This window comes from Urocitellus parryii, chromosome 1 (assembly GCF_045843805.1).
Source record: "Urocitellus parryii isolate mUroPar1 chromosome 1, mUroPar1.hap1, whole genome shotgun sequence".
NCBI lineage: Eukaryota > Metazoa > Chordata > Mammalia > Rodentia > Sciuridae > Urocitellus > Urocitellus parryii.
In genome coordinates, this window is record NC_135531.1 from 227,258,738 (window position 1) to 227,320,724 (window position 61,987).

General features: G+C 42.8%; 1 protein-coding gene across 2 annotated transcripts; it reads right to left on the bottom strand.

The window, feature by feature from the left end:
• Nucleotides 1–9,780: 9,780 nt before the first annotated feature.
• Chrna1 (cholinergic receptor nicotinic alpha 1 subunit) lies at nt 9,781–27,921 on the bottom strand. 2 transcript variants are annotated; one of them, XM_026405653.2, is made up of 10 exons: nt 27,698–27,921; nt 26,928–27,039; nt 22,343–22,488; nt 22,185–22,229; nt 20,776–20,885; nt 17,872–18,067; nt 17,146–17,383; nt 12,846–13,069; nt 10,771–11,010; nt 9,781–10,446 (listed from the first exon to the last, which is right to left on the bottom strand). In XM_026405653.2, the coding sequence occupies exons 3-10, from the start codon at nt 22,442–22,444 to the stop codon at nt 10,315–10,317; spliced, it is 1,287 nt and encodes a 428-aa protein (XP_026261438.1). In that variant the 5' UTR covers nt 22,445–22,488; nt 26,928–27,039; nt 27,698–27,921; the 3' UTR covers nt 9,781–10,314. The 2 variants fall into 2 exon arrangements, with proteins under 2 accessions (XP_026261438.1, XP_026261437.1); XM_026405652.2 differs by lacking the exon at nt 26,928–27,039.
• Nucleotides 27,922–61,987: the final 34,066 nt, after the last annotated feature.

A 61,987-nucleotide genomic window follows, 5' to 3' on the forward strand; every position in this document is an offset into this window, starting at 1 on the left:
CTGAGCCATAACCGCAGCCCCAAGAGATCTAATTTCTTGATCATTCTCACATCCTACAAGGCCACAAAGAGATGACCTGTTCTGAAGCATTCCCAATGCTTTGGACAGTCAGTTCTTTGTTGTGGATCTGTCCTGTGCATTGTAGGACACTTCACAGCATCTCTGGTCTCTACCCACTAGATGTTAATAGCACCCCACTCCACCAGGTTGTAGCAACCAAATTATCCCGAGTGGAATTTCTCTGGTCTAGGTCATAAAAAGAATTTGGAGCTCATTGATGACTCCAGGAGGCTCCAACATCTCCCCATCAATCTCTAAGCACCTCTGTTTCCTAATGTGTGCTCATTCCCCTAACTGACGTCTGCAATTTGAAAATCTTGTCAGTTTTGCTGAGCCAGAACCAATACAGAATTTTCCTGTAAAAATAAAGCTTTCCTTCAGAGAGATAGGTAAGGCCAGCTACTATTCTTTCCTTCTAAGGGGAGAAAGTGTATTTTATGTGTTCAGGCTTACAAGGAGACCCTGTACGTACCCAAACTTGATGAGGGCCCAAGGGAAAGTAGAGGCAGGAAAGATGGCCAAGTGCATTTGCTGAAGCCCTGGATTCTAGGTCAGCTCTTCCCCTGCTGGGTGTCAGAGTGATTCAGACTCTTATCTGCAGAGATAAGTAGCTTTCCCTGGTTCATGAATTTCAGGCCCAATCTCTTGTTTGTAAAACTAAAGGTCTGAATTGGGAAAATCTGAGATTCTGTTAGTGATCTAGACCAGTTAGTGGACCACTGGTGATTGGTGAACTAGATTGGATTGTATTCAGTTGGAAAAAAAACCATTCTTGATTTACTTTCTACTATTTTTTGTTTCATACTTAGAATAAGATATTGGCAACTTGATGTTGGTCCCTGAAAAAATTATTGGAGATATTTTTCATAAAACACTGACGTCAGGGAATAACTGACTAGAATCTTGGCCATCCCATGTATACATGGGCAGATGAATTGCCGGACTAAAGCAGGCATTCCCATTCAGATGCGTGACCAGGCACCCGTGGCAAACACCTTTCATGACAGGTGGGATTTCTCTGATACCATGGATTCTAGCATAAATCTTACCTTCCATTGGTAGCCTTATTATCCCATAGAAATTGATGAGAAAAATTCAACATGCATTTTGGCAGCAGCAAAAAAAAAATAGCTACATACTCTGTTTTTGACAAGCAGCTGAAATACTATTCTCCATTAGAACCTGTTTTTTAATTAGCTGTGGAGCTCTGTTGCTTTTTCATTTGACTGAATTCAATTAAACTGAACGAATATGCATGTGAATGCTAAGTGGACCAATGAACACTCTGAGACTATGGGAAAATGAAGGGAATCAGACATGACTGCTGCCTTCAAAGGGGTTCAAAGAAAACTACTGGCTGTGGTTCTAAGAAGACAGAGTGAAGAGGCATGAGATGGCCTGACTCAGGATGGGGAGGCAGAGGTCACCGTTGATAGGAGACCAGCATTATGAAAAAAAGCAATATCAAATGAGTCAGATCCCATGAGCAATCTAGGAGCAGCAACTGTGTAATCACCCTAGTATACTTGATTCCTGGCACCCAGTAAGTGCTCAATCAATGTTGGAAAGATTCATTAAATAAAGATTAGTGGAAATGGATGTTCTGGCTACAATAAGAGTTACTAAGCACTATGCTTTGCTTAGACTTAAGGCTATTTGAGAAAAGCTTTCAGTTTAAACAAGTTTGATGTGCATTAAGGGATGCTTTCCTGAATTTAAATTCACTGGCTGTAGTATGTATTGTTTAACACAAGAGGGAGCTGCTGCCTATTTTATTTAAAACAGTAGTTCTCTAGGTTTGTGGGTTCTTCTCAAACTATGGTATAGTGTCATTTAATCATTGTTCAAAAAAATAGTCCACCAAAAAATTATATTGTAATTCAATACAATTTTTATCCTTTCTTTTCTAAAATAAATTTCTCCCAAATTCGTGACTCAGAGAAAAAAAATGACATTTTTATTTTTTGGTACTGGGGATTGAACTCAAGGGCACTCAATCTCTGAGCCACATCCCCAGCCCTATTTTGTATTTTACTTAGAGACAGGGTCTCACTGAGTTGCTTAGTGCCTCACTGTTGCTGAGGCTGGCTTTGAACTCGAGATCCTTCTGCCTCAGCCTCCGGAGCTAGTGGGATTACAGGTGTGTGTCACTGCACCCAGCAGCTGCTTCCGATTCTTAACCAAACCCAGGTTTTCCCAGTGATGGAAGCTATGTTTATCAAAATACCACAGGGCCTCAAATGAGGGCAGCAAGGCTGAGATAACAGCCATTACTAAGTGCCCAGCTTTTCATGCGGGTTAAAGTCTCCATGAGATGTTGGTGTGTTGGCAGAATTCAGGTTTTGAACCTAGGATGTGCAATTTCCCTTGCAAAGAGCTTCAAAATTTGGGTAATGAAATAGCTCAGATTTGGAGTTTGAATCAAGATCATCCAAAATACACAGTAACTCAAACCTGGAGCGTGATTAGCAAGTACATACGTCATTTCAAAGAATTTCTTGCTTTACTAAAGGATGCTCTACAGAACTTTTTTTTAAAATATATATTTTTTTAGTTGTAGATAGACATAGTACCTTTATTTTATTTATTTATTTATTTATTTATTTATTTTTATATGGTGCTGAGAATCAAACCCAGTGCCTCACATGTGTGAAGCAAGAACTCTATTGCTGAGCCACAAGCCAGCCCCATACAGAACCTTTTTTTTTTTTGGTTGGTTTTTGTGGTTCTGAGGATTGAATCCAGTCACACATCAGGCTCTCTACCAACAAGCTACACCCCCAGTTCAGGTTAAGCTTTGATATTCTGGTTAAGAGGGAGCAGAGAATGATGAGGAACCTAGATGTCTCAGGGTCAGATCCCAGCTCTGCTGCTTTTAGCTGTATGGTCCTGGCAAGATACTTGTTTTATAGATGACTCGGTTTCCTCATCATAACATGGGGATGATGACGACCACAATACTTATCCACAGAAAGTTTATTTTATTTTATTTTATTTTATTTTTTTAAGACCATATTGTCCAGGATGGCCTCAAATTCTGGGCTCAAGAGATCCTCCTGCCTCAGCCTCCCAAATAGCTGGGACTATAGGTGCATAATAGTGCTCCTGGCTACCACATAGGATTTCTAACAGGTAAAGCCAGACCCATGAAAGGACATTTTGGAGAGAGAGAGAGGAAGGAGAACAATGCCTGACAGAGTAAGTGTTGTTAGTGCCTTTATAGCAGAATCATTGTATTTTAGTGAGATGTAGTCAAATTATACTTTGAATCATTAAAAGCCAAATAAAGCTATAAAAAGTGTGAGGAGATGGGGTGAATGAAATATTCTGGAATCATATAGTGGTGATGATTGCACAGCCTGTGAGTATACTCAAAACCACTGGAAAGTACACTTTTAAATGGTGAATTTTATGGCGTGTGAATTATATCTCAGTAAAAAATGTACTAGAAAAAATTTCAATTCAGCAAATATTTGTGGACACACAGTAAGTACTTAACCCCCTCCTGAATTTGGTGGGGGATATAAAAGAAATTTAGGAATTAATCCTTGCCCTGGAGGTTATTATTTAGGGAGTGCCTGCAGGGGAAGGTGTCAGCCACCTTTCTCTGCTCAAGGAGGAGGAAGTCACTATCCACTTTTTTTATTCCCAGGTTCAGAAGCGCTAAGTAGCTAACCCAAGGTCCCACAGGAAGTGGAAATATGAGGAGCAGGAACAAGCACTATTTCCACCAAACTGCCCTTTTCAGGTAGGGACAGTGTTGTGGAGGACAGAGGATTCAAGTACACAAAGCAATTTCCCAAGCGCATGTGTCAGGAGACCCCTGGGTGCAGTGCATGTGGTCAGAAAGGTCCAGAGGACCTTAGGCTCAGGGCAGCTGGTAGCTGCTAAGAGCCACAGCCAAGTAATATGATGCATGGCATTTTTGGTTGAAAGGTGACGCCAGCTAGCCATTGAGATGATATGATTATGTTAAGATTTGCATTCATATGGATATTGGACTCCTGCTGTTCACCTCCGCCTGCTACGGGACTCCTGGAGAGTTCCCTTTGGTTGGGGAAGTGCAGTAGGAGGGAATTCCGGGGGAGGAACTTGCTCTGGGGTTCCGGGAGAAGGGTGGGTGTGTGGATCGGCAATCTTCCCGGGCGTACTGGGCATTGGCGGCAGTTTCAAAAATAAAGTTTGTTCCTGCTTGAGTGGCTCGTGATTTTGTGCCCAGCCAGACTGCGGCAGGTAGCCAAGAAGGTTTTCTTCAGGCAAAGGCCTTTGGGGATGGCCCTTGCCCGTGGGTGAGGTTTTCCCTCCATAGGGTGGACACAGTGATGTGGTTGGGGATGTTTAAGAAGTGCTCACAGAACTAGAATGGGACATATTCTCAGGTAGAAAAGTGATCACAGTAAGAAACAGGGACATCAGTGACTTTTAAGTTGATGTCAGAATTCAATCAAAACAGCTGAAACCACAGGCATTTATTGTAAAGGTAGACTGTTCATGAGAGAATGAGAGGACCCTGAAGATAACATGGTGACTTAGTTATCCATTTACTTATTAGTTAACAAATGATTTTTAGCACCTACCTGATTAGTATCAGGGTGCCGCAGTCCGGCTGCAGCAAAATAAACGGGGGCGGGGGGGGGGGATGACACACAAATAACTCGTGTAGTTGATACAGCAGGAGTAGGAGCCGTTTATTGTAAGACAACAGAGCTATTTATACAGTCCACACAGCTTATCTAATTAACATAAACTAGATACATCAGTCAACCAATAAGGAATCTCCACACTTAATGGCTGTCTTTTGTTACTTTTCAAACCACTCCCTCTGGCATTTTGCCAGGCACCATCCAGACTTGTTTACGAACTCTAACATTCCCCTGGCAAAATACCAGGTGTTATTTTGACTTGTTTACAGACAGAGAATGTTAACATAATATGATATATTGTGATTCAGGAAGATTCTAAGCTAGGACCTGAAATCAGATCACAAGAAAATACTGCAAACTGATAAGTGGGATATAGGGAAGGGCTACAGGAGGAGAAAAGAAACAGGCTGAAAAACTATTACACTGAAGTTCAGGTGCAGCACATACATCCACAGCATCAAGCAATCATTACCACTATCCATCTCCAGAATTTTTTCATTATCTGAAACTGAAACTCTGTACCTATTACCAATACCTGCCTCCCTCCTGCCCCTGGTAACCTCTAATCTCCTTGCTGTTTTCATGAATTTGACTCATGTCAGTGGAATCGTGCCATATTTGTCCCTTCACATCTGGCATATTTCCCTTAGCATAATGTTTTTAAGGCTTATCTATGTTGGAGCATGTGTCAAAATTTCATTCCTTTTTAAGACTGATTAATATCCCATTGTGTGTGTGTGTGTGTGTGTGTGTGTGTGTGTGTGTGTATTTCCTTCATCCACCTATGTGCTAATGGACACTTGGGTTGTTTCCTTCTCTTGGTTATTAATAATACTTCTGTGAACATTGTCATACAAATATCTGTCCAAGCCCCTGCTTTCAATTCCTCTGGGTATATATATGCCTAGAAGTGGAATTGCTGGATCACATGCTCATCGCTGTTTGTAACTTCTTGGGAAACTGCCAAAGTGTTTTGCATAGCAGCTGGACCATTGTACATTCCCACCAGCAATACCCAGGGGTTCCAACCTCTCCACATCTCACCAGCAAGAGCAGAAGAGTGTGGAAGGATCCTGAACTTTTGAGTTGAAAGAAGTCAAGTACCATTCCTAGTTCTTTCTTTTTACTCCCTCCCTTCCCAACTCCACAGGCTGATGATCAGGGTCCATCATTGCTCTGACTAGGGGTGTGGGGTGTATTTGTCTGTATGGGGCTCCACTCTGCACTTCTTGTGCAGTTGAAAAGCCCAGGGATGAAGCTTGGGGTGGATCTAGAGGTTACAGGCCCAGACTCCTCCTTGGGCATTTGAAGTGTGGCAACCTGATACAGAGTAAGGAGAAAGCCAGGGGTTGGCTCAGCTGCTTTTCAGTTCTCCAGGTTGGATTGAGGACACAGTGAAGTTAGGAGACCAATCCAACATGCCCTGTCCACTCCTGGCTCCCTCTGGGGCTTCTTGGAAAGGTTTTCTGTGCCTTCAGCCTTTGTCCCATGCTACTTCCTGGTTAGTGCTTGTCATGGGTTGAATAGTGGCTCCAAAACGTCTGTCCAATCCTAAGCCCTAGAACTTGTGAATGATATGATTTGGAACTAGAGTTCTTTGCAGATATTAAGATCTTGGGATGAGATCATCCCAGATTTATGGTCGACCCTAATTCCAATGACAAGTTTCTTCTTAAAATATAGGAAAGGGGAAGACAGAGACACAGGGATGAAGGTCATGAAGATGGAGGCCAAGGTCGGAGTATGCTGCCACAATCCCAAGATCACCAAGGGTTGCTGGTAGTCACTGGAAACCAGGAGCAAAGCACAGAACAGATTCTTCCTCTGAGGCTCCAGACCTGTCTACACCTCAATTTTGGACTTCTGGCTTTATCTGAGTCAGATAATTTTATTCTTTGAGTCTAGAGTTTGGGATTCTGAGAGCAAGGTGCCAGCATGGGTGTCTTCTGATGAGGGCTCTCTTCCTGACTTGAAGATGACCACCTTCTTGCTATGTCCTCACATAAGAGAAAGAGAAACAGAGAAAAGAGTGTATAAGCCCTGTGGTGTCTCTCCTTGTCAGGGCACTAATCCCATCATGAGGCCTCACCCATGTGACCTCGTCTAAAGCTCAGTATGTCCCAAAGGCCTCATCTCCAAAGACTCCACAATGTGAGATTGGGGGAGGGGCATAGTCCAGGCCATAGTGGCCACGGAAATGTGAGAGAATAAATTTCTCTTGCTTTAAGGCACCTGCATTACCAAAGCCCAGGAGACTCCTACAGTTTCCCTCACTTTCCCAAAGACCCTGATCCTCACTGAGACCAGCAGTCCAAAAGAAGACTGGGGCATCTGAGTTCTGAAAACTTCCTGATCCACTTGCAGTCTGTGCACCTTCATATTCACAGGACTTTGTGCACCACAATGTCCCTGCCTCCTGTTCTGCTTCCTCTCCGAGCTCCTTATTTCCTAAGAAGCCATCGTGCCATCCAGACGAACTCCCCAGCAGAGCCACACAGGGCCAACCAGGGCTGGTCCTCAACAAACACCTCTCAGTGAAGCAGACCAGGTGCCCCCACCAAAGAGACCCCCCCTACCATATTTGTAACATACAAGCTTCTCCAGGGACCTCCCCACATAACTGAGCTTCTCTTCTGGTCAGAAAGATTTTTACACAGGATAGCAACAAAAACTTCTGCAGAGGGCATTGTGGTTTATAGCTTCCTCTTTTTGCAAATGCCAGGTTTGCAGAAGAAAAAAAAAACCAGAACTTGTAAACCTCTGTCTAGCCTAAAAATATGGATAAATAGTAACTCTTTTGTACCCCCCCACTGATATGTAGCCACCCCACTGAGTATAAAGACTTTCCAGACTCAGTGTCCAGAGATTTTTAGGCCATAGATACTCTGGGCTGCTGCAGCTAAATAAACTTGCTTCCTGAAAATTCCTCAGGTGCCGCTCATCTTCTGTCCTACATCATCACTAGGGAGATGAATCCCAGCACCCCCACCCCTTTACATTGGTGGCCTTCTGGAAACTGGGCCTTCCCTAAGGGACAAGATGTGGAGCATTAAAGTCTTGGGCTTGGCAGCAGCTTGCTGGCACTGATGTCTGGGCCGATGCAGGACACACTGTAGCATTGCTCTGTCGACTCAGGACTAAGCCTGCTGGCTCCCAGGACCAGGGTGGCGGGTGGGGGGGGGGGATTATTTGATGTAACAGGAACAGGATGAGAGCAGGAGTTCACAGACCTGGTTTGTCACTACTCAGCTCTGTGACCCAAGGGAGGCCACTTCTCTGGGTCCTGGTTTACTTGACTATAAAGTGAGTGTAGGGAATGAGGTGTTTTTTTTTTTTTTTTTTTTAGTCTTTTCTCTAAAGTTGGTGATCAGGGACTCAAGCCTTTAGTTTGCTCTTTTCTTAAAAATTGTGGTAAAATATGTAGAACATAAAATTTATCACTTTAATCATTTTTAAGTATGTAGCTCAGTGGTGTTAAATATATGCACAATTTAGTGCCTCCACCACTCTCCATCTCCAGAACATTTTTATCTTCCCCCCCAAAAAAAAATCTGATTACATTAAATAGTATCCCCCCTACTCCCCAATTCCCCTATCCCAGTTTTTGATAACCTCTATTTTGTTTCTGCTTCTTTAAATTTATAGGTACCTCATATAAGTGGAATCAGAATATTTGTCCTTTCCTCAGGCTTATTTCACTATTTCACTTATAATGTTTCTGAGGTTTCTCTACATTATAGCATAGATCAGAATTTTATTGCTTTTGAAGGCTTAATACTACTCCATTGTATACACGCTACATTTTGTTGGCCATTTACCCTCAGTGGACACAGGGTTGTTCTTTCTTTTGGCTATTTGCTTCTTTGAACATGGGCTTACGGGTGTCTGTTCAAGTGTCCACTTTCAATTCCTTTGGGTGTATACTAAGAATGGAATTGCTGGATCATATGGTAACTCTGTGTGTAACTTTTTGAGGAACTGCCAAACTATTTTACCTTTAAAATAGGGAAATAGTTTTATCCTTCAATGAGGACACCCCACCCTTCTAAAAGTGTGCGATTGGGAGTCTGTTGGAGGACAGAAGCCACCTGAGCTCAGGCACCCTGTCTGTACCAGTCAACATTGTCTCTGGAGCTGACATGGGTCTGGTGTGTTTGATGTTCTGAAGGCCTTTTCTGAGCCCAGAGTCACATGGTTTCTCATTCTAGGGTAAACTATATTGAGACTGGAAGTTTACTTCAGAGAGAAAAATCATTGGGGCTGGGATTGTGGCTCAGTGGTAGAGTGCTTGCCTAGCATGCATGAGACCCTCGGTTCGAACATCAGCACCACATAAATGTAAAATAAAGATATTGTGTCCACCTCAAAACTAAAAAATAAATATTAAAAAAAGAAAGAAAAATCATTTCCTCTCTTCTTCAGAACTTTAGAAATGGTGATCATGTGAGCACACATTTCTGGTTTCATTTGTAGGAATTGAACCCCAATGATTGATGTAAAGACTGAGAAAAAAAATGCAGGCAATGTAATTGGGAAGGTGGAAAGATAGTTGACACTAAGGCCGAAGTGCTCAAGAACACTGAACAGAGTCACAGAATGGTCTTGATCAAGGCAAGGGTGAGGGGGAGAGCAAGCGAGCAGATGCCTGAACCAGCTGAGTTGCTTTGGAATCTCAAGGTTTGGGTTCAAATCTCAGTTCTTCTACTAACAGTCAAACTTAACCTTCTTGAAATCAGTTTTCTCCTTTGTAAATAAGGCCATTACAGGGATGGTATGAAAATTGTTATGATGAAATAAAACCACATAGGTGAGATGATTCCCATAGTACCTCCAACTCATGCTCAATAATGTTGCCACCTGTTTACCTTCAAACTTGAGAATCAAAACCAGGTTCCCTGTTAAATTGGGACACCTAGGGCTCAGGTGTAGCTCAGTGGTAGAAGGTATGTATAGCATGCATAAGGCCTCAGATCACTCCCTAGTACCCCCACACAAAAAAAGAAAAAAAAACACCTGAGGAAACCCCCACACCCCAGTTCTTAGAAATCTATTTTTAAAACATGGATTTTTGAGGCTGTTTGCATTTCCATGGTCATTCTAGAAATTGCTTTATTTTCTTTCTATTGTTTCCGCTCTGCAAATCAAATGGTTAATCTTTTGGGGAGCGGGTACATGGGGATTTCTTGGTAGATACAAAACTGATTCTTAAGCAAAGGACTCTATTCCAAAAAAAGAAAAGAAAAAGAAGAGGAGGAGGAAAAAAAGAAGAGCAACCAAGAAAGCAATTAGCAATAACACAACAGAAAATCTTGGCTATCTGGCAAAACTCTTCCAGATGCCATTTGGAAATGAACACTTCTATAAAGGGTCCAGTTTCATTTACTGAGAAGGATTCACTTTCCAGGGAGACACCGCAGAAGTGCAGGGAGAAGCTAAGGGGAATCACCCAGAGACCATGACCTCATAAAAATGGACATCGTTACTATTAATCATAAGTGCAGAAAACTTCATGTTTGATAAGAGAGAATATGTCTAAGTATACAAATCCTCCTTTTCTCGTTTTATTCTGCTCTGGTGGGTCCTGGGGCAGAGCTAGGCTCAATGCAACTTCTCATCCTTGCTGGTTTAATTCAATGAGCCGACCTGCAAACACAGCCAGAGTGCCGATGAGACAGACAAGCATGAAGACTCCCAGGAGAATGTGGTCCATCACCATTGCAACATACTTCCACTCTTCAGACGCCTGGGTGAGGGGAGAGTGTTAGAATTCCACTAAGGTGATTATTAGAGACTTACAGAGTTTATGCTACATATTATCGATGGGTCCTTTAATTTGTAGGTCTCAAAGCCCTCCACATCCCTTGGCTGGCATGATCTTTAACTTTTGAATAATAATTCACAACATGATGAGTTACTAAAGTGACCTAGAGGTGGTCCCGAAAGAACATGTTAGGTTGGTGGCTGCATCTTGAATGCTAGCTTAACTGTCAAACCAAACCCATTTGTCTGCAGTCATGTATTTGATCATTTAAACTCAGAGGGGAAGATTTCAAACTGCAGAGCTTACGTTATTGGACTCCTGGTCTGACTTCATGGTCTCTGCGATGTACTTGACGCCCTCAATGGCACTTTTCACCTCGGGATGTTTGATCAGGGGAGAGTGGAAGCCCATGGGTGGAGGCCCTGGTTTCCCAGAAATGTCAGAAATATCAATATCTTCTGTAAAAATCTTTTTGTCTTGTTTATCTCTGGATGGTCTTTTCATTGTGGAGAAAAACATAATATTTGGGATAGTGTCGATAAAAACCTAATAAAAAAGCAATCCATGTATGAGAATTATTGTCAACACAGGCAAACATCAAACTCTGAATTATCAACGTAATCTTGGACAAGTCATTCAACGTATCTCAGCCTCAACCTTGACAGGCTCCTTGTCTTTAAAACAAAAAGAACCATACTAGATGTTCCCAAAGACTCCTTCATATCCACTCCTTCATAACCACTGTGTCAAATTACAGTGGTTGCGATGACTCTGTAATATGAAAAGTTTGCCACCAGAGGGAGCCTGTGAGCAGCCGGCAACCTTTTAGGACATCAGACACCAGGGAGACTTTTGCTTCAGAACCCCCTGTAGACAACAGAAAGGTCCTAGCAATGTGTTTCCAGGATCATTTAGTTAAAGAAAGGGCTCTTTGCCTCATGTATAAATTTCTGTCCCCCAAAGTAGGTAGACTGTTTTCTTCTCTTTCTTTATAAAGAAACTGCAACATGGGTATTGCCAGGAGTCAAGGAGGACTGCTAATTGCCTCCAAAGAGTACATGGTAACCATTAGTTTCTCTGGCAATTTATGACATAAAGATTCTAGGCTTTAGTGTCTCTGAAGTTTTATCCAAAAGAGCACATATTTGGGCTGTAGGTGTAGATCCGTAGTGGAATGCTTTCCTTGCATGTGTGAGGCTCTGGGCTTAATCCCAGCACCAAAGGGGATGGGATTTGAAATGTCAGCACATTTTTAAATTCAGCAATGTAAACATTTGAGACAAAATTCCTCACTTTTGTGTTATTTCCTCAAGCCCTCTGTTTTAGTCAGCAGTTTTTGCCACTGTGACCACAAACCTGACAAGAACAATTTGAGAAAGTTTATCTGACACTCAGGTTTCAAAGGCCTCAGTCCACAGATGGCCTACTTCATTGCTCTGGGCCCAAAGGGAGGCAGAGCATCATAGGGGGAGGAAAGCAGCTCAGGACATGGAAGGAGAGAGAGAGAGAGAGAGAGAGAGTGAGTGTGTGTGTGAGAGAGATAGAGAGCTCTGCTCATCAGGGAAAAAATACAGAACCCAAAGGCACAACCCCTGTGACTTACCTCCTCCAGCCACACCCGACCTGCCTATAGTTACTATGCATTTAATCCCTGTGAGTGGATTCATCCACGGGTTAGGTTAAAGCTCTCATAACCCAATCACTTAACTTCTAAAAATTCTTGCATCGTCTAACACATAAACTTTTGGGGGACACATCATATCTAAACCCTAACACCCCTCTTTCATCTCTAAATCTCATTCTATTCTCAGCTGATGATTTTACTAGCAAAAATAAGTAAGTCTGTTCCCAAATTGAAAGACACACAAATGGAAATCTTAAGAATGTCACAGCATAAAAAAGATGGAGATTTATTCATCTCTATTCAAAGAGATCCTTGAAACTTTTTTTTTTTTTTTTTTTTTAAATTTTTTTTTTTTTTTTTTTAAAGAGAGAGTGAGAGGGACAGAGAGAGAATTTTAATATTTCTTTTTCTTAGTTCTCGGCGGACACAACATCTTCGTTTGTATGTGGTGCTGAGGATCGAACCCGGCCCGGCCGCACACATACTAGGCGAGCGCGCTACCGCTTGAGCCACATCCCCAGCCCGAGATCCTTGAAACTTGAATTTAGAATGTGCTTTATAAATTCTGGTATTTTTTTTCCTTTCTCTCTCATGAGTTGTCCCTAGAAAGAAGACAAGGAAAGTTCTTCACCCAAGTCCCCTGAAGTCCAGAAAGGACATAGGTTTCTAAACGTGCGCAAGTATTGGCTAGAACAACACCGGCTCTTGTCTAAGGGGGGACCTGGAAGTGTCCTTCCTAGGTGCCGCCTGCACTCACCTTCCGCACCCACTCGGGCATCACGTGGGTGCTGGGAGAGCGGTGGTGTGTGTTGATGACAATGACGGTGATAATGATGGACGCGATGACGAACACCATGGTGAACAACATGTATTTTCCAATCAAGGGCACGGCACTGGAGGTGGAAGGGATCAGCTCCACAATGACCAGAAGGAACACAGTCAAGGACAGTAAGACAGAGATGCTCAGCGTCATTTTCTCTCCTAGGAAGACAAAAAGAAGAAACCCAACAATCCACCATGATGGACAGAATTGGCCCCTCCCAATATATTGAAATTCTAAACCTCAGGATCTCAAAATCTGACTGTATTTGATAGATAAGACCTTTAAAAGGTAATTAAGTTTAAATGAAGTTATATGGGGTCCCTAATCCAATATGACTGGTGTCCTTCCAAGGGAGAATGCGGACACAAACCATGTGAGGGCATGGGACAAGGCAGTCACTTGCAGAGCAGGGAGAGAGGCCTCAGAAGAAACCAATCCTGCCAACACCTTGATCTCAACTTTTAGCTTCCAGAATGGTGAGAAATGGATGTCTGTTGTTTGAATCACCCAATCTGTGGTACTCTGTCACGGCAGCCCTTGCAAACTTATTTACCTCTGAAATCCAAAGGTGAGGGAATGTGACCCATGTTCATGAAACATCATTGTAGAATTTTTTTTTCTTGCATAATTTCCTGCATGACCTTCACTGTACCCATGATGACAAGTGGCAAGATTTTCTATGAGAAGGTGCCAAGAAGTAAATGTCTACTTCATCTCATGCCCCAGGATTTTGTTTCTTGGTGGAACCTAGGGAGCTGAGAGGGATTATGGGTTGGCAAGCAGACTCAGGGTGGCAGGCTTTCCTTCTGCAGCAGAATGTGTTAAACTGTATAAAACAGAACCACATGAATAGCCACTGCAATCCCTAGCAAAAAAAGACCAATATCTGATTTCAAAATACACTACAGAGCCATAGTAGCAAAAAAAAGCATGGTACTGGCAAAAAAAGAAAAAAAAATAGGCATGTAAACCTACAGAAGAGAATAGAGAACACAAAGACAAACCCAGCTATGGCCATGTGATCCCTGAAAAAGGTGCCAAAAAGCATACATTAAAGAGAACCTTCAATAAATGTTGCTAGGAAAACTGGATAGCCATCTGTAGAAGATTGGAACTAGATCCCAGTCTCTTACCCTGTACAAAAATCAATTAAAACTGGGGCTGGTGTTGTGGCTCAGTGGTAGAGTACTTGTCTAGTATGTGTGAGGCACTAGGTTAGATTCTCAGCACCACATATGTATAAATTAATTAAGTAGAGGTCCATCAACAACTACAAATTTAAAAAATCAATTAAAACTGTATCAGTCTTCAGTATAAGACCTGAAACTGCTAGAAGAAAACACTTCAGATAAGAGGCACAGGCAATGACTTCCTGATTAGGACTCCTATTGCTCAGAAAATAATACGAGATTTGACAAATGGGATGACATCAAATTTTAGAAGCTTCTGCACAGCAAAGAGAACAGTAAAGAGAGTGAAGGGGCAGCTTACAGAATAGGAGAAAAATCTTTGCCAATTACTCTTCTGACAGGGAATTAATACACAAACTAAAAACCAAAATAATAATAATAATAATAACGACAAAAAATCCCACCAAATAACCCTATCAATAAATGGGCAAATAAACTGAATAGACACTTCTCAAAAGAAGAAATACAAATGGCCAATAATTACATGAAAAAATGTTCAGCATCTTTAGCTGTGAAGGAAATAAATGGAAATCAAAACTGTACTGAAATTCAGTCTCACCCCTGTCAGAATAGCAATCATCAAAAAATGTAAGTAAGAATAAATGCTGGTGAGGATTTAGGGAAAAAGAAACCCTTGCACACTGTTGGTGGGGATGTAAATTGGGACAGCCACTATGGAAATCAATATGGAGGTCCTTCCAAAAATAAAAAGTAAAAATAGAACCACCATATGAGCCAGCTAAAGCTCTTCTTGGTATATAACCAAAGAAATTAATATCAGCATACTATAGAGATACCTGCATACTCATGTTTCTTGCAGCACAATTCACAATAGCCAAGTTATGCTGTCAGTCAAGAGATGAGTGGATAAAGAAAATGTGGTATAGATATACAATGGAGTTTTATTCAGCCACAAAGAATGAAATTATGTCATTTGCAGGAAAATGGATGGAAGTGGAGAGCAATATGTTAAGTGAAACAAACCATGTTCCAAGTACTGTATGTTTTCTTTCATACATGGAGGCTAGAGAGAAAAAAGAAAGGAAAAAAAAAAAGCATGATGATCGGGGGGAATCTCATGAAAACAGAAGGGAGACCACTAGGGTAGAGAGAAAGGAACAGGGGAAGGAGGAGAGGTGGGCAGGGGGAGGTACGGGGGAATGAAATAGATCAATTTTGTTATATGCACATATGATTATGCCACAATGAAACCTGCTATCTGTATAACTGATATGCACCAATAAAAACTATTTAAAAAGTAAAGCATATGGGAGGACCACATAAGTTAAATGCAAATACTGCAACATTTTATATAAAGGAATTGGGCATTCACAGATTTTTGTATCCTGGGGTCCTGGAACCAATCCTCTGTAGATACTAAGGGACAACCATAAACACTGGGTGAAAGTGGAGGCAACATGAGATTGTCCACTCTACCTGCCGGGTGGGAAGGCCTTTGAAAGTGAAGAAGAAGTCACAATTGTAAATATATTTATCAAGCTACAATTTCTTGACTAATAATAAATAATAGCTAACGTTTACCAAGGATAATATAGTCATTGTCCTAAAGGCTTTTCAAGCATAAATAATTGAATATTTATAGACACTAATTATTTCCATATTTCCCTGACAGTGTTTTCTTTATTTACTTTAAGAAGCTTTATTTGGGGCTGGGGTTATAGCTCAGTGGTAGAACGCTTGTCTCATACATGTGAAACACTGGGTTAAATCCTCAGCACCACATAAAATAAATAAATAAATAAAATAAAAGTACTGTGTGTCCATCTACTTTAAAACTATTTTAAAAAAACAAGAAGAAGAAGAAGAGGAAGCTTCCAGCAACTTAAAGGCTGAGGCAGGAGGATTATGAGTTCAAAGCCAGCCTCAGCAACTTAGCAAGGCCCTAAGCAACTCACTGAGACTTAAATAAAATATTTTTTTAAAAAAGAGGTGGGGAGGGGCTGGGTTGTGGCTCAGTGGTAGAGCGTTCGCCTAGCATGTGGGAGGCCCTGGGTTCGATCTTCAGCACCACATAAAATAAATAAATAAATAAAGGTATTATGTCCAACTATAACTAAAAAAAAATACTTTAAAAAGAGGGGGGTGAGGAGTGGCACTTGGGATGTGGCTCAGTGGTTAAGTGCCCCTGGGTTCAATCATTTGTTTAAAAACTAGTACAATCACTGGGCACAGTAGTACATGCCATAATCCCATCTACCCGGGAGGCGGAGGCAGGAGGATTGCAAGTTCAAGGCTGGCCTGTGCAACCTAACATAATCTTGTCTAAAAATCAAAACCAAAAATGGCTGAAATGTAGTTCAAAGGTAGAATGCTTTCCTAGCATGTGCAAGGCCATGGGTTTAATCTCCAGTATGAAAAAAAAAATGAGTACCATCATGAGAACATACATACATTCAGCCGGGGGAGGATCTTCCTGCCTTATTCTCCATTGTGTCCCTGCTGTGTAGGCATTGCTCAACAAGTCTTTATTGAATGAGTGAATAATATTTTCCCCTTTCTGAACAGTTAGATTTAAATTTTTGTGAGTTTAAAAAAATCAGTTGGATAAAATTGCTACCTGTCATAAGTTTGAGGGGCGTCTGCACCATCTTTTCCTCCTGCTTGTCTGCCATCAATTGTTTATGAGTAGGGACTTGCTGGCAGACATATGGGTACCCGTCCCCTGTTCAGTAGATTGTTGGTGTTTGATGAAATTATATCACAGATGTGATTACTCAGTAGGAGGTAAGTAAGTTGTCCAGGCTGATATGTGGGAAAGAATTGCCACTTGGGAAGTACGGTCTCATGTGTAAAGGTATTGCCATCTGGAAACAGACATGCAAAAGTGATATTCTAGTGGCAAACTCAGTAAAGGAGCAATGCCCAGAAGAGTCCATCTAAGGAAAGCAACTTTGTAGAGGAAGTGACATGAGGAGGTCTGTGAGCACACACCTAACCCCGCAAATTTCTGGGCACACAGATGGTATTGGGCAAATAGATGTTGGTGACCAATTCACTTTAACAGTCATGACAACGGCACCCACCTGAGTCTGTAGGCAGGTAGAACACCAGGCTGGTTAAGAAGGAGAAGAGCAGGCAGGGGATGATGACGTTGACGATGAAGTAGAGAGGCAGGCGCTGCATGACGAAGTGGTAGGTGATGTCCAGGTAGGGGGTGCTGGGGCAGCAGGTATAGAATACCCAGTGCTTCCAGCCCCGGGCCTCCTTGATCACCCATTCCCCGCTCTCCATGAAGTTGCTCAGGTCTGGCTGGTCACTTTCCTGAAAAATGAGATGAGATTTGGAAACCCTAGCCAAGTTATCTGGGGGGTGGGGGAGGGCAGGGTTTTGTAATCAGCCATGATAAGGTAATAATCCCCAGTTCTGTGGGCCACATATCCAGGAGGGACTTGGGGCCACCTCCACTTTGGGGTCTTGGACTCCTTTCCCATAACATAAGGAGTTTAGATTACTGGGATTCTTCATTTGGGCTCCATATTCAAGATTTATAACATTGGCTACTTAGCCCATTCCAGACAGATTTAATCAAAATTCTTGAGACTGTGCTGGGCATAAGGAGTTTCTTTCAGTTCCAAGATAGTTCTTATAAGCAGCACATCAAGAATCTTCCTAACCAACTGAGAACCATCAGACAAGAGCCTCCCAAGTTGTAACTGGTTCTGAGAGCCTGTGGTTATCTAGGGGCAGAGTCAGAGACCTGAACCACACTTCTCCTGAAACCAGCATCATCACACGGAGTCCCTACCTACCGGGTTGATGGACACCACAGAGCCATCATAGGTCCAGGTGCCCAGCTTCATGCTGCAGTTCTGCTCATCAAAGGGAAAGTGAGTGACAATGATCTCACAGTAGCTTTTGAAGATGGCTGGAGGTGTCCATGTGATGTGGCCCGTGTAGTCCAGGAGCACTTTTGTGAACTTGACAATAGCAAAGTCGCCATCTGCACTGCAATTGGGATAAGGGAAGAAAAAGGTTCCAAGTGACAGATGAGCCTTCCATTCTGCCTGCAGATATTAACAGGAGACAGCTGCTAATTATTCTAGTACTAATTATAGAAGCTTGCTTTCTGGTCGTGTTGCTTTTTAAATCTATGGCAGTGTTTCCCAAATTTGTCTGATAATAAGAGTCACTGGGGTGCTTATTACAGATGCAGATTCCCAAGCACCATTTAGGTCAGCTCTGAGTTAGACTATCTGGGAAGGAAGTGGGAATCTATGGGTTTAAAGAAATAGCAGGTAACATGGGTACACTGCATCTCAGATGTTCTTTCTCTGTCCTCAGTGATATTTGTAATGTTCATATCCACCTATATCCTCAGGATATACTTTGAGAGTTAGCTCGGAAAGCAAAGGAATTTAAAATAAAATGTTTCTCCAGTAACTCCTTTCTGTGGCAAGGGGTCTGTTACATTAAGAACCATTTAGGACTGGGAGTGTGTCTCAGTGGTGGAGTCTTGCTTGGCATGCAGGAGGCCCCAGGTTCAATCCCCAGCATGGAGGGCAAGGTGATCTATCCAGTGGGGTGGGATCATGAACTCAGATTAAGGGCCAGGCAGGTAAGATATGAAGAAGGAGCCCCCACACAGTGCTGCGTATGGCCACGTGGGAGTAGATGCCCATTGTTGCCAGATATTTGGCTTTTTTCTTGGTCAGAAGGTGAAAAACATACATTTTTTGAGTCAAATATTTCCTTTTTTTTCCTCCCCCTAGCCCCAGGGCTGGAGATGGAACAGAGGGGTCTCATGCATGTTAGGCAAGTGCTGTGTCATTGAGCCATTGCCCTGCCCCAAATTTTTCACATTTTTTATTGTAGAATTTTTCTAGACAGGCTAAAAATCTAAATTTTATATGATATTTCCTGATTTTCCAATGGTGGATATATATATATATATATATATATATATATATATATATATATATATATATAAAATTTATTTATTTTTTGAGAGAGAGAGAATTTTTTAATATTTATTTTTCAGTTTTCGGTGGACACAACATTTTTATTTTATTTTTATGTGGTGCTGAGGATCGAACCCAGTGCCCTGCGCATGCCAGGCGAGCGTGTTACCCCTTGAGCCACATCCCCAGCCCTATATATATTTTTAAATCAGGGAGCTGGGCATAGTAGCACATACCTTTAATTTCAGCTATTTGAGAGGCTGAGGTAGTAGGATTAGAAGTTCAAGCCTAGCCAAGATGATATAGCAAGACTCTGTCTCAAAATAAAAGAGCTGGGGATGTAGTTCAGTAGTAGAGCACTTGCCTAGCATGCTTAAAGCCCTGGGATTAATTTCAAGTACTGCAAAAAAATAAAATTAAAAAGAAAAACATGGTATGCACTAAAAAGTAGCAATAAGCCACTTCTATAGGCCTTATTCAGTGGACATTCTTCCATAAACAGACTGTGTCCAAGGGACTTTGCAAAAAAGTGAGGCAATTAGAATAGGTATTGAGGGCTGGAGGTGTAGCTCAGTGATCAAGCCTTGCATGATTAGGACACTGGGCACCAGGAAGTATTAGAGTAGGAGTTAAATCAGTGGGGTGGGGTTTGCTCCCATGGGATTTTAGGGACTTAATGGCATGTATTGATCCCTCCTGTTGTAAAACAAGAGATTTTTCTTTCCCCGACTTTTCCTTGGGACTGAAGTACGATTCTTAACCCAGAGAACTGTGTGGCATTAGACCCTCCTGAAAGAGCAGAGGGTCAAAAGATTGTCTTAGTCTCTCCCAATAAGCAGGTAAACTGAGGTTCTCTCTCCACCAGGGTGTTCCTAAGTAAGCATGTCAGAAAGCCCAGAGAACTTTAACTGCTTCCCCCAGGTTCTGCCTGAAAGAAACTGAACATCGAGATTCTGCTATGTCAGCATATTTGTCCAAAAAGTTTATATCGCTGATTGGGCAATTTGGCTCAAACTTGATCGTAAGTATAACTGGACAACATGTAGTAGAAAAATCAAAGCTGGGTAGGCTGCCGTAAAGTGCATCATTTTTATCCACTGGCCCTTGTCCCACACACCCCATACATCTGCTGGAACGCACAGCTTGCTCCCCAGACCCACATGGAGTGATGTCAGACTGTAAATCCTCTAGGCCAACGACAAATGCTCCTGTCTGGGGAGGATGCTCTTTGAAATGAACATTCCCTGACAAATGAAGGGCATATGATAATGAACGTGTCATTAAACCGGCGTGTCTTGAATCACATTATAATTTCACAACAGGCAGTCTGTCATGGGACCTGGTGGATGGGCAATGCAGGCATTCTGGACCATCAGTGTCAGGATGACGTTCAGGAGGTGATGAGTATCAACCTCGGGAGTACAGACCGATTAGGTAGGAAGGACATTTGATTCCAAGGAACTTGGGGATAAGAAGTTTGGGTGCTTTGGATGGTTGCCACACACCCCTCAGGAGCTCTCAGGGATTAAATAAATGCTCCCCACCCACAGTCTTGATCCAATTTGGCTCTGATCATTGTTTCTATTCGTAACATGAGACACCATATGGCACTGCCTGGCCTGTCAACGTGGCTCTGGTTTTTAAGGGTTATTTAATGTTAACGTGGTGAGAAGCAGGCCACAGTCAGCCCTTCCGTGCGGACACGGGGCTCTGCCTGCCCCAGGAATCCCCCTCCCGCCTGTCTGCTTTGCTTACTTGTTATAGAGAACTAAGTCCGGCCGCCAGATCTTTTCAGAGGGAATGTGAATTTTTTTCACACCACCATAGTCATCTGGATTCCATTTTAGGTTGTAATCCACCCATTGCTGGAAATGAAGACATTGAAGCAATTAAAAAGTCAAAAACATTTTATAAAATGTTTGGGGGGTGAAGAGCCTTCATGGTCTCAGTAATTCTGAAACGGACAGAAATTATGTTTGGATAAGGAAAGTCTGATTCAGAATTCAGCTTTTACTTTAGCCAACAGTAACAGCAAAGTGTGTGCATGGGTACTAAGTACTGGACCTGGTCCTCACAACAGTCCTATAGAGCGATTAGTGACCTTAGTTTACAGAAAAGGAAGCAAAGGGACCCCAGGTCACACAGCTGAGGGTGGCAGATCCACCAGGCCACACTGTCCACCCTCAGGAAAGGAGATTGGCCCTAATGCAAACATTTATGGCAAGCAGGCAAAATCATTTCTAAAAAGCATTATATATTTTCCTGCACTAAAAAAATATATATATATGCCCAATGTAGTGAATTTGTTTTTTTTTTTGTTTGTTTGTTTGTTTGTTTTTACTGTGCTTGTTGTTTTGGTACTGGTAATTGAACCCAGGGGCACTACTCTACTACTGAGCCACATCTTTGTCCTTTTTATTTTTTTATTTTGAGACAGTGTCTTCACTCAGTTGCTGGCCTTGAGTTTGGAATCCGCCTGTCTCAGCCTCCTGAGTCACTGGGATTATCTGGCTCAATGTGGCAAAATGGGATAACACAAAGGTATGGGCTGAATTGTGTCCCTTTAGAATTCCTGTGTTGAAGTCCTAACTCCCAGTATTTCAGAATGTGACTTTATTTGGAAATAGGGTCTTCACTGAGATTACTAAGTGAAAATGAGGCTGTTAAGGTAAGCATTACTTCAATATAACTGGTGTCCTTATAAAAAGGGGAAATTTAAAAACATCTATGTCTCTCAGATGTATACCCAGGGAGAAAGCCATGTGAACATGATCTCATCTACAAGCCAAGGAGAAAGTTCTGGAACTTCTCTCATAGCCCTCAGAAGGAACCAATTCTGCTGGCATCTTGACCTTGAACTCCAAAATGGTAAGATGATAAATTTCTGTTGTTTAAGCTACCTAGAGTGTGGTACTTCGTTATGGTAGCCCTAGCAAATTCATAACATACAAAAAGCCCTGGGTTTAAAAAACAAAACAAAACAAACAAACAAAAAACAAGTCAAAACAACAACAACAAAAACACAACAGGGTCTATATCCCCATCATTCCAAAATCCTTACTTTTAACATTTTAGTGTATGTACCTAAATTGATTTCCTCTGGGCCCAGGTTTAATTTCAAGGTGAATAAAAATAACATAAATGCAGTTATCGTGCTGAATTACCTGCTTCAGACGAACATTGGTTGTCACAATCTGATTTACTTCATCCTGAAAAAAGAAAATGTCTCCTCTTTAGGGAATGGAGAGGCAACCAGAAGGGAGAGTGCCCCCAGGTGTGAGGGGTGGGTGCCACGCCCCCCCCCCCAGGGCCCCTGTCTCACCACATTGATGAGCTGTATCAGCTGCAGGCCCACGGTGACCTCCACAGCCTTGTGGTGGTCCTCCACTGGCCGGACCACGCTGCTATAGTTTTTAAATAGCATTGCCAACAGACGGGTCTCATGTTCGGAGCCCAGGACAAGACCAGCTGAGAAGCAAATGACACATACCCTGTCAGACACCACCCCCACCCTTTACTCACTAACACAAGGACATCAAGGCAAAACCAGAGCTCGGAAGGGCTCCTGGGTGCAGGTTTTGTTGCCTTAAGCTCCTTTCCAAGCGCAGTTGTTGGCATGGCGGATTATCACACCACTTGTACTTTGGACAGGTGACATTCCTTAATATAGTCCCTGGCTGAATCAAATTTGCCAGGAATATGCATACACAAAAAGAAGGGTCCACAAAAAAAGCCAATGTCAGTGTTTCAGAACTGACATTCACATGGGATAGTGAAATCTTGGACAAGGTGGCCTCAGATCGTTCGATGCCACGAACAGTCAAAAATAGGTGCTCAATCGCACTCCTCAGGAGGAACGTGGTTAACAAAACGGAAAGTAATGAGTGCTGGTGAGGCTGTGGAGACGCTGAAACCTCCCATGTGGCTGTGGGAATGTAAAGTAACAGGTTCTCAGCAAATCTGAGTTATCGTATGATCCTGCAGTTCTACCCCTAAGACCATACCCAAAAGAATAACAGCAACATCCAAAAGGTGGAAACAGCTCAAGTGTCTTTCGATAGATAAATGGATGATCTGGGTGAGGTGGCACACACCTGTAATATCAGCTACTCAGGAGGCTGACACAAAAGGATCACAAGTTTAAGGCCAGCCTGGACAATTTAGTAGACCCTGTCTCAAAAAAAAAAAAAAAAAAGGACTTGGGGACTTGGGGTATAGCTCAGTGCTATAGCACCCCTGAGTACTGCAGTCAGGGTGTAAAGATAAATGGATGAACAAATTGAAGTAGATCTGAACAATGGAACATTACTCAGCCACAAAAGGAATAAAGTACTGATCCATGCTACAGCACAGGTGGACTTTGACAATATCATGCTGAGTGGAAGAAGCCAAATGTAAAGGGACACGTGTTGTACGTTTTCATTTGTAGAAATGTCCAGAATAGGGAAAGCCACAGAAATGGAGAGATCAGAAGTTTGTGAGCATTGAGGTCTAAGGAGTGACTGCTTAATGGGTTTAGATTTTCCTTTTGGGATGATGAAAATGTTCTGGAACTAGTTAATAGTAATATCATTTAACATTGTAAATGTACTGAATACTGCTGAATTGTACACCTTAAAATGCTAAAATGATAAATTCATACAATGTGTGTTTTACCATAATTTTAAGCCATCACTGCTGGGGGATACACATCCCAGTTAAGTTGTTAAAAAAGTGAAAACCCTGTGCTTTGTTGACTGGGGTTGAGGGCTCTTGTTGGAAACATGAGTGACCCCATCTTTTCTACATTTCCTTCGAGATAGAGAGCGGCATCACCAAAGACAGCCCTTCTCTGCCCAGCAAGTTCTATGGTCTTTAGCAGCCTCAGATGAGGCGGGCAGACATCTCACTAGAGAAGGTGGTCCACTTGTCCAAGGTTGAGCAGCCAGAGGGCAGAACTCTGAGCAGAACCTGTGCGTGCTCCTGCACCAACTCTTAATCTCGGAGTGTGGTGTGGCTATGCTGGAACTTCACAACCACATGCACATTTATTCCTGGGAGAAAATGTGTTCCAAATTCCAGCAAGTGTCTTGTGAAAGAGCTTTGTAACTCAAGCCACACAGGAACGAAGGACTGTCTGCTCAGGGTAGTAGACACACGATTAGAGGAAGGAGACACACGATCCTTTTACTCTGGTTCATGTAACCAGATCTTCCTTTTCCGCAGGTTATTACTGAGGCCACCAGAACTTCTCCGTAGGCCAAGAAAATTTTAAATGTTGAATGAGTGAGATGCTTTCCCTTTTTGCCCAGTAGTATTAATTTTTAGCCTCTAAGATAGGTTATTTTTTATTTTTATTTTTGGGTACCAGGGATGAAACCCAGGGGCGCTTAACCACTAAGCCACATCTCTGGCCCCTTTTTTTATATATATATTTTATTTTGAGACAGGGTGTCTCTGAGTTATTAGGGCCTCACTAAGTGGCTGAGGCTGGCTTTGAACTTATTATACTTTTGCCTCAGTCTCCAGAGCCTCTGGGATTACAGGTGTGCATCACTGTAATCTTTACTATTTTTCTACTTTGATTCTACATTTGGAAGAGCTTGTAAAAAGTTATTATTAAATAAAAAATAATTATATATTTTCTCTTTTTATTAGTCAATGAAAATAATAACCAACACAACAATTTGTTATATGCCAGATATTCATATACATATATATATACTTAATACATACTAACTCAAATCTCACAACTAGATGCTACTCTTATCTCTACAGATGAAGAAACTGAGGCACAGGGAGGTTAAATGACTTGCCCATATTTCATAAGTGGTAGATTCAAGAATATAAACCCAGAGCCCAGGCTCTCAACCATGATTTCTCACCTAGGGCTTTAGATTTGCTTGAAATAATCATTGTAATGCAATGAATTGATACATTTTCACCCCTCTGTAAAATATGTATTTTAATGATCCCAGAGAGCCTTCTTCAAGCCCCTGTCTTTGTATTATTGCCTTGAATCCTTATAATAATCCTTTCAGGTTACTTTTTACCCCCACTTTACAGATAAAAAATCTGAGGTTCCAAGCTGAACAATCCATCCCTGGTTCCCCTGCCAGTTAGAGGTGGGATTATAGCAGAGGCAGTTTACCTCCTCCCTACAGATAAATGTATCATTTCCATACAGATTATTGAAGCTTTCAGTGTAGCTTAAATACCTTTATTGTTGTCTTCATGGACTCCAGGTAGAGAACCCTTGTTGACATAGCCTACCTCTTCATTTCTAATATCCCAAATTTTCTGAACCCCCAAATTCCCAGGCTACCAAACCAAAGCTTCCAAGGATACCAAGGTACATAACTCCACAGAGCTTCCACATGGCACCCCCCAAATGCCACCTGCAACTCTCCAAGGGAGTGTGTAGTTCAAAGATACAGTTTTTGCAATTGCTTCACTGAGCCCTTGGGACATGGCAGTCCTCCTGTCTGCCATGCCTTGTCCATCCCAGGCCCCACCCACCACTGGGACTGGGCCCTGGAGTGGATCGCTGAGCCTCTTGGCTGTCGTTTTGGCATTGTCCTGGGCTACTTATTCTTAAATGATTGTTTATTCCAGTTTAACAGCAATAACACACCATTTCATGGACTGGTTTCATTGGCACAGGTTAAAGGGACGAATATTTATAACATTCAAAGGAAGAATTCTATGAATCCCCTCCCAACTCCAATATGGTTTGAAGAGTTAGGTCAGTTCTTCATGGATTCAGTGAATCACAGTAAATAACTTTCATGAAAAGACAGTGTAAAAATAAACAGATCATGTCAGAGTCTCCCTTTTGGCAAGATTGTCTTGGTAATTTTTAGTCAGATGGTGTAACATCATTCATTCATCAAAGATTTTTTGAGTATTGCTGTATTGCTATAGGAGTTTGGAGATACATGAGCATTGCTATAGAAGTTTGGAGATATTCAAAGGTGAATCTGGCACAAATCCTATCTTTCTGTCTTCATAGAGTTTGACATATGTCATTAACATAAATAACCGTGAATGAGTTGGAAAATTAGATGCCATGAGAGAGATGACAATGAATTACTTGGGATTACAAAGGTGGAAGAGGTTGAAATGAAAGGTGCTGTGTAAATAGAATAGCAATGATTATATGTTCAGCTATCATAAGAAAAAGTGTTCTGATATGCATGAGCATTTTACCCAGAGAGGACTGATTGAGCCATAATTCCAAGTGTGCTTTTTGTATCATACTGGTCCAACTTGTATTTCTATGTAGGGAAGAGCCTCTGGGTTGGGCAAAATGACTTTTGGACTCTTACTAGTCACCGTGGGTAATTCTAATCTCTGATGCTGTGTCTCTTGCTACCTTGGTAATTTCAGGCTGCTTTCTGACTATGCATCTAACAAACAAAGTCTCCAACTGATCACATTCCAAAATTTATAAATTAAGTGACCTTGGGCAGGTCAGTCCTATCTTTCAGTCTGTTTCCTTACAATAAAAATTGAGGTGTTTGAATGCCTGATCTAGCTCTAAATTTCTATGAACCACCCCTGAGAATCAATACTAGCAAACTTTAGGTTTTGATCAAAATACATATTATAAACTTCTTTTCATAGCTAAACACACATTTTTAGAGGTTTTTGGTATCCTAAGAGATCTCTTAAGTATTTTTATAGAAGCATATCGCTTAGGAATTTTCATTGAGTGTGTTATTTGAACATGCACACACACATGCACTCACACACCAGGCCAGCTTAGATTGGATCAAGTCCAAATCCCACAGGATATAATTTAGCTGAGTTTAAACTATTTCCCTCAACCCTGCTATTGAAAAAATTAATAATATAGCTTTTTACCTCTTGTCCAGAGTCCTGTGCTTATCAGAGCAATATTAAAGAAATCACAGAATGTAAGTTACCTTATTTCTCAGTTGGGATGATATCACCAGTAAACTTTTACATGAAGCAATCAGCAAACATCTCCTATTTCCCTGTATCGGAAGTTTGGGATTCAGGATAATATTTCAGCTGCTGTGTTGTGACACATTCCAGAGCAGAGTCAGGTCAAGGGCTGTGTAAGTTTTTATAGCTTCAATTCAAATCCACACCTACATTTGGTAACATCCTTTTTTTTTTCCCCCCCAAGAATAGCAGGAATGCCTTCATATGGACATTTTTCACTTCAGAAGTTTAAAAAATTACAAAACAGTTCATCTCTATGGAGAGTTTAGTTACAATTATTAGGAGGCTTCTCTTTCTAGCACATGTATCTGTCAATCAATCCTCTTCATTATCAGAATTCTCTTAGAGCCACTAACGGCTTTGTTAACTCTATTACTTGTGATCAAAAGTTGCTGCGCTAGGTCCCCATTGTTTAAATTTGAAGGTATCCCCAGGTTGCGACAGTGGTCTACCATGTTTCAAGTTCTATAAGGCAGGCCCTGTGCCTGAGCAGGACACCAGGCACTGATAGAGACCCGGATGTCTCTGACCGGGCAGTTCCTATTTGATCTGGATAACATGAACTGAAAATTTTTATTCAAAACCCAATCAAAGAACATCAGGAAGAAACTGAAAAGAGTAACCTCTGGCTGGTGAGGCCCTGTGGTTCTGCGTTTCTTTTGAAGAAGCATGGCGGGGCCTCTAGTTCTTCAACCTTAAAGAACCCTCCCCCACCTTAGGTGCTTACCTGAGCAGAGGCCAAGGAACAGGAGGAGAGGCCGAGGCTCCATGGGCTGTGGGTGCTACTGTGGACTGGGAGCAGCGTGGTGGTCTGTGCTCCTCCCTGGCACACTCTGGCTGGACACTTGGCTGCTGGAGGGCTTGGAAAGCCGGTCAGCTCAGTGGAGCTATTGTCTTACACCACCTGTTTATGGCTGTGACAGCTGGTCTGTCCTCAGCCCTAGAGCCTAGAGCTGCTCAGGGCCTTATGCAGTTACAGGTGTGACTTTTTTTACACGATTGCTATATTTTTAACAAGCTGAGTGTGAGCTATATTTTATGTATACCTATTTATATCTCATATGTATATATGTGTTTTTTTTTTCCTCCCAGTACTGGGAATTGAACCCAAGGGTGCTCTATCATAGAGCTACATCCTCAGTCCTTTTTTTGTTTTTTATTTGGAGATAGGGTCTTATGAAGTTACCCAGACTGGCCTTGAACTTGTGATCCTGCTGGCTCAGCCTCCTGGCCCACTGGGATTACAGGAGTGCATCACAAGCCTCAGCTAAGCTGTTATATTTTAAATACATCATGAGTCTTGTCTTGTTTTGTTTTGTCCTTGTGGTGCTGGGGATCAAACCCACAGCCTCTCATATGCTAATATGCACTTTACCACTGAGCTACATTCCCAGCTCCAAGAATCAGTTCTTAATGGAAGAATTTGCAGGAATTATTTTAAGTGGTGAGCAACCCCCTCCCTTTTGTGTAAACTAGAATGCCACCTATGCGCATTGATTCAATTAGGGTCACTGGGTATGCATAGATGTCAGCTGTTCGTGTAATCCTCCTTAGTCACGCACATCTACATTCTCTGAACATGAAAATGCACTTCCTGTTTCAGGGTTAGGCAGAGCACGCCTGGAGCCTTTGTGACAGAAGTGTGTGGTTGGTATTGAATCTACCACTGGAGAGGTCTATATTTGATTGGGTTTGGCTTTTAACAAAGTCAGTGTCTTTCATAAAACTGGTTTCTCTGGCCCCCAAGTGGCTGTTCCAGCCCCTGTCTGTGTCAGGCAGGACTCATTCCCTGTGAGCCATTAGCTGGGGCAAACGGCCCACCTCCCATGTACCATGTTATTCAACCACAGAGAGATTACTGGGAAGAAGTGCCCACCACATCAGCAGTGGCTCCCGATTCCTGCTTCCTTCCGCCCATTTGCTGCCTACTCTCACTCAAGGAAGCAAAGAACAGAGTGGTTCAGCTTTTCAATTTCTTTGTTTATTCAATTCCTAAGAACCAGCAGTTACTGATACCTCGTTCCAAGAAGTACTTTTTACCAAACTGAGCTGCTTTGCAAGATTGAGGTCAAAGGAAGCAGGAAGCAGTTCTTTAAAGATACACAGCCTGCTCCTTCTGTGACTCCTTCCTAGACGGAATCAGGTGAGGAAAGTCTCTCACCTCATGCCCAAGGACATGGGCATCCTGACAAATCGCCCACCCCAGTGGGACCAAACAAATAATTAGAGCAGGGGCTTGGAGGATAAAGGAGAAAGCTGCATGCTCACATTACTTACATATTTCTATGTAAATTGCAGGAGTCCAGCAAACTGTCTGATAAAATAATTGGTTCTCTCCCTTCCATAGCACAGCACTGTGACTGTTTGCCAGAAAATACATCCCTCATATAAACTGGCAAGCCTCTCTAATCTATGTGGAGTCATGTGACTGAGTTCTGGTCAGATAAATGTGAAGATAATTTTTCTTAGACTCATAAACCTACCAGAGTTCATCCATGCCCTTCTAGACTTGTGACTGGCAGGAATGGACGCAGCCCCCAGGGCAACTTGGAAACCACACGTGGAAGATGGCTTTGCTTAGAACATCTTGGATCCCTGAGTGACCACATGGAGGAGGGCACTCCATTGCTCAGTTCTCCTCATAGCACTATTTCATGAATGAGAACAAACCATTTATCATGTGCAGCCATTTAAATTTATGTGTATAGCAGCTAGTATTATCATGATTAATACAAAATTTAGTCCCTTGTACAGGGGTCCTCTGGTTAAAAATAAACTCTAAAATATATAGCGCTTTAGAGAAAGTAAAAAAAATCTACAGGTGAGGCTGAAAAGATGATGACTTGTATTATATAGTAGCAAATTATTTAATAAAATTGTTGTCCTTAATTACTTGGTAAGCAAAGTGTTCATTTAGCCTGTGATCCTAGAAGAAGGGGTTGGCACAAAATTCATGCCTATTGACTCTTCCTGGCTTTGGTTAGCAAGTCAATACAGGAAAGAAGTAAGTTCAGTCAGGAACTGACTGGTTCAAAAGAACAGAAATGAAAAGGAATTGAATGAATCTGGAAATATGAAGCCCTGGATTTTGAACCCCCCAAATTACATGATAACATACAAAAAGGACTTGCAGCAACAAAAGGCCATGAAGACATCTAATTAAACAGTATTCTAGTTTAGATCTAGAAATGTTCCTCAAAGGCTCATGTGTGGAAGGCTTAGTCCCCAGTGCATCAGGCAGTGTTAGGGAGTGGGATCTTTGGGAAGATGATTGGATCAAGAGCTCTAACCTCATCACCATTGATTGATTCATAATTTGATAGAATTACTGGGTTGTGGAAGCTGTAGGAGGTAGCATCTAGTAGGTCACTGGAAGCAGAAAGGTGTGCTCTGGAAGGCTATATCTTGTCCTTGTTCTCTCTGTCCCTCTCCTTCTGCCCGTCTCTCTCTCCTCCCTGGTTGTCATGAGGAGGACAGCTTTCCTTGGCCTTGTGCTTCCACCATGATGCTTCTACCTTGAAATCAGCTGGCCACAGGGTAAAGGGGATCAGGACAGCTGGGGAATTGCAGTTTTAAACATGGCGAGGTCTGGGTGTAGCTCAGTGGTAAGTGCTTGTCTAGCATGCCCAAGGCCCTGGATTTGATCCTCGATCCCTGATCTCTCTCTCTCTCTCTCTCTCTCTCTCTCTCTCTCACACACACACACACACACACACACACACACACACACACGAAGAGTAAACAAAGTGGGGTAAGGTATGCATCGTTGAGGATATGATATTTGAACGAAGACTTGAAGGAGGAGAATTACAGACAGACTGAACTCCACAAAACATCCCTAAGGGGGATGATGGCTTGGAGAGAGGAGGTCAGAGAGTAGCCTAGGAAGAGGGTGCAACACTCTTGCTCTGTGAGATGAGGAGCCTGGGCAGGGTTTCCAGCCCAGGAGTGACATCATCTAACATATGCTCTCAGAGGACAATTGACTCCTGAGCTGCCCAGAGGCTGTTGGGAAGACAAATTAAGAGCTACTGTAGTTATTTAGGTGGTAGATAATGATGGATTAGCCCAGAGTGTTTACAGTAAGGAAGTGAGAAGTCATCAGATTTGGGGGAGAATATATACATATATTCTCTGTGGAGAAAAATGCTGTCTTATTTGAGGTGTCCTTGAAGCTGACCCTGGAATCTCCCTGGTTGGATCTTATTTGATGGAGGACTATTTCTGGAGGAAGTATGGTATGTGATACTAGGGATTGGACCTGGAGTTGTGACCTTGGGACCTTGTAACCACTGGTGACCTTGACATGTACAAAACCTGGCTAGTGTAGGTTTTAAGAGGGATGAAATTAGAGGGGCTTCAGGGCAAAGGGTGACAAAGAAATAAGGAGGTTGCTGGAGTGGGGAGTAGAATCTAAAGAATCTGGATGTGGGGGTGGCCCAGTGGTACAGTGAGCTACATACCCCAGCATCCCCCTACCCCAGCTTTCTAAAAAATTTTAAGACAGATTCTCACTAAATTGCAGAGGCTGGGCTTGAACTTGTGATCCTCCTGTCTCAGCCTCCCACGTTGTTGGGGTTATAAGTGTGCACCAGTGCAACCAGCCAGGAAATATATTTTGACACTAAGGCTACAGGAAATCTTGAAGGATGGATCTGGGATACAATTAAAAAAAGAGAGAGAGACATTTGAGCCAGACTTGGTGGTAGCACATGCCTATAATCCCAGATACTAAGAGGCTACAAATTCCAGGCCAGCCTTGGCACTTTAGCTAGACCTTTTCTCAAAAAGTTTTTTTAAAAAGGGGGTTGGGGTGGGCTGGGTTGGGGATGTAGCTCAGTGTTAGAGCAACCCTCAGTTCAATCCCCCGTACTGGTTCAGGGAGTGGGGCGGGCGGGGTGGGAGGAGTGGAGAGAGAGAGGCATTTAAGAATTTGAAATGATATATAAGATTTTGGCTTGAGCATTAGGAAAGTTTTAGGTACCAAGAAGAAAGAAAGATTGGATGGAGCAGGTTTAAGGAGGAAATGTGCCAGGGAGTTGTGCCAGGAACATGATGAGTTTGAGGTGTCTATTAGAATCCAAGTAGGGAGTTGGGTTTATGAGTCAGGAGCTTAGGAGGATCTAGACTGGATGAGGTGTTGTTTGAAGCTATGACTGGATAAGGTCAAAGAGATGAATGTAGGTAGGGAAAAGAAAAGAGCTAACATTAAAAGGTTTGGAAGATGGGCTGGGGTTGTGGCTCAGAGGAAAAGCTCTCTCCTAGCATGCACTGGATTTGATCCCCAGAACCACATAAAAACCAAATAAAGTTATTGTGTCCACCTACAACTAAAGAATAAATGTTTAAGAAAAAAAAAAAGGTTTGGAAGAATAGGAGGATGCAGCAAAGAAGACTGGGAAGGAAGAAGCAATGAAGCAGGAGGAAAGTCAAGAGAGGGACAGCTTTGGAAGCCCGGTGAAGGACCAGTACAAGGAGGAGGGAATGGTCTACTGTGTCAAATGCTGCTGATGGGGCCCATGAGATGAGGACAAAAGTGACTATGGAGATTAGCAACACAGAGGCCACTGGTGACCTTGACATGTACAAAACCTGGCTAGGGTAGGTTTTAAGAGGAATGAAATTAGAGGGGGCTTCACTGCAAAGGGTGACAAAGAAATGAGGTGATCACTGGAGTGGGGAGTCGAGTCTAAAGAATCTGGATGTGGGGGGTGGCCCAGTGGTACAGCACTTGCCTGGCATGCACCTTGGGTTTGATTTCCAGCACCCTCAAAATAAATAAATAGTGACTAAAAGAATATTTTTGTTTTGTGCCCTTTTTGGATGAGACAAATAACATAATTTTATGATCATCATAAAAACCCAATTTAATGATTTAAAAAGTCAATTATGTAGTAAGAAATAGAAATAAAATATAAAGAGTTTTAAAAATGAGATTTACTACTGGGTGTGGTGGTGCATGCCTGTAATCCCAGCAGCTCAGGAGGCTGAGACAGGAGGATCAAGAGTTCAAAGCCAGCCTCAGCAATGGTGAGATGCTAAGCAGCTCAGTGAGACCCTGTCTCTAAATAAAATTCAAAATAGGGCTGGGGATGTGGCTCAGTGGTCAAGTGCCCCTGAGTTCAATCCCTAATACCCACCCACCCCCCAAATGAGATTTACTATATATACATTTCTAAAACTTGCAAAATATATAATAAATATGTTCTTAGTCAATAATGTAGCAATACATTTTTATTTTTAATGGCTGCAGAATATTCTGTTTTTTTTTTTAGTGTACCATATTTGCTTAACCAATCCCTTATCTTGATCCCTTGAATGCTTTCTTCTTTAATTTTTAGTTTTTTTGTTTTTATAAATAATGATGCAATGGACATCCTTATACATATAAATCAGCTCAATTTCCTGATAGGTGACCCAGTACTTTCACTTTTAGTTGAAAATACTTAAACAACTTTAGTGCATATATAGACCAAAAATAGACTAAATCTCTATTTAGATGTAGCCAAAGTCATCTTGTCCTACTCTGACCACAGCTGTTTCTCTGTTACACATATCACCATTGCATGCTGTTACATTTATTTGTACAATTATCTGATCAACATCTGTCTCTCTGACTGCAAACTTGCTTAGCTTTCCTCACTGTGTCCTCAGCTTGTAGCCAACAAATAGCCTGTCATGTAGTAGGTGTTCGGGAAATCACTGTTGATGAGAGAATGAATGGAGTTAAAGCTTAATTCAAGAATAGGGTAGATGCTTATAATCCTAGTAACTTGAAAGGTTGAGGAAGGAGGATCACAAGTTCAAAGCCATCCTGTCTCAAAACAATAAAAAATAAAAGAGGGGAATATAGTACAGTGGTAAAGTGCCCCTGGGTTCAATCCCTAGTAACACACACACACACACACACACACACACACACACACACACACTAAAAGAATAGGGTAGATCACACTAGATAATCGGATAACTCCAAAAGTTGACTAATTGACTAATAATGCCTAAAGTGTGTCACTTTAACTAAGTCCACATTCTTGTGTGGTTTGGTGAATGGGATAACTATGGCTTCTTCTAATGTCACTTTGGAAAGAACCCTCAGGCTGCATCCACATTTGGGTGGCAGGGTGCAGGAGCCAGGCCATCCTTCAGCCTGAGGCCCCAGGGTGCAGTGTTGAGTGCTGCAGTCCAGCGGCCAGCAGGTGGCGACAAACCGTTATTAAAGTGGCGGCAGAGCATCTGTGCCCTCTGGAATGAGGAGGGTCTTTGAGCAGAGGATAGGAAACCACTTGCTGTGCCCTAGGCCCGGTCTCCTGGAAATCTCGAGAGCCAGCTCGCGCCACGGGATCTTTTCTGCAGGGAGGCGACTCGGGTGCATTCCCAGGGACTCTGGAGGCCTTCCCTTGCCTAACATGCGCTAGGCCCTGGTTTCATGCCCAGCGCTGGGGGCTGGAGAGCGAGAGTGTGTTTGGCGGGGATGTAGGCGGGGTCGGCTCTCAGCCCCAGAGCCCAGCCCTTCTCCTCCCGGCTACAGCTTACAGTTCCGAGGAATCCATACTGATCAGCTCCAGGGCCAGGTGTAGTTCACTTGAAAATGCAAACTTCAGTCTGGAGACTCCATCCAGTTCACGCCAAGTGACCTGCCTCTGTCTGAAATGCTCAGGTTCTTTTTTATTCGAGTTCCCCCACCCCGCACCCCACCCCAAACAAGGTCCGTGCCATGCTGTCCAGGCCCAGAGTTCCGTGGTAATTTTTGAATCTGTCATCATCGGATCACCGGGCGCCTTCCTATTACGTAAAAACCCGGCTCCGCCCACTCACCGGGGGTCCCCCCCCCAACAGGGTGCTGTGTTTTGTGCAGACAAGGATGGTCTCTCTACCGACCGTTCCCTGTCCTTCCTAGAAGGGTACTGAGCCCAGGGGAGGAAATCACCGTTTGTGGAGAATCCTGTTGTCTCCCACTTCAGTCTCAGCAATCCAGCAAGGCAGATGTCATGGGTGTACAAGCTCCATTAGGTTCTAAGGAGCAGAGCTGACCAGGGTGGAAATCTGCTATTTCTGATTCTAAACATAGTGCTGTGTCCGCTACACTCTTGGTTCAAATTGTGCTCCAAGTAGCCCCTTCACTGGGGTCCATAAGCGCTGGGAAGGAGGAGGGAAGGTGGAAGAGGGTGAGGAGGCCCAAATGGTGGTGCTTCTTGCTTCCTATACAACAGCTATGCTTTGATTTTGGAAATACGTATGCACATTAGGATATATATATATACACACATACATACATATATATACATATATACATACATATATACATATATATACATACATACATATATACATACATATATAAACATCTATGTATGTGTGTGTGTGTTAATTTTCACTTTCCTGTCAATTTTTATTTTAGAAGGCTAAAACAAGTGAGATAACATCTCTCATGGTCTCTGGTGCATATTCTGCCCCCAGGTGAGTGGTGGGTGGTAGCTGTGTTCCTTGTGGCTATAAGACAACACAAAGTGGGATCTGAAGGTAGGCCTTGGCCACTGACACTCCTGATCTAACCCCTCAATTAATGCAAGAAATGCTTTGATAGCAAATTTCTTTTATGGCTGCCTCTTCATATTCTCTGGGGCAGACATAAACCAAGAAAAATAAGTTTGATATAAAATCAAACGTGTCCTACGCCCTCCAGCTGCCATTAACCCCCAGTATATTTTGAACTTTTCTTTGTGATGCAGAGTCTGAGTAACTGCAGACTGAAGGAAAACTGAAGAAGCTGGGGAGGCCTGAGGAGGCCAATTTGGATGATAAATGAAGAAGCCAGGCTGAGGGAAAGGGGGACCCAGAGAGAAAAGCCCCAGGCTGGAGGGGCTTTGGGAAAATAGAGGAGAATTGGTCAGAGGATCTGAGAGTGAGAGAGAAGTCCAAATGTTCTTTCTAAAGAAGCTTTGTTAGATATTTAAAATATACTCCTACCTTTGGCATTTTTTCAAGAGACAGAAAAGATTTGTATTCAATTCTATTTTTCTTCAGGACTGCATCAGTGCCAAGACTGGACCACGGAGGATCCTGGATTTGAGTCAGTTACATAAGTAAACTTCAGTCTTTGCTGTGATCTGGAGGAGTCCAAGCCATGAATGTTTTTCAACTTCCATTCTGTCAGCTGCCTGAGTTTCTATTCTGAGAGGTGCTAACTGTTAAACATTGTTATTCACTTGTGTTCCCTGAATAACTTTTAATTAGTTTTAATTTGGACTAAAAATGTTCTACTGTTGACACTATGACAGGAATTATCAAAAATAAAATTAATGAAGAATTCACTTTGGAAAAAAACTTACACTAAACTACAGTATTTTATAATATTTATTTCAGCGGACACAGATCCTTTGAAAAATTTAATTTTGTTTTTTAAAGACTTTTCTCAAAGCAATCATTGCATTGGTAAAGAGGTCATTTAAACATTTTTTCACCCTTTATGCATTTTTCACAGTGGGATTTTCCTATTCACTTCCAGTGGAATTGATGGCTCTGGTGCAGGAAGCACAATCAAATCGGTGACTATACTTAGCGGGATGATTACTATGTTCATTTTACATTAGAAAATGATGAGCAATGTCCTTTCACCTAAAATACTGCCAAAGATAAAAGTTTGTCGGGCTCTTGGAATATCATAAAACAAACAATACAAGAAATTGAAAAATACTGTTGGAATTTTTAATGGAATCTCCTGTCTCTCTTCCTGTCCTTTAAGATAATAGTGCTAGTAGTCCATTAGCTATCAGAGTATGTTTCTAAGAAAGATTTGCACATCCCTTTAGGTAAAAAAATGGCCAAATATCAAAGAGCTAGTAATCTAGGGAATAGCCCAAGGCATGATTTCCTTTGAGTAAAAATTGGGCAAAAATCAAAGAGGATTCATTAAGAGTTTCTGAATACTGTGTGCAGTGGTGCTCATGCTATAATCCCAGCTACTCGGTAGCCTGAGGCAGGAGGATTGCAAGGCAAAGGCCAGCCTGGGCAATTTAGGCAGACCCTATCTCAAAACATAATAAAATTAAAAAGGACTTGGAGTGTAACTCAGTGGTAGAGTACTTGCCTAACATTTGTGAGGCTGTGGGTTCAATCCCTAGTATGTGGGGGAGTGTTGATAGACAGTGAAATGTGCTTGTGAGGTCTCTGCACTTGATGGTGATCAAACATGTTCTCATTTAGTCCCCAAACCTGCAGAATAATAAATGCATGAGCAACTTTCTTTAGAGAAAGCCTGCAATATGCAAGATAAATTTGACAAGTGCAGCAATCAACTGTGAGATTGTTTACAATCTCATTTTCATGTTTCTTAAATCCGATGTAATTTGGATTTGCGGCTGCTTAGCTAATTATGGATGAAGAGGAAGGGCCTTGTATGGGACCATACAACTGATGAAATTTATTTCATATTCTGCAGGTCAGTGGAAAAGAGTGTTGATGGGCTTAAATATTTATGGCATTGCACCATCTTTTTTTCTTGTAGAAGCCTTATAACAAATTAGAACACAGTGGCAGCTCCATAATTATCTATCTAGACTTTTCAAGACTGGCTAGCCAAGACTGAATTTTATTTGAGCACTATTTCATTTTTTATGTTAATTTTAAGTATGCTAACCTTGTAAGCCTAGTATATGGCCATGATCAGTAACTATTTAAATTGTCAACCTTTATGAGTCCCTTCTGTGCTCTCCGACTCAATGCCTTAGAAACACTAGCTTAGTTTTTTTTTTCCCCACAGTTGGGGGTGGGGGAACTTGGCAGGTGGTGTGGGGGTGGGGTGTCTGGAGCCCCTGGATACATGTGGTGCATCTGCTTGGACCTTTGATCATAGTAAAGACTTGGGGGAAAATTAGTCAATTTAACCATTTATTTAATGTGCTGCCAATTCTTTATTTTTCTGTGAAGTAAACAAAATTATGCATTATCTATGTTATGACTAAAATCCAAATGTTGATTAATACTTACAACGATAGAATAACAACTTGTAAACTAAGAAGTATGTCTGCTTAGCTGTCAGATTTCTAATCAGAAACCTACTGGTGACACAGAGAAAAAAATGTAATGACACTCTTCAGGCAAGGTGACCTGTAACCTGCTCTCATCTATTCTCAACATCTTCTGTCATTGACCAGGAACTCTAAGGACTGTTGGAAGAAAGGAAAGGAAGTCTCTGATCCAAGGAAATGGGACCCATCCTGACAAATGAGATCCCCAGAAACATGGAGTGAGCTGAGTGTAGGCAGAGCCATTGAGGAAGTGTTTCCAACCTCAGCTAAGCCTGCACTAGGCAGGAGTGCCCCATGGCATAAGAATGTCCTCTTAAGACCTGTCCCCCCCATTACTCTGCAGAGCTGACATGGAACTGCCCAATTCCTGGTGCTTGTGTCCCTACCTTTGACAAGGATCAACATTTACCATCCACCTCTGTCCTCCTCAACTTGCCCACATTGGTACACAGCCCTGTTCAGATCCAGTCTTTGCTCTGAGACACAGTGCCCACCCTTGACCCTGGTCCAGGCTTCCAGTTCCTGTCTTTATGTGGTCTACCACCAGGGCTACAGACTGGTTTCAACAGATGAGCAAAATAAAGCCTGGTTTTTCTGAGAAAATACATACAAATGCAATATCCACATGAATGTTTAAAGCACAAGACCTCAAAGAAGATGGGTGATGTTTGTGGCCTGCAATCTTTGGGGTCTTTGGAGGGGGGATGTGTTCCTCTTTCCTCTGCTATTAGAGTGCCACCTGCAGGCATGTTTGAAAAGTGAAACTCCAAGAACCTCTGCAAGGGAAAGGATTTAGCCCACACAGATATCCTGCAAAATTGGAGGCCTTGCTCTTCAGAGGGTTCATGTCTTGCTGGAATTCCATACAGTTGTAGATATCTGGTCTTCTAACTGAACTCAATGCAATGCCTTATCCACTCCCCCCCAATCTGTGCTAAATGTCCAAGGAATAATGGTTGCACCAATTTTGTGCAGGGCTTTTCTGTTTTTCTGTGAAATTGCTTTCAGAAGTATTCAATGTTGTTTCAGTGAAATTTAAATTTATATTGCTTACTTTTCATTTCAAGAAAGATAACAGCAGCTTTGGTTTGGGAACCCTGAGCTCAGAAAGCACACAGCAGGATTCCAGGGGACTCTTCAGTTTCAGCCAAGGACTCCAAATAGCATACATGGCCTCAGATCCTTCTTCTTCCCTGCCCTCCCTCTTTCTTAGAAACACATGGAGTCCAGGCAGACATGAGCAACTGATCTGAGTTGGAGACTGTCTCTGGACTCAGGGGACTGAGGATGACCTGCCTCCCATGTCCTGGATGAACAACTGTTATCTCATTATAAGACCCATTTCTCTTTCCCCGTCCCACCTGCTTTCAGGAGACAGTTGTTTGGGAAGAAACATACCACAAGCTCACTAATTTGAGATTTGGTGTGATAATGTTTGGTTCCAGGCAGGCTGGTTCCAGGCCTAATGTAATTCATTCTGGATTAAGCTTGAAGTGCCTGTTCCTACTCAGAGTGCCCTTAAAGCTCTGTCTCTTTTGTAATTAACCAGAGACTGGCCTTTGGCTTATGTTTCCTAGAGAAAAATATTGGCAAATTTGGAGGATTGCACTTCTGAAGGGTCACTGGCATGTGGGTTAAGGGGGATCTTGTTATTCATTAGAACAGTTACCCAAGGACACTTTCCCAGTGCCCAGCTCTGTGTACAACCCCACCAGTTGTACCATGTCTGTGTATCCCTTTTTGACCTACACCAGAGCTCTCTCTTGGCTTGTATGTATGAAGATTGATAGTTACATATGGAAATTCCTCCTTGGAAATGGAGACAGATCATCTGCCCCCTTCCATATGTAATAGGAAGGGCAAAGAAAGAGGCAGATCAACTAAGCTAAGAAAGTGAGAACAAGGGCCTGTTTATTCAAAGGGAACACTGGGAAGTGGGTTTTGGAAATGAGAGAGATTGTTGCCACTCACAAGGGCACTTCCTGGGAGTCCATGTGGGCTGAGTCATAGCATGAGCCCTGGTATTGGGAGAGGATGTGACACCATTAAGATGAAAGACTAAAGGACAAACCTGGCTGTTGACAAGGAGTGGGGGCCTGGGGAGGGAAAATGCTGTAGGGACAGACGAGGTAGGGCACCGGAGATGGCAGGAAACAGTTTTATTTGGCTGCAGCCATGTTCAGAGGGACAGCTTTTGCTATAATTAACAATGCCCTGAACCCTGAGTTCACAGGTAGCTTCAGAATTTTATACCCAGCATGTAAGGGGAGGGGCTCAGAAGCTTACAATCTGCAGAAATTCACATAAAAGCATGTTTTTCTTTCACTGTTCTGGGCAAGTTAACCCTTCAAGGACAACACCTGAGAAGGGGAGAGCTTCTTCTCCCCTTTCTTTCCTCCCCCTGCCAGCTGTTACCATGGAGCTCAATTGGTGACTTCTCTTATCTTAGAAATGTAGACATCTCTGTGCAGCCCAGCTCAAGGCCAGAGGCCTTGTTTACACATTTCTACAAACTACTTTACTGGATAAATGTTTGTGAAAAACTAGTAAGGGGGTGTCCGGCAACTGGAGTGCCGATTTCTTCCAGGTTAGCAGCCAAGTAAAATAGGGTAACATGAAAATAGGAAGTTAATCTACATTGAACTCTTTTGTAGAGGCTCTTTGCTGACAGTTCTAAAATCAGCCATGGTGAAGATTTCTGGAGAAGCCGAGTTAAGATTTTTTGTGGAAGAGGGGGTGCCACTACAACAACAAACTGGAATTAGGGAGAAAATTCAGTAAGGCAGGCAATGCTGGGCCCTATAAAGACCTATGAGTACCTCCATATGTAGTATTCTGAATTTTCTCACACTTTAAGTAATTCTTCCCCCTGGATCAGAATGGAATAAGTGCAGACTCTTTTCTCTCCCTGCCACCTCTAAGGAGATGACACAAAGACACCCGATTTGGGGGCATCAATTCTGACATGTTTGATTTTTTTTAAAAAAAGCAATATCCTTACCCAAATGTTCTGCTTGTTGTGGTCATGCTCTGCATTTATGCTCTCTGAATTTGCCTTTTCAAAGCCAGACTCATCTCTGAAAATCCACGCTGGCAGAAGATCAAGGGTGGGCTTTGCACTCTAGCTGTGATGAAATTCCCCTGTGAAGCTTTCCCAGCATCAGCCAGGAAATAACCAGAATTAGCAATCTGGCTCTGAAAATCACAGCTAATGTCCCTACACAAACTGTGCACCTTCTCCGGCTACCTCCTTGTCCCCAGCCTACAGAATTCCTCTGGTCTGGTGCCGGTGGATAGTACCGGGCACCACACAGCCCTGGCTCTTCCCTGTCATCCTTCTCTACCATCTGCTTTGCACAGCCTCTTGGAGCTCTCTCTGCATCCCCGGAGCCACAGCCCTGCCCCTTGCCCCAGTGGTGGGGCCGTGGTTTTGCTTGTTTTGACATTTTCGTCCCCAACACTACCAAAGATGAAAGGCAGTTAATGTGCAGTTCCAGTTCCCATGGCGGGAGTGGCCAGACCACAGTGCATCCCGTTTACAGGGAGGTCATGGGATCCTGAAGGCGAACAGCATTGGCTGACCTCAGGCCCAGGCGCTGGGCTGGCATGACACATACTGGGTGGTGCCTGCCCTGGATGGAATCCGTCTTCACCACGGACTGACCACAACCTGGCTTTCTCCCAATGCTTTCTGTGATTAAAGCCACCTCCTCGGATGGTTACTCCCACTGTGGCTCCCCATTGCCTAGAGGTCCCTGCCCCAGAGAGAGCCCACTTCCTCCCAGGCCACTCCCAGGTCCTGGTGGCTTGACCGTAGTTGAGTGATGAATAATGGAACTCTCCCTGCCTTCCCATTTTCTCTGTGTGCAGGAAATACCTCCAGGTCCTTGGGGCAGAGGTTGGGAAAACCCCATTATTCTAAAAAAGTGGCAAAAATTGACCCATCAAGACTCAAAGCAAAAAGGAGAGGAAAAAGAACCGAGCCTTCTCTGTTTCTCCTGAGTGACCGCCAGTAGCCCACCCCCAGTCACCCAGCTAGCTAGATGATTCTTCTATGAACACACCATCTTTTCCACAAGACAGAACCAAGTATCACTTCCGCCCACCCTCAGGATGTTAAGACATTTGAAGAATAATTTGTTCTGGACCAGAATAAAAAACCTCGCAGGAAGCATTCCATTTCTCTTCCTCCAGGTGTGTGCCATGTGGCTGGGTTATGGAGGCAGTGGGGCTGTAACTGGCTTTGTAAGTGGCCATTTCCTGGCTTCGGTGCAGTTAAACCAAGTGCTGGGTCATTAGACTGTAGGAATAGCATTTGTGCATTTCATTTCCTTGGGGATGATTTTTTTAAAGTGGCTCTAACGCACCTGATCACATTCAGATGTGCTCCCTGGGAAGCAGGCCATCTGAGAGCATAGGAAAGCCAGCGCAGGGGTGCCCGGATCAAGCTCAACGTCTTGTTCAACAGAAGCCACTAAAGACAGGTACTCAGGGATGATAATGTCCTTTTGTGCCTTTGTCTGGGGCAGCTCATTAAGGTAGAGATTGCCTCAGCATTGACAGGACAACCCCTTCCTGTGTGTTCCAGGAGAACATAATTGACTACAAAACCTTTTTTTGATGTCACCACTGCCAGATACAAACCCAATTAGCAGCAGAGTTAACTCAGATGCATCCTGGGAACATGGAAATACCACGTTCTACAGCTAATCAGACCTGTGGAAAGATGACACATCTGGATGTCATCAGGAAGGTGGATTCTGGGGACCGCAGGGGGCTGTGTGTTCTCAGGTCCCTCATGTTCTGCTGACTTCAGAGCCCCCCTGGGTGGATGAATTACAGGGACTTAGAGGATTAGAAATCAGAGACCAGCTTCTTTCTGCTCAAGATTTCTCATCTAGGAGCAGCACCGTTCCATTCTGAGGCCAGAGATATTCAAAATAAGTCACTCAGGTTTAAATTCCAATTGAGCCTCATGGTACCACCTCAGCTCCCTCCCACAGATCTAAGGAGTAAAAAAAAAAAACAAAAAAACAAAAAAAACACCACTTTCTTCTTGTTATGTGACTGCTCTCTGAGGAGTCTTATGTTCTGACCCTTGACAGCAGAAGCAAACAGTAATTTCATGGCACAGAGGAATGTTCTGGCCGGCCTACCCACGTCAGTTTAAATAATTAACATTGCCAGGCAGGCACTTAAAGGCTGGACAGAGAGAAAAATGCCAACACAAAAGGGCAAATGCAAAAGGAAATACTTGCCTGGTTTTTGACTTGTTATTACAAAGGGATTGTGGTGATTACCCATCATCCTGATGTGGATGGTAAGAGGCAGAGGGGCTGTAACTGGCTTTGTAAGTATCCATTTCCTGGGAAGGTGGGAAGGTGGGAAGAGGCAGTCCAGGCTCTGGAGACTTTACTTTTAGTAACAAAAGCCCCATTTAGAAATAACCTCCAACTAGACCACTTGGGCTTGAATCAAAGAAACTGAACAGGAGATTCAGTTGGGCTTCTCAGACATCAAACTTTAATGATTGGTGGCCTTCATGTATCAGATGTCTTCAACTGCCTATGTGATATGCCAGTCCTGGATCTTCTCACTTGGTTGATGGGGGAAACCCACTGATAGAGGTAGGGTGGTAGGACCCATTCAAAATTTGGATGATTTTTTTTTTTTTTAATAGTGTTGGGATCAAGCCCAGGGCCTTGTGGAAAGATGACACATCTGGATGTATCCCTTTAATTTGATGGGTGATGTGCTCAGTTAGTCTGGGTACAGTCAGCCTACTCTGGCCTTGTGCTGGCAGAAAGCATGTAGAAAGCAGGGTAGAAGTCTCTGGAAGCAGAGCCCAGAGGCCTGGGAAATATGTTGGAGCTTTCAGTTGTAAGCAGCAGCAACCAGGTTGGGCTGATTGAAGCAGAAAAGGAGCATGTTGAGTGGCTGGACAGGGCTCAGAGTCATAGGGAGGGCTGGAGGACAAGCTTGGGAAAACAGAGCCTGCAGGTTCTGCCACGGCCAGGCCCATGCCAAAACACACCAGAAACCCAGTCTTGTGAGGATTCCATAGTGCCTGCGGTGGACTGCTGGACTTCACGGCCTTTGGACAGTGATACTGCTACAGACACAGGGCCCCACCTGCACCCCTTCTGCCGCAGTGGTTCCTACCTCTGGCCCTGCCAAGACTGTGACTCCTCACTTAAGTCCAGGGTCCCTGAGTGGCCAAGCCCATCCACTTGCCTGTGCCCCAGAGTAAGGGGGATAAACACCCACTCAGCCTGAGTCCTGGTGCTGCTTCAACCACTTTCCAGAAGGAAACATCAGACAGCACTTTGGTCCCCAATGAAGACTTAACAAGGCCCACTGAGCTTTCCCTTCCTGCCCCTACGTCCTATGTCTTGGTTCCAAGCTTCATGGTTCTACTTGGTGGACATCTGTGCCCTTCATTCCTTTCTCCCCCTGGCTGTTGCCATCTCCATTGGGAGTGAGGACAGAATGAGGCAAAATCAGTGTACCATTGCTCTGGGGAGGAGGCGGGGAGCTGGTGGCTGACAGCAGTAGCCAACTAGTGGGCGTAACAAAGGTGAGAACTGTTAGAAAATGCCAAGCACCTGTCAAAGCTCTCATTCCCAACATGTGACACAAATCTAAGCCAGGTCTAAAGCTGCCGGGGAGCAGGAGGCTGCCCCTCAGATGCAGTTCGGAGCAGCAGGAGTCAGGCAGAGTTCCTCCCCCAGCAAGGTAGAAAGAAAACTGTGGGCTGAGAAACACCGGGAGATTTTTGAAAAATTCTAACAAGATTCTTTGTTTATCTTCTCCCTGGCTTCCGCAGCCGGTCTGCATGCAGTTGGGATAAATTCAGCCCAGGAGGAAAAGGCAGCATTTCCTCCCCCTCTCCTCCCATTTTAGGTGAGAGGAGGAGGTGGCATGGGGGCTAGAGAAAGATCTGGAGCGCTCACCAGCTGGTGCTGCGGCTGGGAGGAGCAGAGCTAGCTTGCTGTGCACCCCCAACATAGAGGGCCCAGAGCAGGAGTGCAGAGCACCCTCTTTCCTTGGTCCCCCTCACCCAGCTCCATGGAACTCAGGCATAGAGGGAGTAAGTAGCCCCATATATGTCAGGGGTCCCTGTGTCCTGCTTGCCCACAGCAGGATCCCTACAACCAGGCTTGGGACATACAACTCCCTGTGGGAGCCATGTTTTTAGAGTATAGCATTGCTTTCCAGGACTCTGTTGAAATGCAGTCCTACTGCCTGGGGATGGTAATATATAAATAACTCCAGCCCTTCACACAGAGTTGGCCATTAGGTTACTGAGGGATGGCTTGTGGGGCAGTTCTAAGGATGGAAGTCGGAGATATTTTGATGCCCATGCGGGGAATGGTAAGGACATGCAAAGGTGGGTGCCCTGAGTGTAGGGGTCATATAAGGGCTTGGGTAAGAAGGGGCACCAGGAAAGAAGGAATAAGGGCTTAGAGCCTGGGGATAATGAACAAGGCCTTGTCATTACCTAGACACAGCCTTGCCTCTCTGCAGCATGAGGAAGAAGGTGGACAGTTCAAACTCCAGCTTTCCAAAGCTTTTTAAAGGCCTTTCACCAAAGCATGGGTCTGGGTTGGTGCTCGAGAAAGTGGTATAAACACAGAGGCCAGCTCACCCAAAGGGGAGAGAAATAAATCATTGAGCTAACTCTTGGGCAGACTTAAGTAATTTTTTTATCCTTTCTTTTTTTTTTTTTTTTTTTTTTAGTGCTGCCTATGGAACCCAGGGCCTTATGGTGCTAAGAAGGGGCTGTACCACTGATATATGCTCCCAACACTAAGCAGATTTTTATTTATTGTGTCTATTTCCTAAATGTTTTTCAAAAATATCATTATTGTTACTATTTTCCAGTACTGGGGCTTGAGCCTAGGAGGCCTATACCTATGAACTACATTCCCAGCTCTTTTTATTGTTTTTATTGAAACAGGGTCTAAGCTAAGTTGCCCAGGTTGACCTCAAACTTGGATCCTCCTACTTCAGCATCTGGAGTTGTTGGGATTGTAGGTAAACATACCACCCTTGGCTTGTTTTAAAATTTGACTCAAGGCCTTTTAGCTGTGGAGGTGAGGTACTTGGCCTCAACTTTTGGCTCATTTGTGCTTTTTAGTTAACACACAAGAGGCTGTCCCACCTGGCCAGGGACAAAGATTCTCTGAGACATGGGACTGTGCTCTGAGATATGCCCAGGGAGGTGAGCTTTTGAATGCCAGCTGGTGACCATCCTTTAAGCGTATGTGTCTCAGCCAGGCTCCAAAGAGCCTTTCCCAGTGTCCTGAAGAACTTCCCTTCAGGAACTCCATACCTCCCTTTTCCTGTGTTCTACTCAGGTTAGATTGGGATTAAAAGTATCCATCCTCAGTCACCCTTCTCACTACCACTAAGCACCATTAAGTCCCTTAGTGTCTGTGGGGGACTGGTTCCAGGACCCACCCCCCACATACCAAAATCTGTGGATACTCAAGTCCATTACATAAAATGACATAGTATTTGTATATAACTTTGCACATGCTTCTGTATTCTTTAAATCTTCTCTAGTTTCCTTATGATACCTAATAGAATGCATATGCTATGTAAATAATAACTATACTGTAATGTTTAGGAAATAATGCCAAAGGGAAAAAAGTTCATATGTGTTCATTACAGGTGCAGCCACCATAGGCCTAACTACACAGTACACAAACAGGGCTCCAGGGGAACCATGCTCCAGCAGGTGCTGGAGAGAGACAACCTGTGAGATGCTGGGAGGCCGCAGCTCACTGTCCCCATAAAACACTTCATTCACATGGCCTCAACATAATGCTTGGTGAGTGGCAAATTCAAGTTTTGCTTTTTGGAAACTTCTGGAATTTCCCCCCCTGAATACTTCCAATCCATAGAAGGATCTGCAGGTAGAACCTGTAGATATGAAAGGCTGACTGTGCATCCAAGGAGTAAGGGCTGTATGACTCCTATCTGAGAAGGAGGGCAGGTCCATGCAGACTGAGGCCAGGGCCTGGTGAGAATCCTCACGTGTTGCCTTGTCAGCCTTGAATGGCTGTGACCTGTGAGTGTGCACTGAGCTGCTGTCATCATCCTGGAGACCCAGCCAGAGAACTGTTGGTGTGGTTTATTGCCATGATGAGAAACTTGTGTTAGTTACTATTAGAAATTGTTGCCATTGATCTTTTCTGAAGATGCAGATTTATATACTGCTTGTCTATATTAATGGTCTGCTTGGGCTGTTTTGAAACACGTGCATATCTTAGTTTGTGGTCAATCTGAGAAACAAAATGCTACCACTTACCACTTAGCAAGTGAGGGCTGGTCCTCTGGTTCCTTTTGGCTCCAATTGGGCAGCAGGAAATTTGGTGATTACTGAGCCTTGACAGGGTACAAGGAGAATTTGGTAATTACTGAGCCTGTGGAACTGCTATTGCAGTTTTGCATAGGCCAGCCCAGGATCTGGAGCTGGCTTTGCCTGGGAGTCCTTGGCCACTGGACACTCTGAAAACCTAAAAAGTGATATGGGGGCTGGATGACAGTTGTATTGCTATGCTATGTTGATGAAGACATTATCAATATTGATTTTATGTTGTATTAGTCTGCTTGTGCTACCCTTACAAAATAGTTACAGGATGGTGACTGAAATGATAGATATTTATATTCTCCCATTCTAAAGTCCAAGATCAATGTGCCAATAGAGTTGGTTTCTATTGAGGACTCTCTTCCTGGCTTGCAGATGGTCATCTTCTTACTTTGTCCTCACATGGCCTTTCCTCTTGCACAAGGGGAGAGAGCAAGCTGTGGTATCTCTTCCTCTTATAAGGGCATCAATCCTATTGGATAAGAGCCTTTATAACCTCATTAAACCTTGACTACCTCATTGAAGATCCTGTCTCCAAATATAGTCATATTGGATGTTAGGGCTTCAACATATGAATTTTGAGAGAACATAATTTATTCTATATCACATGTATATATACCATGTATGCAGATATGTTAATACTTATCTTCTGGTGGTAGAATATACATGATTACTTTTGTCTTTGTGTTCTTTGATCTCCAGGTTTCTGCATTTAGAATGTCTCATTCTTGTAATTAGAGGGAAAAGGCAACAAATATTAGATTTTAAAGAGAGGAATATATTTTTATTTTAAAGTGACATGTACAGTAGGTTTTTTCTAGGGCTATATTTATAACCTGTGTCCACTCATCTACCCATCTATCCCTCTGTCTATCCTTCCACCCATATATTTGCGCTGAGAGAGATGTGGAAAGATATTGTCAATGTTGATGATAGCTGTTTCTAGGTGGTGGAATTTGAAGTGATTTTGTGTTCTTCGCACTTACTTCTATGGCTTGAAGTTATAATAAGGAGGTACATGATTTTTTTCCAAGAAAATGCATTGATGAACTTTTTATTTGCTTACACACTTGATTCTGGTATAGCAGTTTGTCTTGTATAGCATCTCTGCTCCATTCCCGAGGCAGCCCCAGTTTCTGAGCATAAGGGAGAGTTCCATCTGGCAGGAACCAAGTGACGCTGACCCTTCAGCCCTGGTCATGCTGAAGCTGCCAAGTCCAGGATGGTATAGTTGTGCAGCTCAGCAGGGAGCAGAGAACAGTTTTCAGGGGACACCTGGGCTCCCTGTAAACCCACAGCCAGTGGTATCCTGAGTCTCTGATGTACATTTTATGACCTCCTGGCCAGGTCTGTAGCTGGAGTTCACAGTTTCAGGGTGACAGCAACGTGCCCTTGGGTCCTTCTTGCCTGGCCACCCTGAAACTGGGGCTGGAGTTCCTGTAGAAGGATCTCTAACAGCCCCTGGATTGGGAGGCTGCCAAGGTCAAGGAATGGCTGTTAAACATTTTTAGCTCTGGTAGAGTGAATAAACAGCCCCCAGCCTATATGGATTTGTAGAGTGTTTTGCAAGTGTTGGAGAGCAGGGGAGCAGCAGGCACCTTCTCACCAGGGCAGGGGTGAGAATGACATAACTGTTTAGGAAAACAGGCTGATATGCGTTCACTGGTAGAGGTGAAGATACACAGTGCGATCTAACAATTCCACTCCTACGCATGCACTCTGCTCCCAGAGACGGAGCAAAGGTGGATCATCAGAGTGTTTTTTTTTTTTAATAGCCCCAAATTGGAAACAACCCAATGACAATCAGCATTTATAGCATATATGTCCTAAATGAATTTTGCATATCTGTACAATGGAACACTATCCATCTGTAAAGACAAAGTAATTACAGTAAGGTGCAACAACATGAATGTGACCCACAAAGTCAAGTAAGCAAAGCAAACCCAAATAGAATACATATAACATTATTTCATTTCTGTGAAGATCAGAAACACGCAAACTGGAATCATAATTTAGGGTTGCATACAAGAGTGGTAAAATATGGGAAATTTTTTTTTAAATTATGAAATTTGGAACAGGGCTAAAGGGGAGGGAAGGAGTTAGAATTGGCCAGGGTTTCCCAGAGTAGATGGGGAGTCCTGGAGAGCTGGGCGATACTCCGCTGCTTAACCTTTCTGATTATTCATTAAGTTTATTATTACCGGGCTGGGATGGTGGCTCAGCAGTAGAGTGCTTGCCTAGTGCATGTGAGGAGCTGGGTTTGAGCCTCAGCACCACATAAAAAAATAAATAAAATAAATATATTATGTCCAACTACAACTGAAAAAAAATATATGTTTGTGTAAAAGTTTATCATTACACATATTTCTCTCTCTCTCTCTCTCTGCTCAGAGTTATATACAGAGTATCTATCAATGAACTACATTCCTAGCCCCCAAGTATTTTTTTAAAAATATATGCTATATTCACAATGAAAATACTAGGAAAAGAAGCAAAATGTAGCAGAAGGATCCTGCAGTCTCCAAGTTTGGAACATCTAGAACAGCTTCTTCTTCCTCTTAGGCTGTTTTTATTTCAGGATCTCAAACAGTTTCATCCAAATCTATGGCCAGTCATCTGTCAGTGTGCTCTTTTACCAAGTTCCAGGAGCTTAGTCTTAGCCCAAAGCCCTGGTCTGTGGGGTAAGGTGAGGGTAGGAATATGCTCTCTTAAGACAAAAATCAAGAAAAATGCAGGAGCAGGCAATAGAGACCGCAGTAGCATGCAGTCTTGAGAAGGAGCTCAGGGAATTGTGGGGGCCTGGTTGAGTTTCTGAGTTCCTGAGGGTATACTGGGTGGAGACGGGTTGTGGGGTGAAAGAGGGTGATGAAGGTCCCTATGAATGGGTAGTGGAATTCAAGTGTTGCTGGATTCACCAGGTGGCTTAAGGGTTTGGAAAACCAGGAGAATTTGCCCTGCCCAAATTATTGCCAGTCTAGGTCAATGAATTAAATTGATTATCAATCAATTTAGTGATATCCCCAGATATGTTATATGTAATCAATTCAATAGAAGAAAATTGAACCAAGAAGACACACAGAAACCCTCAGAGAAAAATAGAAAAAAATTGATGTATGAATATATATATATATATTTATGCTTAATGCCAAATTCCATTAGAGAACAATTCTCATCTATCCTAGGAAACATATTAATCAAAAGTACACAGAAGCTTGCTTGGGAAATAGTTTGGCAGCTCTTCAAAAAGTTAAACAGAAGCAGCTCAATTTACAATAGCTAAACTATGGAATGAACCTAGATGGCCTTTAACTGATAATGGATAAAGAAAATGTGGTACATATACGCAATGGAGTATTCCTTGGCCTTAAAGAAGAATGAAATTATGGCATGTGCAGGTAAATGGATGGAACTAGAGAATGCTAAGTGAAATAAGCCAATCCTCCCAAACCAAAAGCCGAATGTTTTCTCTGATAAGCAGATTCTGATCCATAGTAGGGTGAGGGGATAAGGAAAAATGAAGGAACTTTGGTTTGTGAGTAAAGTTTGTCAAAAGTTGAAGGCAGGGCTGGGGATGTGGCTCACTGGTTAAGTCCCCTGGGTTCAAAAAAAAGGTTGAAGGGGAGAAGAGATTATTGTATCACTGTCTTGGGCCTACCTGGTGTCCTGGACCTATCTCTGGTGCTCATCCTAGTCCTTGGCTGGCCCCTGGCAATATCGCAGAGATGCCTGACAGACTGGATGGACTCAGGGGCTTCTGGAAAAGTAGTCCTGCCCCCTCCTTTCTATATTTTTGGTTTCAGCACCCAAACAAGTGCTGAAACCAGCCACCCTCCATGGAGCTGTGCCCTGGGGAATTTCATATATGTATACACACACACATACACACAGACACATGCATTCTTTAATGTATGAACCCACCCTGGATGCTACTTGAAAAAGAATTTAAAAACCAAAGATGCTACAGTATGTTTACATATACACAATGGAAATTTTGCTTCTCAAACAGCTTGAGCTGAAAACCTCTCATCCCCATGGCAACCTGATTCCACTGCAACCAACCACGTCCCTGCCAGGTCACCCACCCGTTGGTAAGCCTCTGTTCTTCAGCCCCTCCCAGCAGCACATGGATGACAGCACCTATTGTGGTAGGGCGGCCTCAAGGGCTGGGGCTGACAAATGGCTCTAGTCTCTTAGGGACATTCCTGGAGATCTATCTAACCTGAGGCAGGGTTCAGCTCCTCCTGAAAGTCACTGAGACTCAGGACAGTTGTTGTCCGATGGAAATGCAATATACCTGAAGCCTTCTGGGGTTCCAGGGTACTGGGATAAGTGAATTGGATTCAAAATGGTCATTCAAAATGGCCAGAAAACCAAAACAAACCCTTGGTAATCCCAAGAACAGTGAGTCCTGCTTTCAATTAAAAACCCCAGTACTGATTAGATCCTTAATGCATGATTCCCTTGAACCCACATCATGACCCCTTTGAAGGGGTCATCCACCCCTTCAATCTTTCAGAACAAGTGCTTTCTTCCAATGCACACTCTCAGTACCATTTTCAAATAGCATTTTGGAAAGGTTAGCACAGGACAAGGCCACCTGCCCCTTTCTGCTCAGCTTCCTAAGCCTCTCTTACCCATGGAAGTGGCCTATCTATCATCCCTGCTGCTGCCCTCCCCTGCTGACCACAGGAAAGCTTTGCAGGGTTGTGGGTGTAAAAGTAAGCCTTAATTTTGGTGTTTCAGGGGCCCCAGTTCCTGGCTGGTCAGTATCTTCCTCATCCTTCCTGCAATGCAGTCTTCATAATTGGCAAGCCTGAAACCTTTCCCCACAACATCATAGAATGCCTTGGGCACTCCAAGAACTAACTTAGCATGTGTGCCCTTTGGATTCTCTTTGATTGGGACAAGCTTTCAGTGCAAAGAACATACCAGGAAGAAAAGAGCCGTGGGTGTTGCTGAGAGATCACAGGGATTGTTCTTTATCGCCCTTTCTTGCATTTGAGCAGGTCTTTGGCAGGGAGGGGAAGCTCTTTCCAGCAGACTGCAAATTTCTCTGCCTCTAGGTTAAAGCTGAGCTGGGCCATTTTCTGCTGGGCTGCCACTAAGGCTCCTGGATACCCTGCTTTGGGAAGATACAGGATCACTGGGCATTTATTCCTTATGAGAAATTCTCAGCTCTCCTTCAGAATGACCTTACGCCAACCCTCTCTTCTCCCCTTTATAAAGCTGGAACAAGAAGAAAGAACAGTGAGCAAGCAGTTCATGGGGTGGAGGCGGGGAAAAATTTTGCCATAGCCCATGTTCAGTTCAGTAGACCTGAAACAGCATGGGTTTTGCAGCATAATAAAAAAAAATAAAAAACTCTGGCTTCCTCTGCAGATGGATTGCTATGAAATCTGAGAAAGCAGCAGAGAGCCAGAATGATGAGACAGCATGTGGGGGTGGGGGTGGGGCGTGTCTCCAGAAACCCAGGCTGCAGGGCCTCGCCTGAGTGTCTTAGATCATGCCTGTCTTTTCTCCTTCCTTCCTTCTGCTTTCCTCCTTTGCTTCTTCCTTCCCACACTCCCTTCTTTCCAAGTGGTTTATTAAACTTCCTCCCGTTGGCAGCTCTGCTTTATCTCACTACACCCAGCCGGAGCTCTGGATTCCAGCCTGTCTTAACAGATGTTTGCCTTTAATCACTATAATTAATATTAATGGTGATTAATTATTCTTCGTTATTGAAAAATGAATCCCTTTTTTATATCAAGGGTACATATACAATCAGAGAAATATATATAAGTCTAAATGCATAGCATATATTTACACGTTTTTACCTTTTGCATTACATACATTTATGTATCTATATAACTGAAACACACAGGTATAATTGAGTAAGCTATCTCTAGATGGGAGGATGATGGGAATTTCCATCTTAATGTATACCATCCTCTATTCAAATTATTTATTATTGGAACTAAAGAGAATGTTATAATATCAAAGAGGAGAAAATTATCACTTACTTAGTATCAGAAATGATATTTAGGGGCTGGGGATGTGGCTCAAGCTGTAGCGCACTCGCCTGGCATGCGTGCGGCCCAGGTTCGATCCTCAGCACCACATACCAACAAAGATGTTGTGTCCGCCGAGAACTAAAAAATAAATATTAAAAATTCTCTCTCTCTCTCTCTCTCTCTCTCTCTCTCTCTCTCTCTCTCCCCTCTCTCTTAAAAAAAAACATTAAAAAAAAAAAAGAATTGATATTTAAAAACCTGCATTTTATGCTAGTCAACAATGATCCTTAATGAGAACATTTCAAGGATCGCACTTGTAAAACGCTCATTGGTATTTTGAGTGACCTTGATTTGGTGAGGCCAATAAAGGTCTTTGCTTACACACTTATTTCATGGGCAGGACATTGAATCCTAGAATGTTCTGATATCTTATTGATTTCTTCTCCTGAAGCTGAGACAAAACCAGGGGTTTTCCAGAGTGGAAATGATAGGGCAGTTAGCTGCCCTGAATGGGACAGCCAGGAAGGTTCTGGAAGGAGGTTTCCTCCAATCTCCCAGGAGTAGGCGTCTCTGAGCACTCCTTCTGCACAGAGCCTGTGGCAGGCAGTGGGCAGGCTGCTCAAGGGGCTTTGGGAGTGAGTCCAGAGAGAGAAAACCTCCTGGCTCTTCTGCTCAGACACAGTGGATGGAGGCCTTCTGTGATGGCCATCTGCAGTCAGATGGGTGAGCTCCAGGGAATTCTCATTAAGAATGTGGAAACTCCTACTTAAGAGACTGAGGTAGAAGGATTGCAAGCTCAAGACCAGCTGGGTAACTTAGTGAGATCCTATCTCAAAATAAAATAAAAAGAGCTGAGGATGCAGCTCAGGGGTACGAGCACTTGCCTAGCATGTGTGAGACCCTGGGTCCCATTACCAGTAAAGCAAAAAAAAAAAAAAAAAATGGAATCTTTCCTACCTAGGGGAGCCAGGGTGCCAGCCTAGCACAGAGGCTTTTGTTGAATAAGGGCACCTCTAGTGTGGAGCACCTGGAGCCTTCTCACTCACATTAACTGCAAGTTGGTCAGGGCCCTTAATTTGTCATGAATTATGAAAGAGTGGACCTAAATCCATGTTTTAAAAACTGATGTTAAGGGCAAAAAATGTTCTTCGAGAAGTTAGTAAGTTTGCAGAAGGATTCTCCTGCACAAGATGCCAGTGTGTTTAATCTCCTATCTTTTAAATGCAGAACTTTCCTGAAGTCTTATTATGCTAACGTGATTATAGTTTTCATAACAGTGGAATCTGTACTTAGCATTTTCCAAGCTTATTTGATTATAAGCCCCTTTGCTCTTGAAATAATGTTGAGTTCCCCAGGACAATACCAGGTCACATAATAGAACAATACTAAATTAATGAGAACTCAAGGCAGTAAGGGAGTGCCACAGTGTCTAAGCTATGCCTCAGTATGGGGACATCAAGGAGAATCTTGTAGGGTTTCAGGGGGTCTGGGCTCAAGTGGGCGAAGATGTGCCTTTCAAGGCAAGGACTACGGTAGTTCAAGACTGGTGAACATAGCAGGATATTGAAGGTTTTGGCAGGTAAGCTGTGCTTGGTTAGCAAGCTCTGGCCCCCAGCATCTGCTATTTCAGGCAAACTCATCAGCAGGAAATTCCTGAAGTAAAAGTGAAATATTGGGCTATAATCTTCCTTGGGCAAAGATCTCCTGGAATAAACGATGAAGCCATGTTGACACAGTGGTCTGCATTCTCAGTCCTCTGGCTGTGCTGGGCTGATACAGGGTGTCCATGAAGGGAAAGCTTCCCCTCTCCCCTCTCAAGGTTCCCTGAAGTGAACCACCAGTGGACACATCAATAGGAGAACGAGCCATTGTGAATTTACTAATGTGTACAAACATGGGGTTCACATACAACATGAAATTCAAGGCCAGATGGTTGAAGCTTAAATACCCACATCACAGGGTAAAAGGAAATGTAGGCAATTTTAGGGACAGTCAATGATTATTAGGGAGAATGACTAAGTTGGGGACAACTTGTGAATGCTTTTTTTGCCCCCCGTGGTACTGAGGTTTGAACCCAGGGTTGCTATACCACTGAGCTACATCCATGGCCCTTTTTATTTTTTATTTTGAGACAGGGTGTTACGAAGTTGACCAGGCTGACTTCAAACTGGTGACCCTCCTCTTGAGTCTCTGGGATTTCAGGTGTACACCACCACACCTGGGTCATGAATGATTCTTTTAAGAGTTGGAATGAACCCAAGAGGAAGATATTGTCCCATGACCATCAGTCCAAGTGTGGTCAATTCTGTCATCTTTTCTGTGATAGAGAGTGAGATTTTAGGGCGCAATGGAAGGCTACTGTGTTCTCATTGATGTTGAGGTCTTAAGGCAGGTGATGCAATTTCAGAGGGAGCGTCTTCTTGAGTTTGAGGTAGAAACAAGTCAAGGTTAGAGGGACCTTGACTCTGAGGCAGTTTCTAGGGCATGTCAAAGTGCTAGTTTTGGGGTGTTATGTTCCTGAGCTCAGATATCATCGTTCTCAGAACAATCCACATCTGTCACATTTATGGAACAGTAGGCTCACCGAATGCAGTCCAGGAAATACACAATTCTCCCCGAAGTTATTTCTAACATGAACCACCTGTTGAGGTAGTAAGGTCCTTGAGTTTAGTGCCTATTGCATAAAAATGTCTTTTATTAATTTCTAGGGAACTTCCCTACTCTTCCTAATTGAGGGCTTTAATTAATATGTAGGTGTTCACTGATTCATTCTCGTGATTTTTATGAAAATTGATAAAGGTTCATTTCCTTTTTCTGATTTAGGTTAAGTAAGCTGTACAACCTAGAGTACAGTTTCAATAAGAAAGAAGGGTATTGGGGACAGAGACAGACTTAGGTCAGAACCTGGGAGATGACTAGAAAGGGAAGTTGTGGAGCCTACTGAATTGACTATGCTTTCTTATTTTCAGTATTCTTGATGCTCTAGTATTTGGGGCCTCAATCCCAGAGAGACTGCCTTTCTCAAGGCTAGTTAATTCCTAGAGATAGCAAAGGACTCCCCTTCCAGGTTGCCTTTGATACCCAAGCCAACCAATCCAGAGCCCATACCCCTAATAATCCCCTTCATCAAGCCTTCATATGCCAAGCCAATATTGCCCCTACCCAAGGGCCAGCTACCAGACAAGTAGGGACTACTCCTAGGGCCCAGTTGAATTAGTCAACTAGCTGATTCTAAACTTGGGGTACCTTCCCTGCCTTCTGTGATGTCAGGCTCTGCCCTCACCCATTCTGCTTGACAACTGACCCTGGTGCCTCCCCACATGGTCCTGCATGCTGTGCTGTATCCTGCCTCTTGTTTCTAGGGTCTTTATATAGAAATTTCTCTATATCTGCTGTTTGATGATACCTGATTAGAACAAGCCATCAGTGAACTTTAAAACACCAATAGGAAATGAAGCTGAATGTAGTCAGCACAGGGGATCCATTACCATTACCTGGCACCTGTCTGCCCAGACTAATTCATTGGCACTCAGGTGTTCCTAATGGACAACCAGGATGAAGAGGCCCTGGGCCAGTGTTTCCCAGAGTGTGATCCTGGGACCAGGTGTCTAAATCACATGGGGGGTTTGTTAGAAATGCAATTGGGGATGGGGGTGGAGGGGTGGAGGGTGGGGGTGGTGTCTGATACCAGGGTTCCTAATACAGAAATTTGGAAATAGGGCCCAGAAAACTACTTTATCAAGTTCTCCAGGCCATGAATATGCTAAATTCAGGAACCTTGGCAGTGGGTCAAAGCAGGGTCTAGTTGAAGGGCTAGGCCACTAACAGCCTGAGGGCCTGGAGCCCTAACACTGCAGATTACAGTCTGTGCCTCCTGGGCAGGTCCAGAGCCTCTTCCCACAATCCCAGAACCCAGGACGGACAGGCTGGTGTTGAAGTGCTTGAACTTGCCCTTTGCATTCCCTCCTCGCCTCCTTCCTCTCATAAAGTCTGAATGTAATAATTTTTAAAAGATCAATGAGTTATTCCTTATTCTTATGTATTTTCTTTGGAAAGAATAAAAACTGCCTTAGTCCTTGGTTTGATTCTCCAACAGCACAAAACAAAACTGTGGGTTTTTTTTAATATTTATTTTTTAGTTTTCGGTGGATACAACATCTTTATTTTATTTGTATGTGGTGCTGAGGATCGAACCTAGCACACCGCGCATGCCAGGCAAGCGTGCTACTGCTTGAGCCACATCCCCAGCCCAACAAAACTGTTTTGGGAAAATGTCCTTGCGTGTGGGGAGGCATCCAAACACCAGGCTAGGACTTGACTTTGTTGCATGTGCAAGCCTATGATGGTGCCCAAGTGGTACCTGTGGAAATGTCAGAGGAAACCAACTGATCTAAGCTTGATATAATGGTAACCAAGATATTTTTATATTTTAAGAATATTCCAGTTTTATGCCCTTTTGCCTCTAGGAGGCCCTTTTTGCTCATTTCTTCCACTGCATCATTTAGTCTCAAAAACATGACTTTCTCACCTTTTTTGTGTCTTACCACAGTGGTATGAGCGGCTAAGTGGTTATGCTTCAGAACTAGAAAAACCCTGAGATTCTTAGCCTTACATACTGATGCTTCCTGCTGCAATATAATTGTAATATATCTGAAAACAATAAAACCCCTGATACTTCCAAGAGTCACCAGAACTCCAAACCTCAGGTCAGCGACATGGCGCTTAACCCTCTGGTTGGTGTTTATGCTATTTGGTTGAATAAGAAATAAGGGAAACTTTACATTGTAAAGTACATTATGACTGGCAAACTGTATTAAAATATAATATCTTCAGGAGAGAACAATAAAACTCAGGATTTTCCTTGCAATATAGAGTGATGCATCGTAATCTTTTAGTTTAGTTCTCTCTTGATTTGGTTCCAATATGTATGAGTCTATCACCTGGGTTGAGATCTGTGTGTGATATACAGAACTAGTGAAATATAAATACTTTAAAAATTATTAAAGCATTTGCTGAGGTCCTAATGACTTCAAGGCAAGAGTGTTGAAACCAAACTTTGAGTTTGTAATATAAGAATTAATACAACCTTTATTAATAAACTTGCTAGAGGATTTGATGTTATAACTTAATTCCCTGATTACATAAAACTGAGGGAAAACAACAAGTTTAGATTTTTTTCCCTTCTTTATTATTTGGAAAATATAAATATTGTCACAGTCTCTTTTAGGTAAGTGGTGAGTGATGTTAAAGAAAAAAATTACAACAATTGATTTTATTTTCCATTCTAGAATCAGGCAAACACTTTATTTCACAAAACAGAATAGTTCTCCAATGAACTGAGCAAGGGAATTGGTTTTATAGAGAAAAAGGTTGAAGAAAGCAAAACAAAATCAAAATGTGGATTGGTCATTTCAAAGTTACTTTCCTTATAGGCTGGGAATAGGAAGAATGATAGAAAAATAACTTGTTAACATCAGGTTACTATATTTACACAATCCTTACCTTGTGTGTATAAGGATTAGGGCAGAAGGAACTTCATTAACATTTCAATTGAAGCTGGTTTTTTGGGAAACTTGGCTGTTATTTCTCTAATCTGGATTTCTCTAATCTTAGTTTTTCTAAACTATGGTTTAGACAAACAGGTTGGATAAACAGCTTAGTTTCAACTTGATGAAGGGGAACTGTAGTCTGAGAGACTCCATTTTGATTTTTAGCCTGGTCTGTTGGGGGCCTTCCTGCAGGAGTTTAGTCCAAAATAACCTCCTGCTGTAAGTTTTTATGTAACAGTGGGGTATTTATATTCACAACACTTCTGAAAGCAAATGTGTGGATTTTTTTCTGTACCAACAAGTTCTCTGACTGTCCAGACACCAACTGGGTATTCTATAATTCAAATCCATCCTGACGTCATTTTCCCTGAGTTAGTGTCAGCTGCTGGAAGTTAAAGGACTCAGTCCCATAAGACTTCCCCCATTTCAAACATAGCTTGCAAGTCCCTGGGTACCATCTGTACTTCTGACTGACAGGCTACCAACCAAGGGTCTCTACAACCCCCTCCTTAGATGTGATGACTTGCTGAAAACACTTATGTTTATCAGTTTACTATAAAGGACATGACTTAGGAACAGCCAAATAGAAGATGTGCATAGGGCAAGTTATGGGGGGCAGGCAGCAGCACGGAGCTTCAATGTGTCCGTCTACCCTGGAAGTTCATCAATTCTAGTTGTTCAAGAGTGTTTGTAGAACTTAATCTCTAGGACCTCCTTCCCTTCTCAGAGGTCAACAAGTGGGGCAGAAAATTCCAAACTTTTAATCACTTGTTTTTTCTTATAGTCAGCTCCATCCTGAAGCCATCTAGGAGCCCCACCCCAAGTCACTTCCTGCTCAATCAAAAGGGGCTCATTATGAGTAACAAAAAAATGCTCTCGTCACTCAGGAAATTCTGGGGAAATTTTATGCCAGGAACTGGAGATAAAAAAAAAATGTATTTCTTATTACAGTAGAGTGCCCTCTTATCTGCGATTTCACATTCTGAAATTTCAGTTACTTGCTGTGTGAAAATATTACATGGAAAATTCCAAGAAAAAAAAATTCAAGTTTTAAACTGTAGACTCTTCTCGGTAGCATGATGACATGTCAAGCTGTTCTGCTCCAACCCAGGATGTTCATCATCTCTTTGTCCAGCGTGTCCATCCAGGGTATTCTATTCTAGTCATTTAGTAGACGTCTCAGTTATCAGATTGACTGTGGTCCCCAAGTGCAAGTATAATGATACTGGCAATTTGCATATGCCAAAAGGAAGCAATAAATTGCCTCCTTTAATTGAAAAAGTAAAAGTTCTTGCTTCAGGAAAGATAATCTTATTTGAGGTTGCTGAGCTATGTGGTAAGAACAAATCTATCTGTGAAATTGTGAAGAAGGAAAAAGAAACTAGTTTGGCTGACACATCTCAAACTGTAAAAGCTACAGCCACCGAGCCCAATAACTGCTTAGATAAGGTAGAAAAGGCATTAAATTAGTGTATGTGGGTATGTATATGTAGGAAAACAACTTAGTATATGTGGGGTTTGGTACTCTCCAAGGTTTCTGGCATCCATTGGTGATCACACACTGGACAGTGAGGGTGGTAACTGTATACCACAGGGAAACTCCAAGTTGTGAGGTAGAGTCGATCGCTTGTTGCAGAATGACCATCCACTGTGCATGGAATTGGCCAGAATGAAGGAGGTGCCAGGACACAATGGGGCTGCTAACCACATCTGGTGAGGGGACATGAGGGACTAATTGTCCCCCAGGGGGATGGAGTGGAGCTCTCCTGTGAGTGATGTCCCAGTACAGAGAGCATGCACTCTCTTTTTTTTTTTTTTTTTTACTTTTTTTTAAAATATCTTTTTTATTTTTTAGTTTTCTTTTCTTTTTTTTTAGTATATTTTTTTAATTTTTTAGTTTTCTTTTTTTGTTTGTCTAGGAATATTTTTATTTATTTTTTTCCTTTTTTTATTGGTTGTTCAAAACATTACAAAGCTCTTGACATATCATATTTCATACATTAGATTCAAGTGGGTCATGAACTACCATTTTTACCCCAAATACAGATTGCAGAATCAGGTGGCTATGCTTTTAATAATTTCCAAATGAATTCACTGCATCTGATGAAGTCATTTTCATATCCATCTCCTTTCAAGGGAATGTTTAAAGTCAACTTCTAAGTACCAAATAGAATGGTGAGCTCACGTTTTCCCACAGGAAGGCTGTCGTGGAGATTTCTGTCGATGTCTAGTGCTGAGGCCCAGAGGGGACAAAATGCACAGTGAGAGAAAGTCCAAAATTAAAGCTCGACTGGGGTTCAATGGACCCAGCGAGCTTCGTGAGAACTGAAGCTGCTCTTGTCCCAAGTCCTAGCATGGATCCTGGCACACAGCAAGCCACAGTGGAGTGAGCAGGGCAGATGTGCCAATGAATGTAGGAATTAATTGATCATTGTTATTATTTTTAATTTGGAAAGACAGTGCCAGTATGAACTAGATCTCTAAAAATTAGAGAGGCTGACGGGCCTTTGTCAATGCTATTCCCTTCTTGGTCTCCTGTACTTCACCACAATGCCAGCCGATCCAGTCAGAGGGGCCCCGATGTGAGGTGGAAGTGTGATATGTGAGGATACAGGTAAAGAATAGAGCTGTCTTGGCTCCTGGAAGGAAGTGTGTCCCTTAATCCTATTCCAGTAAATTAAATTATAAAAACTCTTAAAGCTTTCCCTAAGAAGTTAACTTTCCAATAACTAGAATACACAGGCGGGAGAAGAAATTTGGGTACCCTGAGTTTCCAGTGTACATTAAAACAAAACAAAACAAAACACTTTCTGTTTTTCAAGTGGATTTGGCTATAATTCCTAATTAACTTTGGGGTGATAAACGCCAAACAAATCTTGTTAAAAAAATGACTGGGAGGGGCTGGAGATGCTATATCACTTGTATGTTACTGGCCTAGCATTTGCAAGGCCCTGGGTTCAACCTACCACAAAACAACAAGAAAAACCCCACAAAAACTGGGGATGTGGCTCAGTGAGTGCTAGGCCGTGGATTTGATCCCCAGCACTATTCGGGGAGCGCAACTGAAAA

What these genes read in the sequence shown, in the direction of transcription:
- Chrna1 (XM_026405652.2), bottom strand. Translation starts at nt 27,740, where the DNA reads ATGGAGCCTCGGCCTCTCCTCCTGTTCCTTGGCCTCTGCTCAG. An exon ending in CTGTGGTGTCCATCAACCCG is followed by an intron (nt 17,384 to 17,871) that starts GTAGGTAGGGAC and finishes CTCATTTTTCAG; the next exon opens with GAAAGTGACCAGCCAGACCT. An exon ending in TGCCCGAGTGGGTGCGGAAG is followed by an intron (nt 11,011 to 12,845) that starts GTGAGTGCAGGC and finishes CTTTTTTATTAG; the next exon opens with GTTTTTATCGACACTATCCC.